This window comes from Lolium perenne, chromosome 4 (assembly GCF_019359855.2).
Source record: "Lolium perenne isolate Kyuss_39 chromosome 4, Kyuss_2.0, whole genome shotgun sequence".
NCBI lineage: Eukaryota > Viridiplantae > Streptophyta > Magnoliopsida > Poales > Poaceae > Lolium > Lolium perenne.
The window spans coordinates 383,656,541-383,727,798 of NC_067247.2; the positions used below are offsets into that span (position 1 = coordinate 383,656,541).

Genomic DNA, 71,258 nt, shown 5'->3' on the forward strand with positions numbered 1-71,258 from the left:
TCCACGCTTGTGCCAGTCGGGGCGTGTCCAGTAAGACTGGACGCTCCACCCGGTCGCCATCCGGTTCCTGGCCCGGTCCAAACCGGACCGGCCGGTCCCAGGCCCGGTAGACCGGCCCCCAGGCCGGCCGAGTCCGAGTCTGTCTCGACCAGATCTATTCTGGGTCGGTTATTTTTGTATCTTTTCGACCTGAGGTCGTCCTGAACCCCTATAAGTGCCCAGGACGCCCCCAAAGTAGGTTTAGACCACGTTTAAGATAAACCCTAGTTCATAGTTAATTGCTTTGCAACTCTATTGAATCTCTACACCATATTGCATTGATTTGGTGTTGAACCCTTGAAAGTCTTGTGTGATCTGTTGTTCCATTGGGAATTAGACGGTTGCAACTTACCGCTTCGTGGTCGGCGGCTATGTGCGCAAGTGTGTCGAGTTGCGAATATCTTGCAGGGTTGAGAGCTGTTGCATTGGCGACAGGGACCAATCGAGAGATATCGTTGCGTCATACAAGTTATCTTTCACTTTATCATCGTGTATCTCCGTTGTGTTCATCCTGTGATCATCATCACCACCGTTGCTTACTGAAAAGATCGGGCCACCCCATATCATCTTGGTATCAAAGCCAGGTTTCCTCGGTAAGCCATCCACAATCCACCCCATAGTTGAGTTGTGAGTGTTTCCTATACAGAAAAAGCCAAGAATATTAGGGTTAGGGTTTGCCATAGCCTTAGATTGCACTAATTTCGAGTTTTAGTTGCTTTTCGTAGTTGTTTTTGCGTATCTTTTTCTTTCCATCTAGTTTTGTTAGGGTTTGTGTTTCCGCTTTCATCTAGAGTCAGTTTTAGTTTACTCCGAGTCCACATAGCATACAGTGCGTTTGTCCAAACTACAGCCACAGCCTTTCGATATACGTGACTAGGAACTTCCCCAGAAGAGACTAGTTTTACCGCTCGACAGGCCATTAGGGTTTTGGTGCTTTGCATTATCTGTTGGCCGTCTTATCAAGGAGTTGAGTCATATAATCAAAAAAAAAAAAATAGAACAGAAGCACAAAGAGCTACATAGCTGCATGTGTTTCAAAAAGAAAATCCAAAAAGAAAAAGTGTGAAGTGCTAGTAGGATCAAGTGAAGGCCTAGTTTACTTTTCTGCACCTGTAGTTGAGCAATCTTGTGCCTGTTTCGTTGAGCTTTGCTAGTGTCTTTCGAGTGCATTGCAACCTTTCATTCATATAGTTGCATTGCCACATTTATCGTCTTGTGTGAGTATCTTTGGTTGTCTACGGTCAGCGCTAGAGCTTGTTATTGGTGCAAATAGGTAGCCTACCTACAGCCCCACATATATCCTACTTTGTCGTGTGATGGCTTTATACCCTTGATATTCGCTTCGCTACATCCGTGCACTAGTTGTTAATACAAGTGGTAAGTGATACGTCATAAACGTATCTATAATTTCTTATGTTCCATGCTAGTTTTATGACAATACTCACATGTTTTACATACACTTTACATCATTTTGATGCATTTTCCGGTACTAACCTATTAACAAGATGCCGAAGCGCCAGTTCCTGTTTTCTGCTGTTTTTGGTTTCAGAAATCCTACACAGGAAATATTCTCGGAATTGGACAAAACAAAAGCCAAACTTCCTATTTTCCACGGAGGGTTCCAGAACATCGAAGGAGAGTCGGAGGCGGCCAGCAGGGGGGCCACACCATAGGGGGGCGCGGGCCCAGCCCTGGCCGCGCCACCAGGTGGGGAGGCCACCCCCTGGCTCCTCCGAGGCCGCCCTTCCACCTATATATTCTCCCCGTCGCGAAAACCCTAAAATAACAAGTCATATTCCACGAAGAGTTCCGTAGCCGCCGCCATCGCGAAGACAAGTTTCGGGGGACAGAATCTCTGTTCCGGCACGCCGTCGGGACAGGGAATTGCCCCCGGAGTCATCTCCAACGACACCACCGCCATCTGCTTCGCCGTTGTTGTCTCCCATTATGAGGAGGGAGTAGTTCTCCCCCGAGGCTGAGGACTCTACCGGTAGCTATGTGGTTCATCTCTCTCTCCCATGGTGTGATCTTTATGTGATCATGAGCTTTGTATCGCTATTAATCTATGTGCTACTCTAGTAATGTTATTAAAGTAGTCTATTCCTCCTCCATGATGTAAAGTTGACAGTGTGTGCATCATGTAGTACTTGGTGTAGGTTATGATTGTAATCTCTTGTAGATTATGAAGTTAACTATTATTATAATAGTATTGATGTGATCTATTCCCCCTTTCATAGCTATTGTTGACAGTGTGTATGCTATGTTAGTACTCGGTCTAAATTGCAACAGTCTATTATGCACTCTAGAGGTTACTTTAATATGAACTCCGGATTCACTCTCCACGGTGTGACGGTGACAGTGTGCGCATCGTGTGTGATTCCTTTATGAAGTTGTGGAGCTTGTTTACTCCGGATTGAGGGTGCTCTTGTAGCCCTAGACAATGAATGGTGTTTGTTATCCAACAAGAGAGTGTTTGAGAGTAGCACAAGTGAGGAGAAGTTATTTATTTATTATGTGATCATTGTTGAGAGTGTCCACTAGTGAAAGTATGATCCCTAGGCCTTGTTTCTAAGCATTGAAACACCGTTTCCAACAAGTTCTGTTACATGTTCGCTTGCTGCCATTTTTATTTCAGATTGCAATTACAACTTACAATCATCCATATTACTTGTATTTCACTATCTCTTCGCCGAACTAGTGCACCTATACATCTGACAAGTGTATTAGGTGTGTTGGGGACACAAGAGACTTCTTGTATCTTAATTGCATGGTTGCTTGAGAGGGATATCTCTAACCTCTATCTCCCTGAGTTCGATAAACCTTGGGTGATTCACTTAAGGGAAACTTGCTGCTATTCTACAAACCTCTGCTCTTGGAGGCCCAACACTGTCTACAAGAATAGAAGCACACGTAGACATCAAGCTATTTTCTGGCGCCGTTGCCGGGGAGGTAAGGTAAAAGGTATTCACATCCTCCGGCTACTAAGCTATTTCCTAGCACTGCTGCCGGTGTGTGAGTGCTCGAAGCTATTTCCTTTAGATTATGCAATTATATCTTTTTGTTTCTTGTTTTTATTTCACTAGGTAGGCTTAATGGAAAACAACAAAAATATTAGAGATCTTTATAGTATTTATCTTGAGTTAGGACATGAGGTGTTTGAAGAGAAAATTAAAAAACCTATGGAACTTTATATGCATGCTAATGGCAATGTTATTAGTATGAATGCTTTGAACACCATTGTTGCTAATGCTATGGAAAATTCTAAGCTTGGGGAAGCTGGTTTTGAGGAGCATGATATTTTTAGTCCCCCAAGCATGGAGGAGAAAATTTTCTTTGATGATACTTTGCCTCCCATTTATGATGATTATAATGATAGTGGTATTTTGGTGCCACCTACTATGGAGGATAAAGTTTATTATGATTATACCATGCCTGCAATTTATGATAATTACAATGATGGTTATGATAGTTTTACTCCCACTATTACTAATAAAATTGATTATGCTTATGTGGAGAGTAACGATACTTTTATGCATGTGAATAAGAATGCTTTATGTGATAGTTATAATGTTGAGTTTGTTCATGATGCTACTGAAAGTTATTATGAGAGAGGGAAACATGGTTATATGCATCTTAATAATATTAAGTTTCCCCTCTTTATGTTGAGAATCTTGAAGTTGCGCTTGTGTTGCCTTTCTATGCTTGTTGCATTATGCTTACATGACTTGTTTATTTACAAGATTTATTTTCATAGGAAGTGGGTTAGACTTAAAAGTGTTTCTTATTTGCTTTTGATGCTCTCTTTTGCTTCAACTCTTATTTCTTGCGAGAGCATCATTAAAATTACTGAGCTCATCTTAATGGCTATAAAGAAAGCACTTCTTGGGAGATAACCCATGTTTTTATTTTGCTACTGTTTTGTTGTGTCTTGGAAGTTGTTACTACTGTAGCAACCTCTCCTTATCATGTTTATTTCGTTGTTGTGCCAAGTAAAGTCTTTGATAGTAAAGTTGATACTAGATTTGGATTCCTGCGCAGATACAGATTTTTACCTGTCACGAATTTGAGTAGATCTCTCTGTAGGAAACTCGTAAAATGCTGAAAAAATTCATGCGTGATCCTCATATATGTACGCAACTTTCGTTCAATTTGAGATTTTTCATCTGAGCCTGTTAAGTGCCTCGAAAAAATTCGTCTTTACGGACTGTTCTGTTTTGACAGATTCTGCCTTTTATTTCGCATTGCCTGTTTTACTATGTTGAGTGGATTTCTTTGTTCCATTAACTTTCAGTAGCCTTGGGTAATGTCCAGAAGTGTTGGGAATGATTGTGTCCTTGCTGAACATGTGAATTTTTGATTATGCACTAACCCTCTAATGAGATTGTTTTGAGTCTGGTGTGAAGGAAGTTTTCAAGGATCAAGAGAGGAGGATGATATGATATGATCAAGAAGAGTGAAAAGTCTAAGCTTGGGGATGCCCCCGTGGTTCATCCCTGCATATTTCAAGAAGAATCAAGCATCTAAGCTTGGGGATGCCCAAGGCATCCCCTTCTTCACCAACAACTTATCAGGTCACCTCTAGTGAAACTATATTTTTATTCCGTCACATCTTATGTTCTTTACTTAGAGTGTCTGTGTGCTTTTATTTTTGTTTGTGTTTGAATAAATTCGAATCCTAGCAATCCTTGTGTGGGAGAGAGACACGCTCCGCTTTTTCATATGAACACTAGTGTTCTTAGCTTTACTTTAATATTCATGGCGGAAGCTGAAAGCCTCAGCGCTTATTGTTATAAGGTTGGAAACAGAAAATGCTTCATGTGGTAGTTGGTATATTGTCTTGAATAATTTGATACTTGGCAATTGTTTTGAGCTCTCATAGATCATGTTTAAGCTCTTGCATCATGTATTTTAAATCTATTAGTGGAGAACTACTGTAGAGCTTGTTGAAATTTGGTTTGCATGATTGGTCTCTCTAAAGTCTAGATATTTTCTGGTAAAGTGTTTGAGCAACAAGGAAGACAGTGTAGAGTCTTATAATGCTTGCAATATGTTCTTATGTAAGTTTTGTTGTACCGGTTCATACTTGTGTTTGCTTCAAACAACCTTGCTAGCCAAAGCCTTGTACTGAGAGGGAATGCTTCTCGTGCATCCAAAACCTTGAGCCAAAACTTATGCCATTTGTGTCCACCATAACTGCCTACTATGTGGTATTTTTCTGCCATTCCAAAGTAAATTGCTTGCGTGCTACCTTTAAAAAAAATTCATTCCTTGTCTTTGCAATACATAGCTCATGGGAAAGTAGCCTAAAAACTATTGTGGTAATGAATATGTCACTTATGTATCTTAGTTCTTATAAGTTGCTTGTTGAGCGGTAACCATGTTTCTGGGGACGCCATCAACCTGTTACACCTTTGTTGAATATCATGTGAGTTGCTATGCATGTTCGTCTTGTCTGAAGTAAGGGAGATTTCTCATGATTAAATGGTTTGAGTATGCATATTGTTAGAGAAGAACATTGGGCCGCCAACCAAAGCCATGTATCATGGTGGAAGTTTCAGCTTGGACATTAATCCTCAAATCTCTTATGAGAATGTTATCTGTTGTTGAATGCTTAAAGCATTAAAGAGGAGTCCATCATCTGTTTTCTATGTTGTCCCGGTATGGATGTCCTAAAGTTGAGATCTATCAAAATTGAGAAATCAAATGCGATTTATATCCTTGGACCTTTGTACAGGTGGCATAGAGGTACCCCTTTGTGACACTTGGTTGAAACATATGTAATGCAATGATAATCCATGGAAATCTGAGCTAATTAGGACAAGGTGCGGGCACTATTGGTATTCGATGCATGAGGCTTGCAACTTATAGGAGGTTTTATGCATAACACATATGAATTATTACTACCGTTGACACAATTGTTTCCATGTTTTCAAAATAAAAAGCTCTAGCACATGAGTAATCCCTGCTTCCCTCTGCGAAGGGCCTTTCTTTTACTTTATGTTGAGTTAGTTTACCTACTTCTTTCTATCTTAGAAGCAAACACTTGTGTCAACTGTGTGCACTGATTCTTACATGTTTACTTATTGCACTTGTTATATTACTTTGTGTTGACAATTATCCATGAAATATGCATGTTGAAGTTGAAAGCAATTGCTGAAACTTAAATCTTCCTTTGTGTTGCTTCAAACCTCTTATTAAGAATCTATTGCTTTATGAGTTAACTCTTATGCAAGACTTATTGATGCTTGTCTTGAAAGTACTATTCATGAAAAGTCTTTGCTATATGATTCAGTTGTTTAGTCATTATCTTTACCATTGCTTTGAATCACTTCATTCATCTCATATGCTTTACAATAGTATTGATCAAGATTATGATAGTAGCATGTCACTTCAGAAATTATCCTTGTTATCGTTTACCTACTCGAGGGCGAGTAGGAACTAGGCTTGGGGATGCTTGATACGTCTCAAACGTATCTATAATTTCTTATGTTCCATGCTAGTTTTATGACAATACTCACATGTTTTACATACACTTTACATCATTTTGATGCATTTTCCGGTACTAACCTATTAACAAGATGCCGAAGCGCCAGTTCCTATTTTCTGCTGTTTTTGGTTTCAGAAATCCTACACAGGAAATATTCTCGGAATTGGACGAAACAAAATCCAAACTTCCTATTTTCCACGGAGGGTTCCAGAACATCGAAGGAGAGTCGGAGGCGGCCAGCAGGGGGCCCACACCATAGGGGGCGCGGGCCCAACCCTGGTCGCGCCACCAGGTGGGGAGGCCACCCCCTGGCTCCTCCGAGGCCGCCCTTCCGCCTATATATTCTCCCCATCGCGAAAACCCTAAAATAACAAGTCATATTCCACGAAGAGTTCCGTAGCCGCCGCCATCGCGAAGACAAGTTTCGGGGGACAGAATCTTTGTTCCGGCACACCGCCAGGACAGGGAATTGCCCCGGAGTCATCTCCATCGACACCACCGCCATCTTCTTCGCCGTTGCTGTCTCCCATGATGGGGAGGGAGTAGTTCTCCCCCGAGGCTGAGGACTCTACCGGTAGCTATGTGGTTCATCTCTCTCTCCCATGGTGTGATCTTTATGTGATCATGAGCTTTGTATCTCTATTAATCTATGTGCTACTCTAGTGATGTTATTAAAGTAGTCTATTCCTCCTCCATGATGTAAAGTTGACAATGTGTGCATCATGTAGTACTTGGCGTAGGTTATGATTGTAATCTCTTGTAGATTATGAAGTTAACTATTACTATGATAGTATTGATGTGATCTATTCCCCCTTTCATAGCTATTGTTGAACATGTGTATGCTATGTTAGTACTCGGTTTAAATTGCAACGGTCTATTATGCACTCTAGAGGTTACTTTAATACGAACTCCGGATTCACTCTCCACGGTGTGACGGTGACAGTGTGCGCATCGTTTGTGATTCCTTTATGAAGTTGTGGAGCTTGTTTACTCCGGCTTGAGGGTGCTCTTGTATCCCTACACAATGAATGGTGTTTGTTATCCAACAAGAGAGTGTTTGAGAGTAGCACAAGTGAGGAGAAGTTATTTATTTATTATGTGATCATTGTTGAGAGTGTCCACTAGTGAAAGTATGATCCCTAGGCCTTGTTTCTAAGCATTGAAACACCGTTTCCATCAAGTTCTGTTACATGTTCGCTTGCTGCCATTTTTATTTCAGATTGCAATTACAACTTACAATCATCCATATTACTTGTATTTCACTATCTCTTCGCCGAACTAGTGCACATATACATCTGACAAGTGTATTAGGTGTGTTGGGGACATAAGAGACTTCTTGTATCTTAATTGCAGGGTTGCTTGAGAGGGATATCTCTGACCTCTACCTCCCTGAGTTCAATAAACCTTGGGTGATTCACTTAAGGGAAACTTGCTGCTGTTCTACAAACCTCTGCTCTTGGAGGCAAGAATAGAAGCACACGTAGACATCAGTAAGCAACACTAATTCACTTTGGAGCGGTAAGATTTCCTTTTCTTATCAGTTTTGAGTGAGTTGTGAGAGTACCACCATATATTTTTGATTTAGTGCACTAATCTACTAACCATGTCTGCTAGTGATTCCAAACTTGTTAACCAGGAAAACAAGAATTCTGCTGATATCATCACATGGAGGGAGTATGAAGCTCTTCGTAATGAGATGCGACGTGAATTCCGCACTCAGGATGATGAGCTTAGGGGGACAGTCCAAGGGATCTCCCAGAAGATGGATGCTACTAGTGAGACCGTCACCACAATGAAAGATCAAATGATGGATATCCAGCGCAGTCTTCAAGTTTTGCAATTGGATGTTGACAATCTTACACAACAACAGCAACAAGCAGAAGCACAAGACCCTGATCTTCAGGATGAAGCACCTGGTGCTGGTCGTGGTGCTGGACGTGGTAACCGTGGGCGTGGTTTTGCTGAACTTGGACGCCATGGTCGCGTGTTTGAGGAAGAAGATGGATTGGGTAAGACCAAGTTCTCCATACCCAAGTTTGAAGGAGGAGCTGATGTTGAAGAATACCTCACTTGGAAACTCAAGATTGAGAAGTTATGGCGCTTACATGATTATACTGAAGATAGGAAGGTCAAGCTTGCTTCCTCGGAATTTGATGGCTATGCATTGCGTTGGTGGGATGGAGTTACACGTACTCGTCAAGAAGATAACGAGCTGCCCGTTCGTACATGGCATGAGATGAAGACCATTATGACCGCTCGTTTCGTGCCCACTAATTATTTGCGTACAATATATGATAACTTGACCCTATTGAGACAAGGTGTGAAGACTGTTGATGAATATTTCATGGAGATGGAGATGCTTATGCAGCGTGGCCGTGTCCGTGAGTCACTTGAGATGACAATGCAGCGTTTTGTTCATGGTTTGAAGTATGATATCAAAGGCATTGTTCGTTATCACAGTTACACCATTATGAATGAGTTGCTACATCATGCAAGAGAAGCTGAAGCACAGTTGGCTGAGGCGGCGCAAATCAAAAGTCGTGCTATGGGAGCTGGGCGCTACACGCCTAGGGAGTCCCCAACTACGGCGCCGACATCATCCTCGCGTCCTTCACAGTTTTTACTCCGTCTAGCAAGCCGGTCTCCAATGTGCCCAACACAAAGAAGTCCGAACCTGCTGCGAGTACGAGTGGTTCTAGCATCTCTACTGCACGCAACCACGGTATGAATTGCCATACATGTGGTGGCAAGGGTCACTTTAAGAGAGATTGTCCTAACCGCAAAGTTATGATTGTTAAAGAGGACAATGAGTATGAGACTGGAGATGATGTTGATCCATATGCTCCAGAAGATGATGACTATGACACTGATGGTGTAGATGCATATCCGTCTGATGCTCGCACTATTGTTGTGTCTCAGCATGCTCTTAATGTGTTGCCAAGCGCATCTACTCAGCACTGCAATTTATTCCAGACAAAGGCTTTAGTTGGTCCTGACAAGGCTTGCAAGGTCATTATTGATGGCGGGAGTTGCCGCAATTTAGCAAGTAAGGAGTTGTGTACAAAGCTGAAGTTGAAGTACCTACCGAACCCGCATCCATACTATATTCAGTGGTTGAGCGACAATGGTGAGATGAAGGTAAACCACATGGTGCGTGTTAAGTTTGAGATTGGACCGTATAAGGATTCCATTGATTTTGATGTGGTTCCTATGACGGTGTGTCACCTACTATTGGGTCGGACTTGGCTCTATGACCGTTCTATGCAACATAATGGCCGTGCCAATACATATCACTTGGAGTTCAAGGGCAAGAAAATCAACTTGCAGCCTATGTCACCACAACAAATTGTCAATGAATCTCGACAGAAAGTTGAAGTAAACTTGGAGGATGCATCTATAGATAGGCGAGAGAATTGTAATGTCATGAGTGATATAACGAAAAGTGAGAGAGTGAATTCCTTAGTGATTTTAGCCACCAAAGAAGATATGAGAGAATTTAGTGAGGATCCTACAGCCATGCCTCTTGTGCTCATGTACAGGGGTACGGTTTTGGTTTCTAACGACATGACCCTATTCCTCTTGGTGTTTCTAATGTGTTACAGGAATTCACGACGTGTTCCCAGAGGAGGTGCCCGCAGGACTACCACCATTGCATGGTATTGAGCATCAAATTGACTTGATCCCCTGCGCCTCGCTGCCCAATAGGGCGCCATATAGGACGAACCCCGAAGAAACGAAGGAGATACAGAAGCAAGTACAAGCGCTACTCGACAAAGGTTATATACGCATAAGTCTTAGTCCTTGTGTTGTTCCTGCTATTTTAGTTCCTAAGAAAGATGGTACATGGCGTATGTGCGTAGATTGTAGAGCGATAAACAACATTACTATTCGATATCGTCATCCTATTCCCCGTTTAGAGGATATGCTAGATGAATTGAGTGGTGCTGCTGTTTTCTCTAAAATTGATTTGCGTAGTGGTTATCATCAAATTAGGATGAAAGAGGGGGATGAATGGAAAACAGCCTTTAAAACAAAATTTGGTTTATATGAGTGGTTAGTAATGCCTTTTGGTTTAACTAATGCACCTAGCACTTTCATGAGACTGATGAACCATGTTTTGCGTGATTTTATTGGCAAGTTTGTGGTTGTGTACTTTGATGATATATTGATTTACCGCCGCAATGAATCTGATCATACTATACATATTCGACATGTTTTGCAAGTGTTGCGTGATAATAAACTCTATGGTAATCTTGAGAAGTGCATATTTTGCAAAGATAAGGTCATATTTCTGGGTTATGTTGTTTCTAAGCATGGAGTAGAAGTAGATGTGTCTACAATTGAAGCTATTTAAAATTGGCCTACTCCCATGAATGTGAGTCCAGTAAGAAGTTTTCATGGTCTTGTTGGGTTTTATAGAAGATTTGTGCCCAATTTTAGTACTATTGCTGCACCTTCGAATGAATTGACTAAAAAGAGTGTTGTATTTGAGTGGGGCGCATCCCAAGATCATGCTTTTGATGAACTTAAGAGATTGTTAACTTCTGCACCGTTGCTTGCACTTCCTGATTTCAATAAGCAATTTGAGATTGAATGTGATGCTAGTGGTATTGGAATTGGTGGTGTGTTGATGCAAGAGGGTCGCCCCATTGCATATTTTTCTGAGAAACTTTCTGGTGCTAAGTTGAACTATCCTATATATGATAAAGAATTGTATGCTTTAATTAGAGTTCTTGAGGTTTGGCAACATTATTTGTAGCCAAAAGAATTTATCATACATTCTGATCATGAAGCTTTAAAATATCTGAAAGCTCAATCTAACTTGCATAGGCGTCTTGCTAAGTGGGTTGAGTTCATTGAGTCTTTTCCATACATTATTAATCATAAGAAGGGAAAAGATAATATTGTTGTTGATGCTCTATCTAGGAAGAATATGCTATTAACACAACTTGATGTTAAAATTCCTGAATTAGAAATACTATGTGATTTTGTATGCTACTGATCATGATTTTGCTGAACCATATCGCTTGTGTGCTATTGGTAAAGCATGAGAAAAATATCACATACATGATGGGTTCTGGGTCGGGTATTTTTGTATCTTTTCGACCTGAGGTCGTCCTGAACCCCTCTATAAGTGCCCAGGACGCCCCCAAAGTAGGTTTAGACCACGTTTAAGATAAACCCTAGTTCATAGTTGATTGCTTTGCAACTCTATTGAATCTCTACACCATATTGCATTGATTTGGTGTTGAACCCCTGAAAGTCTTGTGTGATCTGCTATTCCATTGGGAATTAGACGGTTGCAACTTACCGCTTCGTGGTCGGAGGCTACGTGCGCAAGTGTGTGGAGTTACGAATATCTTGCAGGGTTGAGAGCTGTTGCATTGGCGACAGGGACCAATCGAGAGATCTCGTTGCGTCATACAAGTTATCTTTCACTTCATCGTCGTGTATCTCCGCTGTGTTCATCCCGTGATCATCATCACCACCGTTGCTTACTGAGGAGATCGGGCCATCCCATATCAAAATAGCATGTACTAAATAAAACATATGTGTCCCCCCTAAGACGCGTCCGGATAAAGCGCCTGGTCCAGCGTTTGGGGGATGCCGCCGCATTGTGTCGCTTTTGGGGCTCGTCTTTTCCAGTCGCATCCTCCAATCAGAAATTTAAATTTAAATTCGAACAAAAAACACAAGAATTAATTCAATTTTTTATATATATTACAAGGATTTGAATGAAATTCGACTAAATTTAAACTAAAATAAACTAATGGGGCATGCGGTGGCCGGAGCGATCTTAGTACTAGAAGAAGTTGTAGTCCTCGTCAGAGGGCGGCTTTCGGCGAGGGTCGGCGGGCGCGTTGGTGGGCTCACCGCGTCGCTGGGCCAGCTTCGTCGTCGTCGCACGTGAGGTCGACGAGCGGCCTGCAGCTGTCGCGAATGGAGATGGTGATTGTCCTCGATGTTGCCCTCCCATGCGACGTGGTCGTTCAGCGATTGTATGTACACCACGGAATCCCGGCGTGTCATCGAGTTCATCGCTGCTTGCGACAAGGCGTTGCTAGCATAGGAGCATCATCACCTCATCCTCGTCCTCCTTCACCTCTGGCTTCGAGACGAGGAGAGTGGCATGGCCCGATGAGCCTGTCAAGGCTGCGCACCTCTTCTTTGCAGCTCGTGGCGAAGAAATCGACCCACCAGGCGACGTTGTCGCTGGCGGCCCAGGTGGGATCCACGCGCTCCTCTGGTGTAGGGCGGCGTCGCTGATCCCACATCTCGTCGAACCACCAATTAGACCCTGGCGCGGGTGCATGCGGGACGATGATCCCGTTGACGGCCATCTTTCAGTCGCCGCTGCTCGGCAGGCGCATGTCCGACGTGACACAGTAGCGCGCCCCATACAATGCCCATGCTTGGGCGATGGTGAGGTTGTCGCTCCCAAATCCGTTGGCGGCGAGGATGTTGCGGCGGCTGCTCGACATGGCTGAGGTGTGGAGAGGAGCGACGCGAATGGTGTGGAGTCGCCGAGAAGGCATGTTCTCCTTTTATACAGTGGCGACAACTAAAGCAACCTAGGGAGGTTGGTTGCAATTAACTCCGGCACGGATGGTCACTCGACCGTGCTTGATGGGACTCTTCACCGTGGCGCCCTGTAGGAACTGTGCGGTTTGCAGGGAAAGCTGCACAACCATTACGTTGCTTGACCAGAGGTATGCGACAAGTTGAACCCCGCATGCCTCTGTGTCGCTAACGATGTTAGCCCACCACGCGAGACGTGAGTTTTCGTTCTGTCTGTGCTTCTGCTGTGTAGCGGGGATTGGCTAAGTTACCGGTCACCGTATTGAACCGCATCAGGTAAAAAAAATGTATTTTAGAACGTGTGGCAAATTCAAACATTCGGCACACCTAAATTTCTTTGGCGAATGTTTTAGGAGACACTGTTGAAGATGCTGCAAGGACTCAAATTTACGTCGATATACGAACACGGAAATAAGTACTAGTAGTCGAGTGAGCAGTGAGGCTACCACATCCTATCACTCGATGCCTAGCGTGCAGGGACTACTCTCCAGGTGCGCGAGGCGGCTAGTTGCAGCGGAAGAATATTTCCTGTCTGTCCCGGCCGGCGGCACGGACGTTTCAGTTCCAGCGACCCACCAACCGCCTCCCGTGTTCGACTCGCATACTCACTCGATCACCTTCGCCGACGGCATGCTGTAGAGCAGTGCGCCACGCACGTCGGCACCCGGACGCGGAGGGCTACCGGCTACGCGTCACTCTGGAGCGCTCGGCTAGCCACGCGCATGCACGCCGCTCCCACCAACGGCTCGCCGCGGTTGGTCCGTCACTTCACTCGGCTGTAGATGGACCGTGCGTGCACGACTGCAGGTGATACTAGTTGAGCCCTAGCTTGTCAAATCAGATCGGCTTGTGCGAGGCGATTTTCAAAAATTAACTCTTCGTGAAAAAATTGACACTCCCACCAAACTATTTCACGCCCTCTAACCAGGTGGCTCCATTCGCAAGAGCGTCACACCTATCTATGTGGCGTCGTGGGAGCGGCGTCACTCATCGTCGGCTGGCAGGCTCGAGCGCGCCACATATGAAAGGATGTGTGACGCCGCTCCCACGAGCGTCACATAGACATGCCACACAAAAGGGTAAGAGTCGTGAAATAGTTTGCCGGAGGGTCATTTCGTCTAATCGTTACCCGAAAGAGTTATTTTTTGTGTAAATCGCCCCATGTACGAAATTGGGAATTCACTACGGGTCAATTTGGTTGCTCCCAAGTGCCTTTCTCGGACGTGTTGGGTCAAGTTTGGTCCATTTGGTGTGCTATGAGCCTTCGTGTTCATGCAACGTCTGGTTCTTAAAGCGGCCTAAAAGTTGGTTCCGAAGTCAAGCTCGATGTTTCCAGTGAGCCAACCTCACCGACGATGAAAAGGAAAAAAAGGTACATCTCCCCCCCCCCCCCCCCCCTCAAGCGGGTTGATGGCGCGAGCACGCGCTCGTCACCGAAAATATGGCCGGAGAAATTTCGTCACCTCCCGCCGGTTCAAACAGCTTTATACCACCGCTACTTTCACCGCCCAACATGTGGCGCCACCACTCCCCCCACCTACAAGCTATTTTGCCAGTCAAAGCGCTTCACCGACGACCAAGTAAGCGACGCATCTTCCTCGGCAGCAAGCGGACATCAGCGGCTCCCGGTCTTCGGCCTCATCATCGAGGTCGACGTTGCCTTCTTCTCCGATGGCAGTGGGTATTTCTCAAACCCCTCGTTCGTAGATTTTGGAGGAAAAATCAGATCTGAGTACGGGTTCAGGTAGATCTGAGTCCAGGTTGTTAATACACGATGTTTGAATTGATTGATCTGTAGCGGTAGATCAAAGGTGGTACTAGTTGTTCAGCTAGCTATAGTTTTGTTTCGATGTTCACAAAGGATGTCCAGATTAGATCGATTTTTCATGTTGTTGTGTAGATATATGCTTATGTGTTGTTCTCCATGTCTTTCCTGCATATTGTGCTCTCGATCTGCATGAACATGTCGTCGATTAACTAGTCTTTGATCTATTATCGAACGATGTAGGTTTACACATCGAACGACGCCTTCGCACAGGTCTTGATCAACACTAAGGACACCTTTGTTCCTCAGACCCAGGAGAACGCAGCTATGCTATCGCTCATGTACCCTCAGTGGGGAGATTCGCTCCGAGCAGGGCTATGGAGGCTTATGCTCTGTTCTGATTGACCAGGATGAGCACCTTGCTCGCGCCTTGTACAAGCAGAAGGCGATCAAGGCCAGCAAAGCTCACGGCATAGGGGGCTTGAAGGGCCAGAAGGCCATTATGAAGTGGCCTCCCTTCCTATCTACCTTTGTGCTAAACAATATGCGCGAGATCATAAAGAGTGGACTGAGGACTGAAAAGGGGTTCAAAGTGGTGCATCTCAACAATGTAGCCAAAAAGGTTCATGAGTATTGTGGATCACAAGTATCCTCACAGCATGTGTACAACCACTTCCGCAAGTGTAGAGCAAAGAGATCAAGGTGTCCAAGATTAGAGACCTTAGCGGTGCACAATGGATAAGGGCACCGATACTATTATCCTAGAAGATGAGCACTACAGAGGCCTTGTCTTGGTACTAACACTTGTCACCTTTTCACAATTTTTTGGCTGAGCTAACTAATCTTTTGTACCCTGCGACAACTAAACAACACTTCGTAGAGGCGAACATGGTGGCTCTGAGCCACCTCTTCGACAACATGGCCCACAAGAACGACTTTTTTCAGATGTCTGAGGACCATAGACTGCTCTGGCTGAGGACCTACCTCACCAAGCACTACTACGTGTAGTGCAGACTTCACTTGTTGGTTGTATATATTTTGAAGTACCTAGGACTTGATGAACATGGATGCCAAGGCTTGTATATTGTGTGAGGTGGTATATACTAACCTCTCAAATGATGTTGAACTTGCAGCGATGCGGGTGGTAGTATTACACCCTTTTTGATGTGGTGGTAGGATGACACCATAGTAGGTATTATGATCATTAGTAAGATCACACTAGTTGGTAGGATGAAGAACTCTGATGCTTTTTCCTATATGATCATGCAAGCTTATGTTACTTGCCTTATGTTCTTGCTTATACGATCATGCCTACTAAATTTATTTATTCCTATGTTCTATCTTTGTATAAATACAACTCGTACGTGGTGTTCTACGGGAAAGTGCCTGGAATCTACACGAACTGGGGTGATGTTAGCCTACAAGTGACTGGTTACGTGGGGAACCTCAACAAAGGGTTCAAGAATAGAGAGGAGTCATGACACAAAGAGTTCAAACCTCCCAGGATTGCAGGACATGCCATTCCCAATATCGAAGAACATGGAACGCCAAAGATTGTAGGCCATGGCGAAGCAAGTAGGCTCAAGGACTTCATCACCGTCAGACTGGTGATCGGGATCATGTATTTCATCTTGTCGTAAGCGTTTGTGATCGTATGTACTAAGCGTGTAAGACCCTAAACCCTCAACTGGTAGATGGTAAGATCAACAAATATAGATGCGCGGTGACCATAACGGGCCAAAATAGGCATGTTGCATTGCATCAGCCCAAAATCCTGATATGTTTCTAACCAATCAAAGTGGGCTCAAATGGCGCTTTCATGCAGGCTCAAACGTTGTTGGCAACCAATCGTAGTGCGAAAACAGGCACATACTCGGTTTTTTGCTCATGAAGCAGCTGGCAGACCAAAACCCAGAAACGGGAAAAACCCATGCGAGCGACCAAATAGACCCTACATCTCATCGCTGGAATGGGGCCAGGAAGGTCTTGCAACCAGGAAGGAGAGAAGCACCACATGTCCACATATCTGTATTCGGAAACGAAACATGGTAAAAAGATCAAAAGACTTCCTTTCTCGAAAGAAAGGCAAAAGATTTTCCTTAATTCATCATTGCATAAGAACAAGAGTTTTAGAGGTTTGGATACAAGCCATCCATATAACTCTCGGCTTCAAATTACCCAAGGGTCCAAGTAAGGAAGCCCAAGCCAATCTTTGAACATTTTCAAAATGCAAGCGAAATACTAGCATTGAAAGAGAATATGGCTCACCGTTTCATCCTCACATTGACAAAGAGGAAAAATCCTCCCATTCGCCCCTTTGAGCAATGCGGTCCGCCGTCCAAATTCGGTTTTGTAGGATGAGCCAAGCAAAAAAAAAATGCTTACATTTTGGAGGCGACCAATTTTTCCACACAATTGCATCCAAACAAAAGTGGATGGACCCGACAAGTTGTGCATGATAGGCCGAAGAGAGCAAGATTATTGACTGGGGTTGGTAAGCTTCCAAGTAACAGACCCGGAGTGCTAATGGTCAAGGTGGTTTGTGAGGTGAAAGCCCAAAGCGTGGTGAATTCTTGAAAGTGTTGGAGGAAAAGGCTATTGGAGATGTCAATTTAGGAGACCTGGGCATCATCGGAGAGGGCCTTACCAACGTTCCAAGACTTCTTCTTGGACAGAGTGAAGATGGATGGTGCTATGGTCTTAGACCTAAGACCATCCATCCAAGAGGGATCCCAAAAACTAGTTTGTTACCATGGCCAACAAACCTTTGTCAAAGAGTAGAAAAGGTTCATGTCATCTTTATTGCAAGGGTTTTCCATACCCACCCAAGACCTCTTCGGGTTCCATCCATTGAAGCCATGATCATCTAAGGAGAAGGGCCCTTCCCAAATTGTCCTCGTGAACAAAATTTGAACTAGTGACACGAGAGCAAGTACGTGAACCCGACCGCGTCCCTCAGAGCCATGGTCTCTCGACTAGACCCAAACTTGAGAACTCGAATACAATGTTTAAGATACTGAGGTCTCCCAAAGAACTTGGTTTGCAAACCGCCGTCCAATTGACTTTACACTTTCTTACGGTGACCTTTTCATTGCCCGCCCAAAACAAGCCACAAATGATATTTTGGATTGCTTGGAGAGGTTTCAACAGAACATCAAGAGTGGTGAGAGGATAGATGGTTTGGGAGGTTAGCACCGATTTAAAGATCGCTTCCCTCCCAGTAATGTTGAAATATCTACCATTCTATGGTGCCAGCCGTTTTGTTGATTTGTCTTCAAGGTTGAAAGTGGGACCTTTTTAGCCTTTTGACAAAGCCAAGATATTGCATATGAAATGCTTAGCCGGGAGATAGTGAAGAACACTCTCAAGGTCAGTCTCACCACGTCTTGACTTGTTAGAACTGATCTTTTTTTCCGAGACAAATTCGAAGCGGGAATTAGAAGGGAGAAACCAAAGCCGGATACGCATGGAGAGGCGAAACACCTTTACCTGCTTGCTGCCGCATCACATGACAAAAAGAAAAGACGACGGAAATTTACCAGCAAAGTGCCTCCTGTAGGTACATGCGCAAGCTTTCTCCGTGTCTAACGTCACCCCCCAGCACAGCACTCTCCTCCCTATTCAAAATCAAAGCTGATGTACTTCTTCCAAAGTTGCAAGTCACCCATACGGTCAATCGTAGTACTACTATGAGATAATGGTCTTCTGGAAGTACTATATTATACACTAATTGATAACCTTCAACTTCTGCTTCAGCACCTAGCTTTCCAGTTCTTACAGTAAGAAAAAGCGCCAGAAGCTAGATGCAACATATACGTTTTCAATGCATATTCTGAAGTGAATTCTTCCTTCTTTTATTGCAGGAAAAGCTTCACTAGCTAGAGAAGTGATAAACCAAACTGAAGCCATCGAAGAGCATGTACTTACTGTATATGGGAATAAAGTCAAGTCATAGCCAAGGGTTAAAGGAGCTTAAAGTCTGGTGTCATGGCATCAGGGAGCACGCTACTTTATTTTCTGAATTATCAATGGTCAGTTCAGTTTCCAAGCAACGGACAATATTCCTTGAGTACGCAAGGAACAAACAGAAGAGATTCTGCTCGGGAATCACTTCACAGCAGTGACCAAGTTCAGCAAAGGTTCAGAGAAAAAAATGTCAGGGCATCAAATCACAAGTTCAACAATCTAATGTAGTTGTATTAGATTATTGGGATATACCATATAACATACAAAGGAGGTCAATTAGTACATTTGTGGATAGTTCTGCCATATCTGGTACTAGTGGTACTTACCAAGGGAGCAGAACAAAAGTTCGGTCATTTGTGTAGCACTGTCCCGTGCACGGTGTTAAAGCTGTTGCCACGGCATGTACTTTAGAAGCTGGGAATGCATTAACTTGACACTGGATCTACAGGTAAGCAATGTCACTCCTGTTATTCGACCAACAAGCACGTATTATTGCACATGGTACAAGACTACAAAAACAACTCAAAATTTACAATCATGCCAGTTCGGCCCCTGTGGTTTTACAGCTAGTCTATGAAGTATAACATGGCGGGGTGCAGCAACACAACAGTAACAAACTTCTTTGGTGCACTACCAGAAGATGAACGGAGTAACGTGATCGCCGTATCATTTCAGGATAGTATAACAGGATGAAAGATCGCGAAGATGTAGCAGAAGCCTTCAACTGGGTAAACAGGATGAGCTGACCAAGAATCATGCATCTTCTGTCGGTTCCGACGGGAGGAAGAAGCGCGGTGATCTAGCAGAAGAAATCAACTGCGCCGGGAAGAACTGAAAATTTGGTTGGAAGAAAACCAAAATGCTCCCCATCAGATTGCACGAAGATGTCACCATTAGCCACCACCTCTGCTACTTCAATAGATTGAACTCTGCAACAGCAATGTTGTTGTTGGTTAGATGAATACATCTAGAGGAAATTCTGAATTAGACTATGCTGGTTGTGCTTTTGAAATGCTTCGGAAATCAGGGCCACGATGACAGTGTTTTGACTTTTGAGAACTAACAACATGCAGTTGGGGAGGAATCAACTGAGCTTTCAGAAATACACACACACACACAAAAAAAATGGACATCTGTCAATATTATAGCTGGTGCTAATCAGAAATGATAAGAAATACCTGTGCAACCGATCAACATTAAAATATACTAGGAAATAGACCTGCATGTGGAACTGCCTTCCTTGGGAGCAAGAAAGACAATATGCTTTTATGAAGTATCTTTGTGTGTTCTCCATTTACGGAAGGCAGATTTTATTCGATTTCACAGAATCATTTTAACTGCACTTCTACTTCAGTCTCAAGTGCAAGAACCTTAACAAAAGTCAAGGTTGTGTTTACCTCATTGATGACACGCCATTCACGGTTAAATGTGTGCCCCCATACAACCTAAGTAGCTTAAGAAGAAAATCGTACCACTTGAAATTTTGCAGAATCACAACCTGTAGAAGGTCATACAAATTACTAAATGCACGGCATTTAATCAACATTGTAAAATCAAATTTGACTGTCTTAGGCACCTCAAGGTCACCGCTAAAAGGATCAGCTGTTGGAGTTATCTTCATGCCACCACCAAAGTACTTGGCATTTCCTACGCATAGAGCAGTGACTTTATCAACTGTTTGCCACTCTCCACCATTTACCTATTATATGTGTCACCAAATTGCAGAGATTCAGAATTACAGTGGGAAGAAAAAAAGCGTGTAGATGCAACTTTCCTCAAAGGAAAACTTAGGTTAAAGCTCACCTTTATTCTCATATCTCGATTATTATGTCCCCAAAAGCCTCTCAGAGCTCCAATAACATAACATAAGTTGCCAAATCTCTTGTACATAGACGCAAAATAACCTGCCTTGGCACTCCTGTAGACGTAGAATTTTTTATATTTCCAAACTATCCAGTGAATTTCATGTTTCAAATGATCGCTATCCGCTTACAGATGGATATCAGCAACATTAACAAAGAAATGGGGGTCTCCACTTGGACCTTCCATCATGCCTATGTCTAGTTTTGATTTAACTCCTGCAGAAATGGTTTACCTGTGAGTCTCAGATTTTAAACATACAAGTCCACAGAGTACATAAGTATCTGATCATATTGGTCTTAGTTTCAGAAATGTTACGAAAATAGCTAAGTTTTATTGAAATGTTACGTTGGAGTGGTTAGAATTTTCTCATCTGGTATAGCTATCAGCCATATCTGTATTAGTTTAATCAGGTTGCTATAAGCCATGTACCTCACTTGATAATAGAAAAAGAATGAACAAAGATGCTATATGAGGATAAAGTAGCACGAAAGAAACCTCTGACAATTCGATCAATCGCTTGGCGGGGATCATTTGACCTGGTATAACAATCCAATGAAAACAGGGGTTACCAAACCACAATGGCATATGTACATCATACAAGAAAGAAAACAAAATTACCAGCCAAATGTCCTAGCAAAATCTGAGCCAGTTCCAAGTGGAATGAGCTGCCACAGAAAAACAAGACGCTTCACTACCGAACAAATTCAGTGAGTAAAAACCACAACTCAAAGCACTGTTATAGCTCGGTCTCAAAAGACTAAACGGGTAATCTTGCTTTTTATTATCGCGAAGCAACAAGATATGCTACTCACGCCAAGCGCCGTTAAATGGTCAGGCCCTCGATCAAGAGCGCGGACTGGGCTGCCTTTCCAGAAGAATCCGTTCACCACCTGCACATGTTTTCAATGTCAATTGCAGGAAATGCTAACTAATTTTGTGCCAATATCATACCAACACGCCACACAGAAATACCTCATGAAGGGTCCCATCCCCGCCGACAGCGATCACAGCATCAGCCCCATCCTTTATAGCCTAAGACACGCACATAACTGCCAGTGTTCACAACCAACGGGAAAACCCATACCGGGAAAATTAACAGGTGATGATTGAATTCGGTATGAAGCCGAGCACACACCTCCCTCGTGACATCTATGGCGTCGGACGGGCCCGAAGTGATGCACTCACAAATCTGATCACACGATCGATAACCACAAAGGGACAAAGCAAAACATTCCGTGAGATCACCGAATCACCTCGGATCTCAGCCCAAACGGCAATTAACAAATTCAGTTGCTGAGTGGCTTGATCTACGGCGATCTCAGAGCTCCCAGGGGCTTACGTTGCATTGGTCAGCGAGGCGGGTGCGGAGTTGGGGGAGCAGCTGCGTCCACTGCTTGCCCGTGCGGCCATTGGCGCCTGCGCGGAGGGATCGGAGTGACGCGAGAGATTTCAGAGCTTCTATAGCTGGGGTGGAGGGGGAGGTCACATCAGGAGCGTACCGGAGGGGTTGACGACGAAGACGAAGTCGCGGCGGCGGCGGGAGGAGGCCGTGGAGGCGGAGTTGTCGGACGCGAGGCTGACCGCGCCCAACTGGGAGTGGCTGCGCGAGGCGCGCGGCCGGATGAGCGCCGGCCTCGGCGCCGCCGGCGAGGCCATGACGTCGCTGTTGCTTATCGCGATTTGACTGTGTAGAGTGTAGACACACGCACTGGGCGAAAAGGAGTACACAGAGCTGAAAGGCGCCGCTTAATTCATTACGTTTCCCAAGGACAAAGCATTATCCACGTGAATTTTCTTTAAAAACGACAAAGTGTTACATTTATCTAAATTTGGATGTATCTACTGCGATTGGAAAACTCAGGGTATTACAAAGCATTACAAAGCAGTACATACTTTCTAACATCCAAATACTCCAATATCTAACATTACAAAGGAGTAGATAACTTTCGTGGAACAAAGGGAGTATTAATTTGTGGCAAGGTAACAAAGTTCCGATTGGGGAATTCAGGGTAAAATAACATTGCTAAAACTGCGACATACCTAAATGCCACCCACAAACTAAATATGCTCTTATAGTTCCTCAGATTTGTTTTAACTTGATGGAATGATGGTACATGACTCGTTCTAATATCTACTCAAAGTTTCTTGAATTTGGTTGGCGATAGTGCATGTGAAACTACCAACTATGTCGATCTGCAGCATCACATTCCAATAACACGCGAACAGTTTTGTTTCCAGAAGAATATCATATGCGTGAGAAAACATACAATGTTTATTATCCAAATCAAAATGAGCAAAGTGAATTTGGATAGCTAGATGAGCGAGCCAGCCTATGGCACAACTGGTAGACGCAGCCCTCCAAGGAGAATCACGACACATGTAAATGCATCAGCTACATAGACATCATGATACATATGTTTCATCGCAGACTTCATATTTTTGATGTGGGAAGAAGGAACCAAATGTGCTGAAGTGTAAACACAGATAAATTAGCACATCTGCCACTAGCAGGTTTTGCAAAATTTGAACCCCGATCCACAAGGGTATATGACTTACATCTATACTGCGCAGCTTGATGTGCCACCTACATCTATACTCATCCAAAGCAACAATCAATAAATATATCGCCTCAAGGGCTGCATGCCACAGGGAAAAATCGCACCACTGCTGTATCTTTCGTTCTGCTTCATGATACAAGATGCACCCTCTTGCCCTCCAGGTTGAATTTCCTGCTTCCTTGTAGCTTGAAAATGCAAAAAAAATGAAATTAAATCACACATAAACTACGACAAAGATTAGCTTTAGGGCTCCTTCGATTCATAGGATAGGAAAAGCATAGGATTGACATGTCATGTCTATTTAAATCTTATGGGAAAATGAAGTGTGTTCGATTGTAGCAAAGGAATTTTCCATAAGGCATGACCTTATTTTTTTTCTATAGGATTTACACTACAAGATTACTATAGGATATATTCCTTTGAATCAAACAACTTGTGTAGAAAATTTCCTATATGGTCCAAATCCTACACAATTCCTATACAAATCCTATGAATCAAAGGAGCCCTTAAATAGAAGTGCTTCCAAAGGAATTTTTCATGAGGTATGACCTAATGTTTTTTTTCCTATAGGATTTATACTACTCCCTCCGTCCCATGAAGGTTGTCTGAGATTTGTCAAAATTTGGATGTATCTAGATAGCATTTAGATACATCTAAATTTTGACAAATCTCAGACAACTTTCATGGGACGGAGGGAGTACAAGATTCCTATAGGATTAGTTCCTATAGGATATGTTCCATTGAATCAAACAATTTGTGTAGAAAATTTCCCATATGATCCAAATTCTAAACAATCCCTATAAAAATCATATGAATCAAAGGAGCCCTTAAATAGAAGTGCTTCCAAAGGGGGTTCAGATTAATCTACAATCTCAATACAGTTAGGCTGCAAAAATACTCTTGGAGCTTTAGAAGAAGAGATCGGGTGGGCTCTTAGTTCCTATTTACAACTAGTCAGGATAGCTGGCTGCCTAGAGTGCCGATCTGCACCTAGGCTCAAGAAAACTATAAAGCCACAGTGCAACACACAATAAGCCAATAGCAGCCAAATGAAAAGGTGAAGCGGTGCATACCTTCGTCTTCAGGAATGATAGAGCTTCGCGTCTACAGGAGAAGTCGGAAAATATAGTTGATTGTGCTTCAACAGCTTCCTTCAGCTCCTTCAGTTTCATGGATTGAGATGGAGCCTGGAAATAATAACAACCAATAAACATCATGGTCCCAAGAGGACACCTGAAGCTTCAGTGTCTCGCACAAAGAGAAGATAAAAGATTGTACCTGACGAAGTATTTTTTTGCAAAGTTTCTTAAATTTGATTCTAGGTTTAGCATCCACAGGAACATCTTTCACTGCTGTCTGCTGAATTTCTTTTACTTCAGCATCACTACCAGATCCTTCCTCGTCTTCATCCTCTTCCAATTCTGATAATTCAGACTGGGTTGAATTTTCGTCATCACTATCACCAAGAGATTTTTTGTTCCCTTTCCAACGGTGGCCAGCAATTTTCATTGGCAGGTCCTTGATGCCAAGACCCTGCTTTCCAGATGTAGCTTTGTCCTGTAACAATACCAATTGTAAATAATGGATATATTGGAAATGTTGTGACATCTATTTGACGTCAATTAGATCAGATGAATTCCATAATCATGCAAAGTTTCATCCGCGGAAATGATTAGCAAAGGTGCTTTAAGGCAATTGAAGAGCCTCTTATGGACTGTGCATACCAACCTGGACAAGGTTGTATAGATTCTCTTGATCGTCTTCCCCAAACATCTGGCGGGCATTAGGATCTTTTTGTGTGGACGATTTCTTCTTGCGAGATTTTGCTCCTAAAAAGCCTCCTGATACATATCCGAACTTGTGCCCCCACCAGTTCACATCTTCAGCTTGGGATACTAAACCAGCATAAAGTTGACACAGAAAGTTAATAAACCTGAATAAAGTTACTAGTGCACATCATAGGAAACTTTAGTAATATGGAAAAAACTTTAGCACTATCAAAATTAATTTCAACAAAAATGCATTTTGTGTTAAGAAGCAGAACAGAAGCTCAGATGCTGGGGCAGATAGACTTTATTTCCAACCAAGTTATCAACAGTATAATCAGCAAAGCTCATACCAATTAGGTGATAATTGAATTTATTCAGTGTGCACAACATTCTAAATGTTTCAGTGTTCTGCATTTGTTCCAAGCATGGCAGTACAAACCAACTGATCAAACCTTGAAAGCACGGATACGGCAGAAACTGCCGAACTGCTGTTCTGATATGGCGGGATACGCGAATTTTGGTGTATCCCTGAAACTCGAATTAAAAAAATGAAAAAAAAATAAAGGGATACGGAGGGACACATAGGGGACACGTTTGGGATACGGCCTGGCCCAACAACACAGCTTGGCCCAACACAAAATCAAGTATTAGGGCACGCTCTCCGCACCCAGGTCCGTCCCCTACCGACGCTGCCTCCTGGATAAGCCGCCATCGCCTGGACTCGACGCCGCCGCAGCCGGCGACGCCTGGATTCGACTGGCGACCGCCTCCTCCAGCACCACAGGTAACCCAGCAGCCTTGGCCTCTCCTCACTCCTCCACATCTTCGCTTCCTCAGCCTCTCCTCATTCCTCCACATCTTCCCCTTTGATCCAAGGTAGCATGGCATCTGGGAGCGGTGGAGCCGGTAGCCAATCATACGTGGGTGACAGTGAAGGGCGTCCTATGGCTGTAGATCCTAGGTATCCTCTATGGGCTTATGTGGAGAAGCTTGGTGGTGCTGCTGCTTCCTCTGGTAGCCGTGGAGGAAATGCAAAGTTTGGTTGCAATTTCTATATGGCCATCTGAGCTTTGTTAGCTCCTATTTATCATATTCTTTTGGTTGTTTGACGATGGCGATGCGGATCAATCAAGCACTTGATAAAAGAGAAACCAAATGGGGCAGTATTCTCTTTTCTGATCTCTTTCTCCTTAATTTTCTGTCACAACTCTATATTACATGGCATATATTTATTTTATTTTATATATACTCGCCGTATCCCCGAATGGCTGTTTTTGGAAAATGCCGTATCCCGTATCCCCGTCTTTCCGTCCCTGTGTCCGTGCTTTTTAGGATCAAACTTCTATTTTCCTTTCGAAAACGCCACAATTGTCGATCACCAGACCCAAACTAGTGAACGTGTTCTAGCATTAAGAGTGTTATTTTATAACATTCAGAAACTGCTCTTGCCAAAACTTTTAATTCTAACTTCCAATATTTAAGAACCTCAAAACAAGAAGTACATGATGGGGCAATAGCTAATGAAATACAACCTCGCTCAGCAAGAAAGTAAAACCACATATGCAAATGAATTGCAAACCTGCAGTCTGACACATGATGATATCAGTCTCTTCCACGCCTTCCGGTTGAACTTCCTGATCTACCTCACAATCACTTTCATTTTTCCGAACCTGTGTCAACAGAATATTATAATCTCAGAAGATACTACAGGTTAGCCACACGGTACACACTCTGAAGGAGGAAACAAATGTTCATCAACACTAAGTAGATTGCCCGACAGTTAGCAACACGCAAGAAAAAGAATCACTCACAAGTATGCCTTGAAGATCAACTGCTGAATAACCCTTCACACTTTTCCCCCTCTCTCTTTTCTTGTATCTGTCAAAAAAAAATGGTGTAATGATAAGAAAATATATCAACAAATAGAGGAGCTGAAATTACGAATCAGACCAACCTTCCTTGAGGCCGGGTAACTTTAGAGACTTCATCCTTTGCAGGTTTTTCTTTCTTAGGTGTACTGTCAGGCGAACTGATTACATCCTCAACTTCTGTAAAAAATAATAAACAAGATTAAACCACAACTGGCAAATTATTAGATAATAAAGAGTAAAAGCACATGAACACTTTCCACTCTACCTTTTTTATCAGGATTAGAAGATTGCTGTCAGCATGGAGAGGAGCGATTACCAAATGACAAGAAAAAGATAACATAATGAGACATTTGAATCTTCATTCATTCATATAAGGAGCTATTAAAGAATTGCTACACGCCATACCACTTTCAGTTTCTTTAGTATATCATCAAATTGGGTGGTATCGTATGCCCATTTGTTTTGAGCAGTGTCTACACCAACACCTGCATATGAGAACAGATTCAGATTTCAGCGACCTGAGGCTAATCAGAAAAGGATGCTTCTTTGCTCATCAAAAGCATGAATCATGCAGTAGTTCTAGAAAGAAGTAAGCATACCTAGTGTGTCCTGCTTTTGCTTCACTCTAACATGTCCCTTTATGCCTTGCTTGTCTTTCCCAAGGCCTTCACCTTCCTCCCATCCCTAACACACCAGAAGAAATATGCTGATCACAGAGAGATCAGTAAAATAGACCAACTGTAAATTAATGCACACAGATAGAATCACTTGACAAGAGCATCTGAATATAATAACAATAGTGCATAAGTGCCAAACAACAAATTATCCACATGCCATAAGTGGGTTCAGTCAAAACTCAAAACTGCAGATAGATTTCTCACTTCGTGCAGTAGCAGCAAGTTCTGAGACAGCACAAAATTCTACTCTAGCTCTTTTCCCCCGAAGTCCAGACAGATTCACCTTTTCTACAATTTTGATAGAGCAATCCTAGAGCTGTATATTAAATTTCTGTGTGTATAAACGAAATTTGCTAGTTACACAAACAGTCTTAACGAGAGCCACTCCTAACAAAACTAGCCTATATACATGATGATGATATGCAACCTAAACGAATTATTGGATGTTAAGCTGCTATATCTAAGTTTAGCTTGTCACTCCAGACAAATCAACACACAAAAGCTCCACAAAGATCGGAACTAGCCTACACATGCTGGTATTCAACCTGAATGAATTGGTCAATGCTGAGCAGCTATATCTAGTTTACCTTGTCAATCCAGACATATCAAAGTAAAATGAACTCCAAATTTTGTACCGAAGTTTTCCAAGAGGAGATGATCGGGCCAGGGATCGCGTACCATTTGCTTCATGAGGCGGAAGGCGGCGGACTGGCGCGCGACCCCGACGTAGCATGTGGGTGCCTCCGGCGCGGCCATGGCGCCTGCACTGCGCGGGTTGGTCGCGGCCTTCGCCGCCGCCGGTACGGTTGGGTTGGGGGTGGAGTTGCCCGGACGGAGGAGAGAGAGGAAACCCTAAGAATGCGCGGTGGATCGGTTTTGAGCCGGTGCGTTCGGCCTGGAGATTCGTGCTCGGGTTGGTGGGGTTTGACCGACCGACGTTCGTTCGCTGTGCGACGTGCGGAGCCGTCTGGGCTTCGAGTTAGCGTTACTGGGCTTCGTTTACGTGGATTGTTTGGGCCATTATTGTTCTGACCGTTTTAATTAGAATCTTGTTGTAGAATTAGCATCAAAGTGGCTGTAGTTTAGTGGTGAGAATTCCACGTTGTGGCCGTGGAGACCTGGGCTCGAATCCCAGCAGCCACACTTTGACTTTTTGCCGCTCCAGTTATGTACTACAAGCTGAAAGTGTCTCGGAGATTTGTTGCCTGTACATAGACGGATATTTTTGCATGTGAGCTTGTCAATCAGGCAGGCCGTAGGCGATCGTCCACTCAAAAGTCAGACTTGCTCCAGTGATCACGGTCACCAGCCTAGCCTATGAGCACGCGTCCATCCATGCAGCTGGTGGCATCTCCATTTTACAAGTTTCATCTTTTCGCCAAATAAGACTGTTGCTCGTCGTACTACCTTGCTTAACGGTCTTCGTGCTGGTCAAGTGCGTGTGCGTGGGTACCCTCTGATCCAAAACTCCAGTCCAATCGCAGTCTCTCTCACGGCAGCGAGCGGGTGCGACATATTATTTGCTCACACCGCTTGGCGAAAAGCGCATCATGCCGGAGAAACGTGGAGACCCGGCCTCCAACAGTGACCTCCACAACCGGACTCTCAGACTAGCAGCAACGGGTGCCTAGCAACCAAGAAATCAGGCAGGTACGTGGTATGAATGCCACGCATTGCAAGTCCAAATCAGCCCAGAAGCAGATCAGCTGCAATGGAAAAACGGATTTGGCCATGGGAATTTGCCACGTGGTAGTGTTTCAACCTTTAGTAAAAATGATGTTATTCCCCACAATTGCATTCGACCAGTATATATAAAGTAGAAATCTCAATGTGTGTTCCTTTAATTTGTGATATTGGTAGGCGGTAAGTAAAATAGACAATGGGACAAACGATTTTAGCAAACGGACATGGGAGAAACAATGGTGGATTGTATCCTCTATCTCGAAAAGAAACATCAATTTTTTACATCCATTTCATTTTACTTTGCCATATTATATTTTGTATGGTGGGATCTTTAGATTCCATCACTATGCCCATTCATTAGGACTTAGTACATCAATTTTACTGGAAAAATACCTAAGGTAGTCAGCTTACATCCTAAATTATCAGGTCCATCAATCTTTGCCACAAATGTAGCAAGCGATCTATTTATCTAAAACCTAGTTTTAAAAAGCACTTTAGACAACACAAACATCTTTCTACTGCGTTATATTAGATAATGATCTTCTAACCATATTCTCTTAAAACCTAGTACTCATACCGTCCCGAAATTTGAAAGAGCCTCTACTAAAAATAATCTTCCTTGGCTCAGTCATGAGATCTTTCCAAAATGGAGAGTCCATCGGCTAAGCTAGGACATGTGCTAGGGTTTTGTTACTAAGATATAAAAAAAATATGTACCAACTCTTGCTACTCAAATGCCAAGACCACCCTTGTCTTTCGGTCTATAAATAATATTCTATTATGTTAATCGGTATTTCCTATTTTTCTCTTTATTTTGCGAAGAAAGAAACTAGTATTTTCCTTTCACCTTAGTTATCTCTAGAAAAACGACATAAACATAGTCATGCTAGTTAGAACGAAATTAATCGGAACAGACCAGAAGCATGTCTAGTAAATTCAGCACACTAGATTTATATGTGCGCCTTGGCGCACGATCCTGTAAAATTCCCATTGATTAGCGGTTTATATAACAACAATGAAAATGAGGTAGGTAAATGATAACATATTTTTTTGGGTTTACAAAATGAAAATAGCCATCGTACTCTATGAATCCACCTGCTTCTGTGCATCCCAGCATCCCTCCGTCAACAGCCATTCGATGCAACTCCAGTGACCGTGCATCCACGAGTATTTTTATATAAACATGCCTACCTCCTGGCGGACTCGTCGGGGGATTATGTGGAAAACCACCCAAACAGCACCGGACACACCCTACCATTCCTCTTCCTGGGTCCCCCCTCTCTTAAACCAAAGTTGACGGCAATATCAGAGTCCTCGATGACCGCCATGATGTCTAGGACCCCTAAAGACCAGCATATGCCAGTGACTTGGCTCTCTCAAACCGAGATCCATGTATGTTGTCGCATCAGCATCCTAGGACAACGATCAGTGTAGGTGGCCGCCATATCCTGGAGGTGGTAGCATGTGATGGGCATAGTCAACAATTTGTTGATTAGGAGCTCACCATAGTTGCAGCACGTAGCTTCAGAGTTGACAGACATTCCTTGGTGAATGCAAAATTCGGAAATATGTGGTTATTGAAAAATTCAGAAATAAATGATTATTTTTATTTCTCTATGTTGAATGACACTGTGGAGGCTAATAACCGATGATGTTCACTGATGAGAACATTGCTTATACAACTAAATAAGTGGTGAGCTAAAGGTCTGACAAAGTTGCTTGTGCTGTTTTACATGCATTTCTACTACATGCTAGTGTCCTAGGTTTCAAGCTCTCATATTAATCTCAATAGAAATGTTCACTTCTTTAATTATAACTCTTGATACACATGTACAATACAACTTACAAAAGTATTGAACTTTCCTGTGTACCTCGTGGGGGCCTAGTGAAGTACAGTTAGAAGTTTGGAGAGGTAGCAGGCTAGATGAGAAGGTAATGGCTATCTTGCAGGCCAGATGAATCAGTATCAGGCCGTGAACTCTGAAGGGAGCAGGGTAAAAGCAGGTTGCTGGATTGTCCATAGGCCACGGTAGCAAGCAGATTTTGGCCACCATGCTGATTTGCCGTCCAATCCAATTCATATCCAAGTATCAAGAGTAGTACTTCTGGAACTTTGGCGACATGCCACACGACTTGTTCTTAACCACTTGATACATGATAAAACTGTGGTTAAGTATCTATCCAATAGACTGAAACAATGTTGAATTCAATCAGAGTTGATATGTGCTTTCCTCATACCAGTTTGCTAGGTTGCAACATCATGCTAGGATTTTAGACACCACTTAACCCAAACAAAACAAAGCTATGTCCATACCTTTTCTTAATTCAAAGCTATCATGCAAAAATGCATGCTTTAAAACCAAACTGAACAAAGCTATATATCAGAAAATGGACTTTATTCATGATGCAATAAATGTGTGTACAACCAGTTACAACAGAATGAACAATTTCATTAAAGCATGTCATAATCCTGATCAGCTGAACTTAACGAAGTACATAATTTAAATGGCAGTACAAAATCTTCAGATGTCGGGACTTTTTTTCTTGGATTGATGACACAACACAACATGCCGAAGGTTTCTACTGTGAGAATTTAGCAATCGAGAGTGCAGGCCGGTACTACGGTAATAGAATTATCCAATTAGTTCAATGAATTTTGACGATATTGCTTTAAGAGACACGCATGAGCTGGGAAAAAGTTATGGTGAGATCTGAAATATGTTAATACCGAAACAACACTTGCGCTGTGGTTGGTGTGTGAGCTATTTTTTACATCATGCCAGCATTCCTGTAAAGGAAAAAAAATCAGCCAACAGTTCTGAAAATTCTATATACTGATATATGGCATAATTCTTCAGCGCATTGAGAGCATTGAAATCCTTTGGTAAGTTCTTTAAATGTTTATTTTTTGTTGTCAGATTGAGTTTTTTTCCAAAGGATTTACTTGCATTATATTTGAAAGGAAAACTTCTAATATGAGACCTCTCGGAAGAAATAAAAAAAAATCTTGTGTTATAACAAAATGAACTATTGTTGTGTACGATTCAAATGGTGGTGGCATTGCAATCCTATATTTTTCTACCTCCGTGTTTTGAGAGTCTTGAGACTCAAAACGACTGTAAAGAAAAGCTAACGGAGCTTTTATGATCCAGAGTCACATATTTCTCATAGACTAATCCTACAATTCTAGTTCAGATCTTGCAAGTCAATAAGCTGCTACAGCAAAGTGCAAACTCTTACACTAAATGAAAAGAAGAGAGGTTGTAATCTTAAAAGGAAGAAGTACTCCTGTCTAATGCAAATAACTCGTACAAGTAAATCTTTCACTCTTACATGCATTTCAAGGTAGAGAGGCACTATTTGGCACACATCGGGTGGGTAGACAAATCAAGATCTGCTAATGGTGTAAAACCTACTTTCCTAGTTGTACAATGCACACAAAATCAATTTAGAAACCAGAGAAGTAAAAGAACCAGGGACATGGGAACAATCCAAGAGACAATGCATTTGCATCTGACTACAGTTTAGACTTGGCACCATGATACACGACATCAATTAGCAGCCACTTGTAAATAATGCAAGGCTGACTTGTCCTAGAAGGCCTAATAGAAGTACCAGGATTTAAGGCATAACATAATCAGTGGAGAAAACAAAGGTATTAACAGCCACTTGGCTAGCAGAACATGCCATAATCTGTTCAAAAGAACACTATACAAGGACATTCCAATAACAACCTAGAAAACCAATAGCTAAGTGCACATTTTTTACTTGAATAGCAAGAATAAATGAGCAACAGAAGAAACTGAATGTATCGAGAAAGACAACTTTGCCTGAATAAATGGCAGGATAATATCCTTGGAAAAAGTAGAGCACCAATGATGTGCGCACATGCAAACAAAAGAAGAGAATAAAAATGGAGCAGAAGTAACATGATTAGGACAATGTTCCAGTATTCATAAGCTAAGGAGTCAGCAGAAGCACTTTCCGATCACTATGTACATAAATCTTCCTCCATAAAACAGGGGAAGAGGCTGCCTCATATAGTAATGCTTTTGGTGTAGATTTGGCAAAAACTCTAGGTTAATGTCAAGAATAGCCTTAGAAATCATAGCGTAGATATAAATCAGAATCCTTCCCAGTTGCTTTTATCGTTTCTTTCACAGTTCAAGAACCAATTGGAGCAGTAGGCATGTTTCAGTACATTTTATTCTTCCATGCATACAATTTACTACATTATTTTTCCATCTCCCACGCATGATGACCACATCCTGTTACTTCCAATTACACATTGTTCATTCCTCAAATACATTAATCTCAAACAATGGGTTATCAGAATTATGTGCTTCGCAGTCACTGGATTTTGATATTCAAGCATACACTGATTTAAAATATTCAAGGAGATGCAAAGTGGATCATACCGACCATCTTACTGTTAATAGAAACTTGCCTTAGTGAATAGACCAAAAGAACTACAATCATGATAGTGCAAATTATCCTTGATCGTGCATCACTAAAATATATAACCACCATTAGAAGTTTAGAACACCTTGAGTTACCCAGAGAACGAAGAAAATGGCAAACCCGTCAGCTCATCACGGAAGAAAGCTAATGAAAGAGAAATTAAATCAGGTTACATGTACACTGAATATAGACACTTAAATTGGATAGCTTACACTTAAATATACAAACTTTTGAAAGCAGAACAATGGCACAACGGAAGGCAGAAAGGCATAATGGAATTGGTAGCAGTTATAAAGTATTACCATTAATAAATGGCCAAGATGACTCTGTGGTTTGGAACTACAATATGGCAGTCCAAATATACCCAGATTGGTGAGCGCATTACCCTGCACCATCTCTGGGTTGCTTCGGGCTGCAATTTTTAATATTAAACAGGAAATTAGGTATATAATATTACAAGTTTTAGAGTGGTTGGCATTTTTAATAACCGTTCATCCACCCCGATCTGACGGCTGTAAATAGACGGAACCAAAAATGTGGGACCGGAACTTCTAATATATTTTACGAAAAATATAAAAAACGAACGTCCTTTTGTACGTCCGAATCATCTGATAAAACTGCACAGATCTTAAATTCATTGCACGAATCTTAAAGCCACCCCATAAGAGCACCTACTAGAACAAAAATCACCGTCGTCTCTCGATCTCGCTCTCCCTCATTCTTTTCTAGCTCACTGTACGGAGGCCGGCCAGCACTAGGCGAGGGAGGTTTGGCGGTGGATCCGCGGGGGAAGAGGAGGCTGGCCGCTCGTGCTAGGCGATGAAGGAGTGGCGTCGGGGATTGGGGGATCGGCGGCGGGGAACCTGGGTCTGTTCGTAGCACTTTCCAATCCTTCTAGTTTTGTAGCCACCGAAGCCAGATGTTGAGGAAACCAGGTCATCTATCACGCTTTTGTGTCCGGTTCGCGTTGTCTGATGTCGCCTGTAAATTAGATCGAAGATCGATGGATCTGTGTCGCCGCTGCCAGAGTGCTCAGAGACCTTAGGGATCAATCTATGACCTTGGACCGCTTGTACACCAAACCGACGCAGCCAGGCAGGCCAAGCCGGCACGCACCGGTGCTGGTGCTGTACGGAGGTTGAAAGCTAGCACTCAAGAACACATGCACGCACATGGGTCAGTTGTTAACGATGGATATATGCATATATGCTTGTAGCTGATCGGCGTGGTGCTCAAAAAATAGCTAGCTCACTTGCAGTTGCTGTTAATTTCAGTACTTCTGAACATTATGTTTCACGCCTATTTTATCATGTTTTTGGCCTGCATATGTTGATCTTAATACCCTTCTATGCTTTTCGCCTGGATCTGTCCAAACCATACAAAGATTAATGAAATGCTGTTACCCCTTTGGGCCGCCTCAATGTTGGCTAGAGGGTGTTGGACGAAGATACGTCATCACCACGAACGAATCCGCATGTGTCTTTGCTCGAGTCAGGAAGAACTGTGTTCTTAGTGACATTTACTTCAGTTTTTAGTTATCAAAAGGATTGAACAGTTTAAAGCCTTTTTTATCTTGCTAAATTTAATATCTTCTCATTTATAATTTGTGAGATGCAATGCAATGCAGCTTTTCTCAGACAAATAATATGCAATGCATAACCTCAATTCCATTGCTTTGTTTCATCACTGAATTTAGGCAATACTAGGAATCGGAAGGTATACATTCTAGCAAGAAAGGGAAAGACGGATGCAATGCAACTTTCCCATTTCCAAACAATGAAATAAAATGCAATGCGAAATCTCACTTACACTTTGATGTTTCCTCATACAACATTCACACAACAAAATGATACATTCAACTAGCAGGAAACGGAAAGACAAATGAGTGAAGCACAAACGGAATATCTGTCACAACCCCTTGTTGGTCAGAGTACAAGCAAAACGTATTCAGAATACAACTAGATCAGAGTACTATTAGATCAGTTATATGGCAGCAGCCACGAGCCACAACCCCTTTCACTTCTGAAAAGATGTCAATTGTCGGTTCCTTAATCTTTCATTCTTTCCCTGGAGGAGCTTGTCCAGTTCACCTCTTAATATCTGTATGTTCAAATTGTCAGAGTACAAAGACAAGAACATATGTCATGATAAAAGACGCGAAGACGAAAAATGCAAATCTAGGAAATGCGGTGAACTTTTCTGGTTCATGCTAATATTGTATGTAGCTAGATTACTGATTTCCACCCTTTAGGGTAAAGATTATATATCGTGTAGTCCGGTCTTTCATTATATAGGTAATGTCAGATTCATCATAGTCTGAAGGTTACACACAGATATTTCATAATCGCAAACCCTTGCTTCACTCTCTGTATCCACTTCGTTGTCAACAGGCATACAGAAATTGAATTACAAATATGATCAAAACCAACAGAGCAACAAGGTCAATTGCACTCAATATTTTTGAACTAGCCGCACTAACACACAAGCAATCTTGTCTACAGAACAAAGCAATCCTTACAGGAAATAGAACATGTAACCAAACTTCAAGGCCCGGTACAGCAAAACCAAACTTCAGGTCTCGGTACATACAGGAAATAGAAACTGTAACCAAACCTCATGTCTCCCTCTTATTTTTGGAGAACTCGACTTTATTAAGTCAGCACACGACCATTACAATCAGCTTTAAGGCAGCTTTGAAGGAAAACGGGACTTGTCTCAGCCCAAACCTCTGACAAATTGTGCAAGCAGGCATAGCGTGCGCACTCATGTGCAGAGTTGTTAGCTGATCGACGAGCAAAAGAAATCGAAAAAGCCTGAAAACCTAGACTTAAGCTACTAACATCTTCAAGAAGAGGGGAAATCAACGGGCGACTCCTCCTTTTAGCTTCCCACAACCTCACTAGCTCTGAGCAGTCAGTCTCAATTGTTATTTGTCTGAAGTTCTGAGTTTGGGTGAACACCACAGCATCACGTAGCGCTAGTGCTTCAGAAATGAGAGGATCTACAATCCATGGATATGCCTTGCACCATGCTCCTCTGAAGCCACCATCACCTGCTCAGTTGCTTCAAAATACTTCTGCAAATGGTAACCTTCTTTGGAACAGACAAACCGTCTTTTTTTTTTACTTCTTTGGTCCCAGCCACATACTCTTTCTAGTCCAATCTGACATTGAACCCTTTCTCTTTCACATATTTGTTAACCTTGTTCTTCACTATCAAATATTTGACTGACCATTGTAATATATTCTTCTCTCACCTCTGTTTCGCCAATACCATCCATCGTCTAAACCTGCCATTATCAAACCATCATACTTAGTACATGTACATGTCATGTCTGCCCAAATTATTATAAAACGCAACAACTATCCATTAGGTAATCACATAGACTTTCTATCACACAGTTTTAATTTGGTTCAGATCTATATACATGAACCAGAGACGTCTGAACATAGTCTAACAGAACTCATAAATTAAAACATCAGGAGACATCAACTGATTGGCTCCAAAACCAGTGAAAAAATCAGTAAAATTTGTAACATCAGTTTGGTTCAAAACTAATATGATATCAGAGACAATACTACGTGTTTGGTTCAAAAAAAGAGGAGAAGAAGGGCCCTTCGACCAGGACGCGTGAGGCGACGCCACCAGACGGCCAACAAGGGCAGAACCGGCCGAGGAAGATGGGACTTCCAACAAGGACGTCCCAGGCAGCGGCGCGACGTAGCCAACAAGGCCCAAATGCGACGGCGGAGCAGGTGTCGGCGCGAGGCAGCCAAAAAGGCCTAGATGCGGCGGCGGCACAGTGGGCCCCGGGGCCGCGGAATCGACCGAGACAGCGGGGCGGCGGCATCGGCGGGGCGTCGGCTGCGGGGCAGCGGCTGCGTGGCGGCTGCTGCGTGGCGGCGGCGTCGGCTGCGGGGCGGTGGCGTCGGCGGGGCGGCGGCTGCGGGCGGTGGCGTCGGCGGGGCGGCGGCTGCGGGCGGCGTCGGCTGGGCGGCGGCTGCGTGGCAGCGGCGGGCGCTCGTGGTTTTTTTTTTTTTTTTTGAACTTCGCTCGTGGTTTTCTATCGAGATGTGCTCATCTCACGATCCTCCGATTTGATTCTGATTTTTTTTAACACTGATTAAAACGTCCGTTCCGGAGCTCTTTTACGGTGTCATATCATTATAGAACTTACAGAAAATTAATCACAGATTTAATCAACGGTCACGAAAAATTATATTAGACGGAACCAAAATTCAATTAGACGGAACCAAAGTTCCATGCCAATCACCGTAAAAGAGAGATACATAAGGTTGTACTATTTTTGTAAGTAAAATATTTCAATAAAATCAGAAAGAGAATATCCGAACTTTGTTTCTCGGGAAGATTGGAACATCACGAGTTACCAAGAGAACCAAGAAAATGGTAGACCCGTCAGGTTATCACGAAAGAATGCTAATGAAAAGAAAATTAATTTGGGTTACATGTATTTGACTGACATAACAGGAGCAACAAACATATACTGAATCTGCCTTGAAAGCACCACTGTTTCCAATCAATGTCTGAATCATATTCTCTGGTCAGATATAGATATATATATATATGCATCCAAAAAGACATTGCACGATGAAGCAAAATCAATGAGTGCACTGTTTTCTTAAAAAGATGAATATATGGTCTTCTTGTGCAAGTGAGCAAACTGTTTCAGGTAAGCGAAAGTGCTACCATTTAACTATGATAAACACATTATTTTCTTGTGCAATACAAACCATTAAAATCAACAGAGGTACAAATACAATATAGATAAGAGCAATTATTAAACTGAACACTACTCACCAAAAGCTGAGTACAGATTAAATGTCGTAGCTCAGTCTAATAAAAAGTTATTAGAAAGAGGGACCAATGATCTACTTTGAGCCACTGGACAAAGTGAGCTGAAATGTAAATACATGTAGAATGCATTAACTACTAAGCAAGTTGATCGGCCACTGGACAAAGTGAGCTGAAATGTAAATATATGTGGAATGCAGTAACTACTAAGCAAGTTGAATCAAAGAGTAACATCGGCACTGCTTCTAATTTTGTAAAAGATAGATGATAACTCACATACTTAATTATGAACCCTATCAAAACTGCAGAGTGGAGGGCTCACCTTGCTGCTGTAGGTTGGGTGTTGCTCTTCAAGCCAATAGGCGAAGGCTTCATGGAGGGCGTCCGGGAAATGGTTCTGCAGTCAGAAATGCTGCTAGGACCTCAAGTCGTCCTCGTCTCCATCTCACCAGCGGCGGCACAGATATTGATGTTTCCCTGTAGACGGTGTCAGGGAGGAAGCAACCACAATAGCTTCTTCCATGGCTTGACCGACGGGGATTCGTGACCTTGAGAAAATTTGTACAGTAGCTGCGACAGTAAAAGAACATACAAATACCTGAAGTGAAAAATACAGTAGATACCATAATGCTAATACAGCAGGGCGAAAGGTTAATAATAAAAAGTAGAGAAATCATTAAACCAAAACTTTCTATAGGTTTTAGTCAAATAATAAACAGTAAGATCATAGGCATTCTTTCGAGTGAAGTCACAGTAAAATCCAAACAGAAAATCAATGTACAGTTGGATGATGAAACTTTGTTTTACCATGAACCAACATTACCAAATCAACACTATTTTCAGCACTCGCTATTGAACTAAGGAAATTGACAATTCAACACAGAGAACTCGCAGTACAACAATTGGTTACATTCTTCATGCTGAACAACACAAGACACAATTCAGGTATCTCAGAGAGGGACAAACCAGATCAAGATCTACCAGGCATGAAGCTCAAAACATACACATGCATCTTCCACAAAAGATTCTGCACAAACAAAAACAAGAAGGTATTGAGATTAAATTTGTGAAACAACCTGCAGTAGAAGATGTTGAGAGAGCTAGGCATACCTCGGATGATGCAGAGTCGCTAGGTCGATGTCATGGATGCTTTCACCCCAGGCGCTGCAGTACTAAGCTGGTCATGGATCAAATCGACGAACCACTATGTAATGATTTCCTCCAGGATTTTCGTCAAACACCTTCAAGGCAAAAACAAAGATAAGAAACTAAGGGATTAAATGGAGAGAGGGAGAAGAGAGAGATCAAGATGGGAGGCAAATTACCCTGGATTTTCGTCAAACACCTTCTAGGCAAAAACAAAGATAAGAAACTAAGGGATTAAATGGAGAGAGGGAGAAGAGAGAGATCAAGATGGGAGGCAAATTACCCTGGCTCGTTGTCCTTGTTCATCAGCACGTGCTCCACCTTTAGATGCGCTTGAAAAGCTGATGCAGGAGGCCGTGGGCGTCGCCGGCGAGGAGGATCCGTGGCGGTGCTGGTACCTCGTCATGGAGCTTCCCCCAACCTCTCCAGGCTCGCCTCTCGCGCGACGCGCCTTCCTTCATCTCGCCTCCGGGATCATCGATCTACTGCCAAGCGCTGGCATCACCCACCGCGACGTTAAAGCGGTGGCGCTGCTGCAGCCGGCTCGGCCGCCGGAGCTCCACCCGCGGCAAGAACCTCGCCGCCGTTCTCCCCCGCGCCACCTCCTCCCACAAGCGGCGGCTCGTGCTCGTCGAGAGTGAGGCGGTGCGCTGCTACAGCCGGCTCTGCGCCGGAGCTCCACCTGCGGCAATCCTCGTCCAGTGACAAAGACAGAGACGGGGCTTGGGAGGAGGAGAAGCGCGGGAGGTGGGGGCGTCACCGCCGGACGTGGGAGGAGAACGACGGGATTGGGGAGAAGCGCACGCGCAGGGATTGGGGGAGAGGCATCTAGGGTTTGTGATGGGTCAAACCCCACCTCTATCAAGTCTCGTGCGACGCGAGAGGCTGGGCCGGGAGGGCTTTACAGGACCCATGGATAAAACGCGGGTTCACGGGAGGGCCTCACGCCCTGGACGGAACGGCCGGCCGAGATCGCTCCACGTCAGCTCGATCGGACGGCCGAAAATCCAAACGTCTGGGAGAGCTCCATGGGGGTGCAACAATTATACCTTTAGATTCGCCGTCCCTTTCCTTTTGAACATCCATTCGCGGTCTCTTCCACGACCATTATTATTTGCTCACAGATAGCATTTGACGAAAAGCGCATACAGGAGAAACGTGTAGACCCTCCAACGCCAACAGTGACCTCCACTCCACACCGGCCGGCGCTCACTCAGTCACAGTGGCAACGATAACACAGGTGCCTCGCACCCAGGAAATCAGGTCAGCTACGTGGTACGCATGCCATGGTTTGCAAGTCCAAATCAGCCAAAAGCCGCTCGATCGATCAACGCGAGTTTGACCAGGATGATGAATGGATTATTATCTGCGTGACTGACTGCATGCTTACGTGCCTACCTAGAAATCTAGAGTTCAATTAGTTATCGCTGTCAGGTACGTGTCGCCGGCTCCGGCCATACGCGGCGCGGCAGCCCCATTATGCACGGCTAGCTTAGCTAGAGCTGTTAGTGATGGGCTGACGGCGCACTCGTCGCGCGCCATGGATCTAAAGCGATCGCGGTTCGCGTCACCGCCATTATCTATCGTGTCGTGTGTAACCATCAGCAGGTGGCAAAAAGGGAGTGGGGGAATTAGCACGAGAGTACGAGACGTACAGGTCGTGTGACACCACTGATCGAGATATTTTCTGCGATGGTCATTGGTTCCATTCCTGAGATTAGCGAGCGGATCAGAGATGCAGCTGGGAAGTCTGAAGAAATGGGAGAGTGTTGTCGTCGGCAAGTGGAGCGGTGTAGTGGGGCGGCAACCCGTAACAACCGATCGCCGGGCAAACGCGTACGAACCCAGTGTGGGCATCTCCAACCGGCCCGACCCAAACGGACGCGTTGGGCCGTCTGTTTTGGGCCGTTTGCGTGGCTGGCCGGATACGCAGACAGCGCCCCGCGTCCGCGTGTCCGTTTGGGTCGCACGCGACGCCCAACGCGGTGATCCAAAGAGACGGCACATGGTTCGTCTTCGTTGCGCGGCGCTGCGTCAAGGCAGGCCTCGACGGGACAGCCATGGTGGACGGTGGAACGCGCGGGAAAGATCCCGCTGTTGGCGTCCGAAACCCACCGGCGAGTAGCGACGGGCAACACGTAGAGCCGGGAGGCTCCCAGAACTGCGGTGGGCCTTGGTCCCTCGTGCGACGGCCCGCAAAGCTCCGGCATGCACGTCCGATGCTGGTGCAAGGGCGTGCCACCTGACCTATACCTGGTCAGGAAGGTGATGGATTGCTTCGCTTAGTTTCCTGCATGGCATACACGTAAACATTAAATACGAGCCTCGATCGGCTCTCAGGTTGTCCTGTGAATCGGCTCAGGGAGCCGATCCACTCATGATTCGTATGAGGTCTACGATAACATGGTGGTCCTGCTTGATCGATATAAAGCTAAAACGACCTACGACGATTTAGGGTTTTCACCACATAATCGGAACATCCTACACGTGATTGAGCCTGGCAGCCACGCAAGATGATAATAAACCAGCCATAGATAAGGCCTAAAAACCAACATGGAGTTGATTCCCGGAACATCTTATCTGGGGCTAGCAAACTATACCCTACGTACTACTGGATCCTTCAACCCGTTTGCAAGGCCTAACTATGTAGATATTAAACTAATCCTTGAAGAACAAGGAGCAATCATAACGGATCGGATCTACTAAACAAGGATCAAGCAAGGTGCTGCCCTTACACCTAAGATAGATGTAAAGGCAGCTAGATGTCTAAGGGCAGCACGGATAAAGCATATATCGTGGTAAAACAATGCTAACCCTAACACATCTACGATAACTACGTTGCTCGCCATCAACAAGGCTTCAGCACGAGCAACGCATGAACAACGAATAAACGTATACTGCCTAGATCGCAAGATGCGATCTAGGCAGCATGATGCTTACCCGGAAGAAACCCTCGAAACAAGGGGTTGGCGATGCGCCTAGATTGGTTTGTTGTGAACGTGATTGTTGTCTTTTTCAATAACCCTAGATACATATTTATAGTCCGTAGACTTTCTAACGTGGGAATAATCCCAACCGTGTACGAGCCAAATTCTACCTAACCGACACGTATCCTACTATATTGACAGATACACGGGCAAACTAGCCCAAACTTCGTGTACAAGGCCGATTCACGCATATCTTCCGTGTATATTCTTCAAGCCCATCTTAATCACGGCCCACCTCTGATCTGGTCAAATTCTGGTGATAACACATGCCCCCTGGTTTTGGAAATGATAATTCCAAAACCACTCTGCCTTTTCTTCGTTGGGTCACGTCGTGGCAGGGTAAAACCGCCGCAGTATCCTTCATCATGATGCCTTGCCTTCTCAACTTCTCCGCGTGATTTGACAGTTGTTTTTTTTTCTTTTGGCACCACTTCCTCGGAAACTGCTGTGGCATTAAATCCACTATACCCCCTTTTATTTAACCGCGCCGGACAGTTCGCCTCTTCATCCCCTTGCTCTGTTCTAGCCATCGGCACCCAAAAATTCCCCATCTCCTGTAGCAATGTCTTCCTCTTCTTCCTCCTCCGCCTCGTCGGATCTTTCTTCCCAGTCCTTCTCCTCTTCGTCCTCCTCCACCTCGTCGGATCTTTCCTCCCAATCCTCTTCATCTCGTGAGCCGACGCCGGAGTGGGGCTCGCTGGCGGCGCACGACATCCTCGCCCCACCGGAGTGGGACAAGGAGGACCACGAGCCCTTCGTCTAGTCCGAGGACGACAAGTCCTTGACCAGCGGCGACGATGACCTCCAGTTCCTTGCCGATGGGGAACTGGAGGCGACGAGTGAGGACGACTCGTTCTCCTGGGACGGCTACACTTCCTCCGAGGAGGAGGAAGAAGAAGACGACGACGACTCCCTCGAGGACTACCCGCCGGCGAAGCGCTTCCGCCCCGGATCGGATGACGACGACGACGACGACGACGACGAGGAGGAAGCTCCCATAGAGGGCTATGGGAGCAGCGACGAGGAGCCCGCCGGCAGCAGCGCCGACGAGAGCTCCGATGGCGACGACGAGGGCAGCGACGGCCCGTAGGGTAGCATCTACTAGTATAGGTCGAGTAGTAGTAGTAGATTGGTCAATAGACCTTTCTTTTGTTCTTCCTTCCTCGAGCAATCGGCTCTTCCTTTGTAAGAAATCCCCTTTATTAATGAAGAAAATATTCCTCTATTGATTTTGCTTTCTTGTCAATTTTTGCCGATTGCCAAACGAAGTCAACGCGCAAAGAGCCGATGGCAGGGCATCGGCTTTTGCTCAAAAACGCGATTTAAGGCCACAACAGGTCCAATCCGTGTCCACGCCATCCTCCAATCTCAAACGCACAGATTCAACTCCTCAGCAAATCCAATGGGAGAATCATCTCAAATGCCATGGACTCTCGGCCTCGAAACTGATCTGTTAACCTGCTCAACTGAGCTTGTTCCTCTAGAGTCGATGAACATGCATCGGCTTTTTCATTATTCTAAAGTCGATGTCCGAGCATCGGCTGTAGTGGTATCCCTGTTCCTAAAGTCGATGTCTGTGCATCGGCTGTGATTTGCATATAATTTTTTTTTACTGGCCGATTTTATACATCGGCCCCCATGTTTCACTGTCCATCGTCCCACATGCTTGGGAAATATTTCTTGAGGTGTTGACCATTGACGGCTACTGGGAATTTAACACCGTCCAGCTGCTCGAGCATGTATGCATTGCCCTTCAATACCTGATCGACTTTGTACGGACCGTGCCAATTAGGAGACCATTTGCCATATGCTTTATCCTTAGTTCCTAATGGTAACACGGCTTCCCATACTAGATCACCAACCTGAAACTCCTTTGGTCTCACCTTCTTATTGTATGCGCGAGCTACCCTGGCTTTGTTCTCTTTAATCTTCTCCAAGGACCACAGTCTAAGTTCCGTTGCATCCTCAATAGTATCACTCATCAGGGCTGCATATTCTTCAAATTGTTAGATCATTACGAAACGTGACACGTCTCGATCCAGCCGTAATTTCCCAAGGCAATACGGCTTCCTGCCCATAGACGAGCTGGTATGGCGAAGTTTTTATAGCTCCATGGCATGACATGCGATAGGCCCACAAAGCTTCTGACAACGTTTCATGCCAAACCCTAGGGTTCTCGTCAATTTTCCTCTTAATCAGCTTGATCAGGCTCTGATTGGACGCTTCAGCTTGCCCGTTGGCTTGAGCATAGTACGAAGATGATCGGATCAGCTTAATTCCCATGTCATCGCAGAACTTTCTGAATTCTTTAGAGATGAAGACCGAACCTCCATCGGTCGTGATGGTTTGAGGAATCCCGAACCTATGAATGACATGTTCTTTCACAAATTTGATAACATCTTCTGATTTTACCTTCTTCATAGGGACGGCCTCCACCCATTTAGTGAAGTAATCCGTAATGGCCAAAATCCACTCGTGGCCTTTGCTCGACGCAGGATGGATTTTGCCGATCATATCCATGCCCCAACCTCGAAATGGCCAAGGCTTGATGATGGGGTTCATTGCTGATGCGGGTACCATCTGAATCTTCCCGAACATCTGACACGCTTGGCATCCTTTGTAGTACTTGAAGCAGTCCTCAAGCATGGTGGGCCAATAAAACCCTGATCGCCTGATCAGCCACTTCATCTTATGAGCCGATTGGTGAGTTCCACAGGCGCCTTCATGCACCTCATGTAAGAGCCGATTAGACTCAGTTGGTCCCAGGCATTTGAGTAATAACCCTTCCAACGTCCTGTAGAACATGTCATCTCCTATAAGAACATATTTCATGGCCTTGTACCTTATCCGTTTAGGTGCCCCCCGAGCCGAATCCTTCAAGTAATTGAAGATATCGGCTCTCCAGTCATCCTGTTCCAGGAACTGCACCTGAACTTCCGACCCGTCTGTTATGTCCTTGTAGCCTGACGCCATCTGTGCGAGATCGTTGGCCTCGGTATTTTGAGATCTTGGGACCCAATTGAAGTTGATGTACCGAAATTGTGCCATCAACTCGCGGCATTCCATCCAATATGGGAAGAGTGACTCACTTTCGCACTTGTATTTGTCCGTGAGCTGGGAGATCACCAACTTCGAGTCTCCAAAAAGTTCCACCGCTTCTGCCCCGGCTTCCAAAAGCAACTCCATTCCCTTGCGTATCGCCTCATACTCAGCGACATTGTTGGTGCAAGGGGTAGATAGCCTGATGGAGAAGGAATATGTTGCCCCCCGAGGCGACACGAGCAGAATGCCGATGCCACAACCATCGTCACAAGCCGATCCATCGAAGAACATAGCCCATGCACGTACAGATAGTGCTGCTATATTAGTATTGATCCGTTCAGCTATGAGATCGGCCAACGCTTGTCCCTTGACTGCTTTCGCAGGCTGATACCGGAGATCGAATTCCGATAACGCAAACATCCATTTACCAAGTTGGCCTTTCAAAACAGGAGCCGACAGCATGTGCTTGACAATGTCTGACTTGCATATGATGATGATTTCTGCCGTCAAAAGGATGTGATGAAGCTTGGTGCAGGTGAAGAATAGGCAGAGGCATAACTTCTCGACCTCAGGGTACCTTGTCTCTGCATCCAACATCCTTCTGCTGAGGTAGAAAATGACCTTTTCAACACCCTCATAGAGTTGCACCACCACTGAAGCGATGGACGTGTCAGCTACTGATAAGTAGATATAGAACGGCCTGCCTTACTGAGGTGGAACTAGCACAGGCGGCGTTGTTAGATACCGCTTAATCTCGTCAAACGCTCGCTGCTGTTCTGCCCCCCAGTGAAACTCGTCATCAGATTTGATCTTCACCAACGCCATGAACGGCTCAATTCGTCCTGACAGATTAGAGATGAACCGTCGGGCGAAGTTGATCTTGCCGATAAGACGTTGGAGTTCCTTCTTCGTGGTAGGCGGCTGCATGGTACGTACTGCCTCCTGACTTTTCAGGCCGATCTCAATTCGTCGTTCATGAACCAAAAAACCTAGGAACTGACAGGCCGTCACACCAAAGGCACACTTCTTTGGATTCATTCTCAGCCCGAATTTTCGAGTTCGGTCTAGGATGCGTCGCAAATCATCCAAGTGTCCTTCCATGGAGACAGACTTAACCACCACGCCGTCGATGTAAATTTCCACCAACTTGCCGATCAGATCATGAAAAATGTAATTCATGGCTCGTTGGTATGTTGCACCGGCATTCTTCAGCCCAAAAGTCATGACCACATATTCAAACAAGCCCACCGATCCTGGTACTCTGAATGCAGTCTTGTGTATATCTTCTGGATCCATGAAGATTTGGTTGTAGCCGGCATTGCCATCCATGAAGCTTAACACCTTGTGGCCAGCAGCTGCATTGATCAATGTTTCTGCCACAGGCATTGGATATTCATCCTTTGGAGTGGCTCTGTTGAGATCTCGGAAATCTATGGCCACATGCCATCGGCCGTCCTTTTTCTCTACCGGTACGATACTGGAGATCCATTCAGCATACCTGCATGGCCTTATGAACCCGGCGGCCAACATTTTCTCGATCTCTTTCTTGACTTCTTCCAGAATTTCGGCCTTCATCTGACGTGCTCGTTGTTGGAATGGCCGAAATCCTTTCTTGAGAGGGAGCCGATGCTCAATGATGCTCCTGTCTAACCCAGGCATCTCTGTGTAATCCCATGCAAAGCAATCTGGGTATTCTTTTAACAGAGCTATCATCTGGCTCCTGAGATGTGGATCTAACTTTTTGCTGATGAAAGTTGGTCGTGGCTTATCCCCAGGACCAATGTCGACTTCTTCTAGCTCATCAGCCGATGTAAACCCATACCCTAGCTTTCCGTCACCTGTTAGATCGACGCTGAATACAGGCAAAACGTATGGCGAGGATAGTATGGGCCGATTGCTAGAATCGGCCCCCATTTTGATTGCATTCCTCAATGAAGGTTTACATCTCGTTCGTGCTTTACTATGACTACGTGACATGCTTGAGACAAGATCATCACTTTTTATTTTTTGGGGCCGATCGCAGGGATCGGCCTTGCCACGTACGTCCATAGCCTTTGCTCTTGTTATACAGTCAGGCCGGTGGATAAGACCAGCCTCACCCCGTTTTTTGTCACGTCGATGCGCTCGCAGTCGTCCAAAGTAATTCCGGAGAGTGGCTCTTGGCCTGCCGTCTCCCAAACGTTCATGCCAGCCGTTGAGATCTCGGCTGAGTCATCTGCGTGGACGATCTCTACTTCATCTCCATCCCACTGTATTAAGCATTGATGCATCGTGGATGGAATGCAGCAGTTGGCGTGGATCCAATCTCTCCCTAGCAGGAGAGCGTAGGTGCTCTTGCTGTCGACGATGAAGAATGTCGTAGGGATGGTTTTCCTTCCTACGGTCAGATCCACGTTCAGAACACCTTGTGCTTCTGATGCTTGGCCGTTGAAATCGCTCAATGTGACGTTGGTCTTGATCAGATCCGAGCTAGAGCGTCCCAGACGACGTAGCATGGAGTATGGCATGATGTTGACTGCCGCTCCGGTGTCAACCAGCATCTTGTTGACAGGCTGCCCATTGATATAACCTCGTAAGTACAGGGCCTTCAGGTGTCTGTAGCTTCTTTCTCGTGGCTTCTCAAAGATAACTGGCCGTGGGCCGCAGTCGAGTTGTGCCACAGGTGCCTCTTCGGTTCCAGGAGCACAAAACTCCGCCGGAAGAATGAACACCATGTTTGTGCCAGCCGATGTCTCATCATCGGCTCTCTTTTGTTTGGGGCGCCACTCTTTCTTCTATGGTCGACCCTCCTCGTCCAGAGTTCGCTGAATTTTCGCGGCCAGATCAGGCCGCGCTTTCCTCAACATATGCAGGTATAACCTTTCGGCTTCCTCCAAGCAACGTAGTCGCTGAACTCTACGCTTTTGAGAGTGGCTGAGTCCATCAGGGCACCACCTTGGACGGTGGTATTTATCTTCTTCTTGTTGTTCTTCTTCTTCTTCTTCTTCTTCTTCTTCTTCTTCGTCTTCTAACTCCTCGAGATCTTCCACCCGATAGGACTCAGCTTGCTTGTTTCGAGATGGGAGAGGTCCTAGACGCTTGAATATTGACACGTCTCCCGTGCCCTTCTTCTTCTGTCTACATTCTGGGCAGTTGCCGATCGTGGGCAATCGGCTCATTCCTGAATCCCAGCAGTGTTTGAAGAAGGGACAGTCCCAGTGCCTGTCCACGTCGTCCTGCTCTCTTGACTTTTCCTTGGCATGGCGCTCATATCTCTCATCGTCTCTATCATGCCGACGATATTTCCTGTTGTCCCTGCTAGACCGACGATCTCTTTCGTCGTCGTCGTTGTATCGCCGGCGTTGGTCATACTGACGCTCATATTTGTTGAGGAGATGATCAGAGAGAGGTCGCTGATATCGCACATTCTTCACTTCTCCCTCTGTGACGTAGCGCTTGCCATCGTGTCGGGACCGATCGCGTGGAACGGCCTCCTCTTTGTCCTTACCACGAGAGCGGCTGCCCTCGTCTCTGTCCTTATCAGGGTGGTGCACAGGCCCGACCATGTTAATGCTGAACGAGAAACCTGGCTGGCACCTCCCGGGGTAAGCGCACTCCACCATGTTAACGGCGGGGAAGGGGTGCGTGTCGACTTTCATGGCGTACTGGCTGAAAATTAGACGCCCTTGTTCTATCGCCATTTGGATATGCTGACGCCACACCCTGCCGTTGGTGGTATGGGTGAACGTGTTATGCCACTTGCAGTATGGCTTTCCGTTCAGCTCCTGTGCCGTGGGGATCTTGTGGCCTTCGGGTAACTTTAGCTGCTTCTCCTTGAGTAAGAGGTCAAAAATTTGCTCAGCTTTGGTCACGTCCAAGTCAAACCCTCTTGGAGGACCTTGTGGCTTAACCCACTTGCAGGACACGGGGCTTGCCCCCCGAGCCCATTCAGCCACTGCTACCTCTTGATCTCCCGCAGAGACTTCACCTTCCTCGGTCTCAACCAGGACTACCGCACGCTTGAACTTGTCCTGGTACAACTCTGGGTGGCGCTGTTCATATAATGACAGTTTCTGAACCATATGCGCCAATGAAGCGTACTCTGCTTGGGAAGCCATATCCTTGATCGGCGATGCGAGACCCACCACCGCCAACTCGACTGCTTCTTTTTCAGTCAAACGAGCCGAATAGCATCGGTTCCTAATGGTCCTGAAGCGCTGGATGTATTCTGACACTGTTTCTCCGCGCTTCTATCGTACTTGTGCTAGATCGGCAATGCTAGCCTCGGAAGCCTCTGAGTGATACTGCATGTGGAACTGCTCTTCCATCTGCTTCCAAGTCCGGATTGAATCTGGTGGCAGCGAGGTGTACCACCCGAAAGCCGATCCTGTGAGGGACTGTGCGAAGAACCTCACGCGTAGTGCGTCTGATGCTGAGATCGTGCCCAACTGCGCCAAATATCGGCTCACATGCTCTATTGAACTGGAGCCATCTGACCCACTAAACTTGGAGAATTCAGGGAACCGATATTTGGGTGGTAGTGGGATCAAATCGTACTCGTTGGGGTACGGCTTGGAATAGCCGATTGCCCTCCTTTTCGGCACCATGCCGAACTGGTCTCTCAAGATTGTACTGATCTGATCCGCGGTGCTAGCTGCAGGAGTCGAGCTTTGAAGATTCGCTGGAGTGGCATACTTGGCTAGCCATGCTTGCTTCTCAAGATCTGAGCTAGCTGCGGGAGTTGAGCTTTGAAGGTTTGTTGGAGTGGCATACTTAGCTAGCCACGCCTGCTTCTCAAGATCTGATCCAGAAGCCCCTCCTGCTGTTCCAGAAATCCCTGCTGTTGCAGACTGGTTCGTGAGTGCCCAGTTACTGCAGTCTGGCACATATGTGCACGTGTATCCGTGCGGGATCTCCTTAGGCGCCTCATACAAGAACTGGTAATCACTAGGATCGCCACCGATCTTGTAGACGATGAATGCCGGTGAACTCGGCACTTCTGGTGCTGCCAGCGCGAACGGCAGCGGTGGTCGGGTCTGGAGTGGTATCTCTCCTTGGTGAGTCCCTAGAGCAGGTCCTGATGGAGAGTACTGATGCTTCATGATTTCCTGGACCACGCGAAGCGCGACACGCTCCAAGGCGTTCACCAGGCTCTCAGAATGGCGGTGTAGCGAATGAGCTACCATGTGATTAACCTCCTGACGCAAAGACCTGGTGCGTTCTTCTGAAGGGGTAGACAGATCCACTCCATCGAGCGCGCCTTCAGGTGAGAACCCTTTCCACCTGATGCCGTGTGAGCGAGTCCTCTGGAAAGAGCCGATGAGGTCGGCTTCGAAGATAGCTTTGACATAGTCATACTTCTTCTTGAGCTCCTCAGTCAGATCTTCGTACGTGACTGGATCTTCCGCCATCTCAGATGCAGATGGCGATGCAGTTGATGTCGAAGACTGTCCCACCGGGAGTGCCAGAATGTGTTGGCGTCCGAAACCCACCGGCGAGTAGCGACGGGCAACACGTAGAGCCGGGAGGCTCCCAGAACTGCGGTGGGCCCTGGTCCCTCGTGTGACGGCCCGCAAAGCTCCGGCACGCACGTCCGATGCTGGTGCAAGGGCGTGCCACCTGACCTATACCTGGTCAGTAAGGTGATGGATTGCTTCGCTTAGTTTCCTGCATGGCATACACATAAACATTAAATACGAGCCTCGATCGGCTCTCAGGTTGTCCTGTGAATCGGCTCAGGGAGCCGATCCACCCATGATTCGTATGAGGTCTACGATAACATGGTGGTCCTGCTTGATCGATATAAAGCTAAAACGACCTACGACGATTTAGGGTTTTCACCACATAATCGGAACATCCTACACGTGATTGAGCCTGGCAGCCACGCAAGATGATAATAAACCAGCCATAGATAAGGCCTAAAAACCAACATGGAGTTGATTCCCGGAACATCTTATCTAGGGCTAGCAAACTATACCCTACGTACTACTGGATCCTTCAACCCGTTTGCAAGGCCTAACTATGTAGATATTAAACTAATCCTTGAAGAACAAGGAGCAATCATAACGGATCGGATCTACTAAACAAGGATCAAGCAAGGTGATGCCCTTACACCTAAGATAGATGTAAAGGCAGCTAGATGTCTAAGGGCAGCACGGATAAAGCATATATCGTGGTAAAACAATGCTAACCCTAACACATCTACGATAACTACGTTGCTCGCCATCAACAAGGCTTCAGCACGAGCAACGCATGAACAACGAATAAATGTATACTGCCTAGATCGCAAGATGCGATCTAGGCAGCATGATGCTTACCCGGAAGAAACCCTCGAAACAAGGGGTTGGCGATGCGCCTAGATTGGTTTGTTGTGAACGTGATTATTGTCTTTTTCAATAACCCTAGATACATATTTATAGTCCGTAGACTTTCTAACGTGGGAATAATCCCAACCGTGTACGAGCCAAATTCTACCTAACCGACACGTATCCTACTATATTGACAGATACACGGGCAAACTAGCCCAAACTTCGTGTACAAGGCCGATTCACGCATATCTTCCGTGTATATTCTTCAAGCCCATCTTAATCACGGCCCACCTCTGATCCGGTCAAATTCTGGTGATAACACCCGCGCGCGCGAAAACGCCATTGGCGCGCGCTCGCGCCCTAGTTTCCCGCCAGGCCGCCGGCTATAAAAGACGGCGGCGGTCTCACACAGACCGCATCACCTTCCTCTCCCACTCCACCTTCTTCGGCGGCCACTCCACCTTCTCCGTCGCCATGCCGCGCACCCTGCAGGCCACGTGGGCCAAGCTCTCCCTCGCCGCCCGGGCCAGGTTCCCGCGGACGGAGGAGGAGGAGCGCGCGGACTCGCGGTGGGTCGCCAACGACGAGGCGCTCCGCGTCGCTGCCAAGGCGGCGGCAAAGAAGGCAGGCGACGCCGAGATGGTGGAGGCGGCCGCGGACGGCTGGCACGAGACCGCGGACGGCTGGTACGAGGCCGCGGAGGAGGGCGGCCGCCGCGGAGGAGCCCGTCGACGAGGAGGACCTCGCGGCGGCGAATATCAACACCGCCATCGAGGAGCGTCTCGCCGATCTCACGCGCGTGACGAAGGAGCACGAGGCCACCGGCGGGCCGGCCACCGCCGATTAGGCGACCTCCTCGGCCAGAAGAACGAGCTGATCGCTATGCGAGCAGCCCGTCACCTCATCCAGATGCCCTCGCCCGAGCGGCGCGCCCGGGAGGATGCTGCGTCGGCGGAGCGCGGCCGGCAGGAGCGCATGCGCCGGCGGCAGGAGAACCACGAGGCCCAGGCCCCCGCTCGCGTCCGCTGATACGTCTCCGACGTATCGATAATTTCTTATGTTCCATGCCACATTATTGATGATATCTACATGTTTTATGCACACTTTATGTCATATTCGTGCATTTTCTGGAACTAACCTATTAACAAGATGCCGAAGTGCCGATTCTTGTTTTCTGCTGTTTTTGGTTTCAGAAATCCTATTAAGGAAATATTCTCGGAATTGGACGAAATCAACGCCCAGGGTCCTATTTTGCCACGAAGCTTCCAGAAGACCGAAGAGGAGGCGAAGTGGGGCCACGAGGTGGCCAAACCATAGGGCGGCGCGGCCCAAGCCCTGGCCGCGCCGACCTAGGGTGTGGGCCCCTCGTGACGCCCCTTGACCTGCCCTTCCGCCTACAAATAGCCTTCGTCGCGAAACCCCAAGCATCGAGAGCCACGATACGGAAAACCTTCCAGAGACGCTCCGCCGCCAATCCCATCTCGGGGGATTCAGGAGATCGCCTCCGGCACCCTGCCGGAGAGGGGAATCATCTCCCGGAGGACTCTACGCCGCCATGGTCGCCTCCGGAGTGATGTGTGAGTAGTCTACCCCTGGACTATGGGTCCATAGCAGTAGCTAGATGGTTGTCTTCTCCTCATTGTGCTTAATTGTCGGGTCTTGTGAGCTGCCGAACATGATCAAGATCATCTATCTGTAATTCTATATGTTGCGTTTGTTGGGATCCGATGAATAGAGAATACTTGTTATATTGATTATCAATTTATATCTATGTGTTGTTTATGATCTTGCATGCTCTCCGTTACTAGTAGATGCTCTGGCCAAGTAGATGCTTGTAACTCCAAGAGGGAGTATTTATGCTCGATAGTGGGTTCATGTCTCCGTGAATGCAGGGCGTGTGAGAAACCTCTAAGATTATGGATGTGCTGTTGCCACTAGGGATAAAACATTGGTGCTATGTTCGAGGATGTAGTTACTGATTACATTACGCGCAATACTTAATGCAATTGTCTGTTGTTAGCAACTTAATAGGAGGGGGTTCGGATGATAACCCGAAGGTGGACTTTTTAGGCATAGATGCATGTTTGGATAGCGGTCTATGTACTTTGTCGTAATGCCCAATTAAATCTCACAATACTCATCATAATATGTATGTGCATGGTCATGCCCTCTTTATTTGTCAATTGCCCAACTGTAATTTGTTCACCCAACATGCTGTTTATCTTATGGGAGAGACACCTCTAGTGAACTGTGGACCCCGGTCCAATTCTCTATACTGAAATACAATCTACTGCAATACTTGTTCTACTGTTTTCTGCAAACAATCATCATCCACACTATACATCTAATCCTTTGTTACAGCAAGCCGGTGAGATTGACAACCTCGCTGTTTCGTTGGGGCAAAGTACTTGGTTTGTGTTGTGCAGGTTCCACGTTGGCGCCGGAATCCCTGGTGTTGCGCCGCACTACATCTCGCCGCTATCAACCTTCAACGTGCTTCTTGGCTCCTACTGGTTCGATAAACCTTGGTTTCATACTGAGGGAAAACTTGCCGCTGTACGCATCACACCTTCCTCTTGGGGTTCCCAACGGACGCGTCTTTGTACGCGTATCAAGCACTTTTTCTGGCGCCGTTGCCGGGGAGATCAAGACACGCTGCAAGGGGAGTCTCCACATCCCAATCTCTTTACTTTGTTTTTGTCTTGCCTAGTTTTATTTACTACTTTGTTTGCTGCACTAAATCAAAATACAAAAAAATTAGTTGCTAGTTTTACTTTATTTGCTGTCTTGTTTGCTATATTAAAAACACAAAAAAATTAGTTACTTGCATTTACTTTATCTAGTTTGCTTTATTTACTACTGCTAAAATGGGTACTCCTGAAAATACTAAGTTGTGTGACTTCACAACCACAAATAATAATGATTTCTTATGCACACCCATTGCTCCACCTGCTACTACAGCGGAATTCTTTGAAATTAAACCTGCTTTACTAAATCTTGTTATGCGAGAGCAATTTTCTGGTGTTAGTTCTGATGATGCTGCTGCCCATCTCAATAATTTTGTTGAATTGTGTGAAATGCAAAAGTATAAAGATGTAGATGGTGACATTATAAAATTAAAATTGTTCCCTTTCTCATTAAGAGGAAGAGCTAAAGATTGGTTGCTATCTCTGCCTAAGAATAGTATTGATTCATGGACTAAATGCAAGGATGCTTTTATTGGTAGATATTATCCCCCTGCTAAAATTATATCTTTGAGGAGTAGCATAATGAATTTTAAACAATTGGATACTGAGCATGTTGCACAAGCATGGGAAAGAATGAAATCTCTAGTTAAAAATTGTCCAACCCATGGACTGACTACTTGGATGATCATCCAAACCTTTTATGCAGGACTGAATTTTTCTTCGCGGAACCTATTGGATTCAGCTGCTGGAGGTACCTTTATGTCCATCACTCTTGGCGAGGCAACAAAGCTTCTTGATAATATGATGATCAATTACTCTGAATGGCACACGGAAAGAGCTCCACAAGGTAAGAAGGTAAATTCTGTCGAAGAAACCTCTTCCTTTAGTGATAAGATTGATGCTATTATGTCTATGCTTGTGAATGATAGGACTAATGTTGATCCTAATAATGTTCCGTTAGCTTCATTGGTTGCCCAAGAAGAACATGTTGATGTAAACTTCATTAAAAATAATAATTTCAACAACAATGCTTACCGGAACAATTCTAGTAACAACTATAGGCCATATCCTTATAATAATGGCAACGGCTATGGTATCTTATGGGAATTCTTACAACAATAATAGGAATACACCCCCTGGACTTGAAGCCATGCTTAAAGAATTTATTAGTACACAAACTGCTTTTAACAAATCTGTTGAAGAAAAGCTTGGGAAAATTGATATACTTGCTTCTAAAGTCGATAGTCTTGTTGCTGATGTTGATCTCTTGAAATCGAAAGTTATGCCTAATTAAAATCATCATAATAAAATTGTTACTACAGCAAATGCCATCCAAGTTAGAATTAATGAGAATATAAGATTGATGGCCGAATTGCGTGCTAGGTGGGAAAGAGAAGAAAATGAAAAAGAAGATAATATAGCTAAAGTTTGGACTATTACCACCACTAGTAATGCTAATGTTACACAAGTTGCTGCAACTCCTACTATTAATAATAAAAGAATTGGTGTTAGCAATGTTTCCACTTCTAATGCAAAGCGCGAAAAACTAAAACCGCTTGAAACTGCCTGTGATAAAACTGCTGAAATTTTTTCCAACATTGGGGATGATGATCCCATTGCTTTAGATTATAATGGTTTGAATTTTGATGATTGCCACATCTCAGAAGTTATAAAGTTCTTACAAAAACTTGCTAAAAGTCCTAATGCTAGTGCTATAAATTTGGCTTTCACGCAACATATTACAAATGCTCTCATAAAAGCTAGAGAAGAGAAACTAGAGCGCGAAGCCTCTATTCCTAGAAAGCTAGAGGATGGTTGGGAACCCATCATTAAGATGAAGGTCAAAGATTTTGATTGTAATGCTTTATGTGATCTTGGTGCAAGTATTTCTGTTATGCCTAAGAAAATTTATAATATGCTTGACTTGCCACCGCTGAAAAATTGTTATTTGGATGTTAATCTTGCTGATCATTCTACAAAGAAACCTTTGGGGAAAGTTGATAATGTTCGCATTACCGTTAACAATAATCTTGTCCCCGTTGATTTTGTTGTCTTGGATATTGAATGCAATGCATCTTGTCCCATCATATTGGGAAGACCTTTTCTTCGAACTGTTGGTGCTATCATTGATATGAAGGAAGGTAATATAAAATATCAATTTCCTCTCAAGAAAGGTATGGAACACTTCCCTAGAAAGAGAATGAAGTTACCTTTTGATTCTATTATTAGAACAAATTATGATGTTGACACTTCGTCTCTTGATAATACTTGATATACACTTTCTGCGCCTAGCTGAAAGGCGTTAAAGAAAAGCGCTTATGGGAGACAACACATGTTTTTACTACAGTACTTTGTTTTTATTTTGTGTCTTGTAAGTTGTTTACTACTGTAGCAACCTCTCCTTATCTTAGTTTAGTGTTTTGTTGTGCCAAGTAAAGTCGTTGATAGTAAAGTTCATACTAGATTTGGATTACTGCGCAGAAACAGATTTCTTTGCTGTCACGAATCTGGGCAAAATTCTCTGTAGGTAACTCAGAAAATTATGCCAATTTATGTGAGTGATCCTCAGATATGTGCGCAACTTTCATTCAATTTGAGCATTTTCATTTGAGCAAGTCTGGTGCCTCAATAAAATTCGTCAATACGAACTGTTCTGTTTTGACAGATTCTGCCTTTTATTTCGCATTGCCTGTTTTGTTATGTTCGATGGATATTTTGATTCCATTGACTTTCAGTAGCTTTGTGCAATGTCCAGAAGTGTTAAGAATGATTATGTCACCTCTGAACATGTATATTTTGATTGTGCACTAACCCTCTAATGAGTTGTTCTAAGTTTGGTGTGGAGGAAGTTTTCAAGGATCAAGAGAGGGAGATGATACAACATGATCAAGGAGAGTGAAAGCTCTAAGCTTGGGGATGCCCCGGTGGTTCACCCCTGCATATATTAAGAAGACTCAAGCGTCTAAGCTTGGGGATGCCCAAGGCATCCCCTTCTTCATCGACAACATTATCGTGTTCCTCCCCGAAACTATATTTTTATTCCATCACATCTTATGTGCTTTTCTTGGAGCGTCGGTTTGTTTTTGTTTTTGTTTTGTTTGAATAAAATGGATCCTAGCATTCTTTGTGTGGGAGAGAGACACGCTCCGCTGTTGCATATGGACAAATATGTCCTTAGGCTCTACTCATAGTATTCATGGCGAAGTTTCTTCTTCGTTAAATTGTTATATGGTTGGAATTGGAAAATGATACATGTAGTAATTGCTAAAATGTCTTGGATAATGTGATACTTGGCAATTGTTGTGCTCATGTTTAAGCTCTTGCATCATATACTTTGCACCCATTAATGAAGAAATACATAGAGCATGCTAAAATTTGGTTTGCATATTTGGTCTCTCCAAGGTCTAGATAATTTCTAGTATTGAGTTTGAACAACAAGGAAGACGGTGTAGAGTCTTATAATGTTTACAATATGTCTTTTATGTGAGTTTTGCTGCACCGGTTCATCCTTGTGTTTGTTTCAAATAAGCCTTGCTAGCCTAAACCTTGTATCGAGAGGGAATACTTCTCATGCATCCAAAATCCTTGAGCCAACCACTATGCCATTTGTGTCCACCATACCTACCTACTACATGGTATTTCTCCGCCATTCCAAAGTAAATTGCTTGAGTGCTACCTTTAAATTTCTATCCTCCACCTTTACAATATATAGCTCATGGGACAAATAGCTTAAAAACTATTGTGGTATTGAATATGTACTTATGCACTTTATCTCTTATTAAGTTGCTCGTTGTGCGATAACCATGTTCACTGGGGACGCCATCAACTACTCTTTGTTGAATTTCATGTGAGTTGCTATGCATGTTCGTCTTGTCTGAAGTAAGAGCGATCTACCACCTTATGGTTAGAGCGTGCATATTGTTAGAGAAGAACATTGGGCCGCTAACTAAAGCCATGATCCATGGTGGAAGTTTCAGTTTTGGACATATATCCTCAATCTCATATGAGAAAATTAATTGTTGCTACATGCTTATGCATAAAAGAGGAGTCCATTATCTGTTGTCTATGTTGTCCTGATGGATGTCTAAGTTGAGAATAATCAATAGCGAGAAATCCGATGCGAGCTTTCTCCTTAGACCTTTGTACAGGCGGCATAGAGGTACCCCTTTGTGACACTTGGTTAAAACATGTGCATTGTGATGATCCCGGTAGTCCAAGCTAATTAGGATAAGGTGCGGGCACTATTAGTATACTATGCATGAGGCTTGCAACTTGTAAGATATAATTTACATGATACATATGCTTTATTACTACCGGTGACAAAATTGTTTCTTGTTTTCAAAATCAAAGCTCTAGCACAAATATAGCAATCGATGCTTTCCTCTTTGAAGGACCATTCTTTTACTTTTATTGTTGAGTCAGTTCACCTATTTCTCTCCACCTCAAGAAGCAAACACTTGTGTGAACTGTGCATTGATTCCTACATATTTGCATATTGCACTTATTATATTACTCTATGTTGACAATATCCATGAGATATACATGTTACAAGTTGAAAGCAACCGCTGAAACTTCATCTTCCTTTGTGTTGCTTCAATGCCTTTACTTTGAATTATTGCTTTATGAGTTAACTCTTATGCAAGACTTATTGATGCTTGTCTTGAAGTACTATTCATGAAAAGTCTTTGCTATATGATTCACTTGTTTACTCATGTCATATACATTGTTTTGATCGCTGCATTCACTACATATGCTTTGCAATAGTATGATCAAGGTTACGATGGCATGTCACTCCAGAAATTATCTTTGTTTATCGTTTACCTGCTCGGGACGAACAGAAACTAAGCTTGGGGATGCTGATACGTCTCCGACGTATCGATAATTTCTTATGTTCCATGCCACATTATTGATGATATCTACATGTTTTATGCACACTTTATGTCATATTCGTGCATTTTCTGGAACTAACCTATTAACAAGATGCCGAAGTGCCAGCTTGTCAAGTCTGCTGTTTTTGGTTTCAGAAATCCTAGTAAGGAAATATTCTCGGAATTGGACGAAATCAACGCCCAGGGTCCTATTTTGCCACGAAGCTTCCAGAAGACCGAAGAGGAGACGAAGTGGGGCCACGAGGTGGCCAAACCATAGGGCGGCGCGCCTGCCCAAGCCGGCCGCGCCGACCTAGGCTGTGGGCCCTCGTGACGCCCCTTGACCTGCCCCTCCGCCTACAAATAGCCTTCGTCGCGAAACCCCCACGCCCGAGAGCCACGATACGGAAAACCTTCCAGAGACGCCGCCGCCGCCAATCCCATCTCGGGGGATTCAGGAGATCGCCTCCGGCACCCTGCCGGAGAGGGGAATCATCTCCCGGAGGACTCTACGCCGCCATGGTCGCCTCCGGAGTGATGTGTGAGTAGTCTACCCCTGGACTATGGGTCCATAGCAGTAGCTAGATGGTTGTCTTCTCCTCATTGTGCTTAATTGTCGGGTCTTGTGAGCTGCCGAACATGATCAAGATCATCTATCTGTAATTCTACATGTTGTGTTTGTTGGGATCCGATGAATAGAGAATACTTGTTATGTTGATTATCAATTTATATCTATGTGTTGTTTATGATCTTGCATGCTCTCCGTTACTAGTAGATGCTCTGGCCAAGTAGATGCTTGTAACTCCAAGAGGGAGTATTTATGCTCGATAGTGAGTTCATGTCTCCGTGAATCTGGGGGAGTGATAGAAACCTCTAAGATTATGGGTGTGCTGTTGCCACTAGGGATAAAACATTGGTGCTATGTTCGAGGATGTAGTTACTGATTACATTACGCGCAATACTTAATGCAATTGTCTGTTGTTAGCAACTTAATACTGGAGGGGGTTCGGATGATAACCTGAAGGTGGACTTTTTAGGCATAGATGCATACTGGATAGCGGTCTATGTACTTTGTCGTAATGCCCAATTAAATCTCACAATACTCATCATAATATGTATGTGCATGGTCATGCCCTCTTTATTTGTCAATTGCCCAACTGTAATTTGTTCACCCAACATGCTGTTTATCTTATGGGAGAGACACCTCTAGTGAACTGTGGACCTCGGTCCAATTCTCTATACTGAAATACAATCCCATCGCAATACTTGTTCTATTGTTTTCGCAAACAATCATCATCCACACTATACATCTAATCCTTTGTTACAGCAAGCCGGTGAGATTGACAACCTCATTTGTTTCGTTGGGGCAAAGTACTTGGTTTGTGTTGTGCAGGTTCCACGTTGGCGCCGGAATCCCTGGTGTTGCGCCGCACTACATCTCGCCGCCATCAACCTTCAACGTGCTTCTTGGCTCCTACTGGTTCGATAAACTTTGGTTTCATACTGAGGGAAAACTTGCCGCTGTACGCATCACACCTTCCTCTTGGGGTTCCCAACGGACGCGTGCTGTACGCGTATCATCCGCCTGGAGGCGCGCACCGCTGTGGAACGCGCCGCCCTGCAGGAGCTTGAGTTATGCGGGAAGCGGATGGTTCCGCCGCAGGAGGCGGAGCGCGAGCGCGCCCGAGGTGCGCGGACGGAAAGGAGGAGGATGAAGGCCTCCGCCGAAGCCGCCGCCGCCGCGCCACCCAGCTGGTAAGCTGGAGTGGAATCCTCACGCGTACGGGCCGCCCGCGTCGAGGAAATCCACGGCCCCGACGGCGAGTCGGCGAGGAGACGCCGGCGAGGCCGCCGGCCCCGTACGTAGTAGGATAGATGTAGTAGTTAAAAAAAATTATAATGGGTTCTTTTTAATGAAAACAAATGTTTATGTCTATGACACGCGGGCCAGGGGCGGACAAGGGGCGGACGCGAGCGACCAGTCTTTCGCGTCCGCGGCCACGTAAACTCGGCCCAGATTTGGGCCGGGTTTGCGTCGTTCCGGACGCCGCGGCCATCCGTTTTAGGGATGGGTCCGCGCGCTGGGCCGGGTTTTTGTCCGGCTGGACCCATCCGGACGCGCGAGCGTGGGATGGGTCACCCCGTTGGAGATGCCCTTACACGTACCACCGGCCTGTTTCTTCTCTTTCGTAGTAGCTACTAGGGAACTTTGCGAGCGGAGAGTGCTAACCTGCTGACGCAGCAGCCCGCACAAGAATGCTCTTCGAATTCAGGATGAGCAAACAGGGGCCACCTTTCAAAAGAGAGCGAGATCCACGCAACGATTCTAGTACTACCTCCGTTCTATAATTACTGTAGTAGTAAATTTAGATTAGTCTAGACATATCCTGTAAAAATATATATCCAAATCTAGGACAGAAAATATGGAACCAAGGGAGTAGATGTGTAAAAAACTAACGACCTACTAGAAGGCTAGAACACACGTCGCGTGAATTTTTTTTTTTTTGAGCAACAAGAGAGCATTATATTACTTGTATCGCGCACAAGGCAATGTCATTGTTTACAAGCTCCCTTATGTCAGGGGTAAGAGTGATTCCCTGAATACTAACACAGCCACGTCGCGTGAAGTATCTAGTACATTGCAGAACAAACTGATCTAGTAGGGCAACTCTAACACATCCAAATCTGTTTCGGTCCGTTTAGGCGGACGATTGACCGGTTTTATCCATTTGATCCATAACATGAAACCCAACGTCGGAGGTTTATTTGATCATTTTTTAGTTTTAAACATTATTTAATGGCTATTTTCACCAAACGCACATCCCTCTCTCCAAGCCTAGGCACATCCCCATCACCTGATCCGACATTTACTACACAGATCCACCTACCTCACCCAGCCGCCTATTTTATCCCCCTCTCGGCGAACAACAACAGCAAGTCCCGTCTTCCACGTTTTACCATTGCCTCTCCCTTCGCCCCCCCTCCCTCGCGCCACAGCCGCCTTGTATGTGGATGAGAAGTGTTGTCCGTCCACGAGTCTACTGAACACGGCATCCTTGCGCTGCAAAGGCGACGATGCTAAAAGGTTGGACCATCAGCTTGGGTGGGGTGCTTGTGCCGTCAGGCATGATATCTTCCACCGCATGATGAAGTACATGTTGTGTGGTTGGACCCTCGGTACGCCGAGAACACCGACTACTGGCCCAAACTCTTCCGGGAGGAGCGAAAGGCAGGATCAACCGCATCACCGGCAAACATCTACTGCCAGAGAAGAATGTTGTCGAGCATGTGTGGTTCTTGTCAGTGCACGTCACACTTGCAAGGCTGTAACACCCCTACATGTGCTCACTCATGCACCCGGGAAAAGAGTTCCCGGTCGGTAAAACGTCCTCAAATTGATCCATGTCAATCACACATAACCTCGGAGGTCTTTGCAGATGAGCTTTCGGAAAAAATGCATCTTATTGGTATGAGTATACTATTTTTCTTATTGAGTCCATGGCTAGTCCAAAGTGTCATCACCGCCGCCCGGGCCGAAGCCTTCCACCATACTGTTACGGAGGCCAACATTGACATTGAGTACGACTCCGATGAGGCCACGTAGGGTAGATTTAGATTAGTCCTTATTTGTGAAGGAAATCGCGAGACTTTATTGCTCAGTAGAAGTGTTACAATCAGCTAACAATAGGTGTGAGATACAGTGTAGAGCAAGGTGTGGCATGCATGCAGCGGGCCATTAAATATCCTCTTCGTTTTAGTAGGTATGAGTATCCTATCAATCCTATTAAACCTTGAGTTAGGATGTTACAACATTGTTTAGGGCGTCATCACCGCCGCCCAGGCTGAAGCCTTCCATCGTGTTGCTACGGAGGCCAGCATCGACGACTCCGACGAGACCGCGTGGGGTACGTATATTTAGATTATTTCATATTTTATGTTTAAATTTTGTTTGAATCCTTCTACTATATTTTATATGAAAGAAACTTGGTTCACAAATGGGTGGCACGAAAGGGCGGGCCGGAGGAAGACAAGGAAAGACAACGCGGAATAATTCAACCCAAATTTAGTGCTTCACTAACACGAAAATGGTCGGCAAGCTCTTTAGGTTGCCGCCTTGGTTCTTTCAGGAATTTGCCCTTATACTTAGAAAGTGAATTTTCTGAACGTGAACACTCTTGAACTAACGATGATGAATAGTGAAATTAAAATAAACACTAAATAAAGTCCAAAAGATAAGAAATGACATTTTGCAATGTAGAGGATGGAGGTCGGTATGTGTGCGTCCAATTTTAAACTTAAATACGAAAGTATGTAACTTGGACAAAAATGACAAACTGACCAAGCACTGTGTCAAAATTCATGTTTAAGTTCTAATTTTTTTCTTTGGCCACGTACGGTCATATTTTTCCTTAAAAAAAAATACACGAGTAAGTATAGTTTATGTATTTATTTTCCTTAAAAAAATACACGTGCATAATTTATGTATCATAACTTCTGAAAACATGTAAATGCGAATTTTCTGGTCCGATTCTCGCCACGAGCTCAGGAGTCCCTGGGTCCAGTTAACAATAATGGCCTTACGCGTGTTTCTAGAGGGAGGTTGGCCATGCAGAGAAAAACAAGAGAAGCAACGGCGGATAGAACAGACACACGTCGGCGCACGTCGCTGGCTTCCTGCGGGCGGCCGGCGGCCGGCAGCGCGCCGCTGGTACGTGCAATCTTGCGAGCGGGGACAACGTCGCCGTTGCAGCCTCGTGGTGAGGCGCCGCGACCCACGTGCGTGCGCTGTCCTTTTCCACTGCCCCTCACTCCGCTGCTACCCGGACGGCCCCGGCCTCGCGACCACGACCCTCTCCAATGGATCTGCCCCTCCTTCCAAACGAAATGAACTACTATCAAAGGCAGTTTTTTTTCTATGAAAAAATATTTGGATCTATTAATAATCATCAACCAAATACAAGGAGACTAAAAGGTAATAAAAATTACTAATCGGTACTTGAGCTCCCTAATGATAATAAAGACACCAGTGTGAGCCGAAGGCGTGCCGTCATACTCGCCCCTCAAGCAAATGACTTGAAACCAAACTAATGAACACAAAAAATCAACTAGGCACACGACTCCACATGCCCTCCCGGCTCTAGATGCACCATTGATGCGAGATAGGACGGGGACGATCTTATTTTGACTTTTGGATTTAGGATATAATCATCGCCTCACCATCCCTAAAAAAGAACTAGAAAAGCGGCCTTTAAAAAATAATGGAAACCTCTCGCCGACAAGAGGTCGTGGTCCGCTACACCTCCAAGACCCCAAGGCCATTGGAGGGGAGCAGATCGACATCGACGCCGATAGGGGTATAGTTTTGTGGCCCCCTCATGATCGCATCAAATGGAGTCATCACCTCCGTATGGTGTTCTCAAACTAAAGGCATTTTAAATGGAAAACACTCTGTTTCACCCGAGGGATTGCACGCGACACATCCCTCGCCTCCCCCGCGTGACGTGTCCCTTCATGTGATGGTGGAGAACGGGTTAAGGAGGGTCCCACCAGGCCACGCCACCATGCATCCATCATATCCCTTCTCTAGCAGTTGCTTTTGTTTTATGTTTTTCCCTTCGTCTTCCACATCTTATCTGCGTGCGGAGACACACGGGTGTCACCAAGGAATGGCCCTCCCCGCCGATCGTTCGTTGTCTCAACCTTCGCACAATCGCACCAAAGACGCAAACTAGCCCAATTTATCTAAATGTTGCTATGTTTTTTTTTGAACTGAATGTTGCTACGTTTTTCTAAAGAGTTGATAGAAATTACTGTCGTAAAGTTTGATTTAAGACATGTGCACTTATTTGAGGATGATGTACTGTCACGATGTTCTGCGTATTATTATTTTTTGTTTGTCTTTGGTTGGCTATAAAAAGCGGATCCCCTCCGGCGCATTTCCCTTGTCCACAAGTTGACTCCTGCGACGACCCACTTGTCCCCCAGCGTACGCTTCACTCTCTCGTTCCACGAGCCGGACCCCTCAAACCAGCGCTCCACCCCGGTCGGACGCTAGCAAAACCCAGGACCGCCTCATCTCATCTCATCTCATCTCATGGCCGTCGCCAGGCTGGTGGCCGCGCCATTCCCTCTCGCCGCCTCCCGCCCCCGCGCCCGCGGCCCGCCGGCGCGCCTCGCCTTCGCGCCGCTCCCGCTCTCCCCCACGCGCCGCGTCGCCGTGCCCGTCGTCCTGCGCGTGGCCTCCGACGGCAGGGCCGACGCCCCGGAGGTGGAGGTCGAGGAGGAGGCGAACGAGGCGCGGATGGCGGTTTCGGAGCGCAAGGCGAGGAAGGAGTCGGAGCGGCGGACCTACCTGGTGGCGGCGGTGATGTCCAGCCTCGGGATCACCTCCATGGCCGCCGCCGCCGTCTACTACCGCTTCGCCTGGCAAATGGAGGTATAATTTCCCATTCCGCATCTCGCCATGGCAATTCCCCACGATTTCCTTGCAACTTTCCGTTCCTCTACTAACTTTCGTCGATCCGTTCCTACTGCTTTGCGTTTTGCCAGGGAGGCGAGATTCCGGTGACGGAGATGTTGGGCACCTTCGCACTATCCGTGGGCGCGGCGGTGAGTCTTCATTTTCCCCGTCACATCCTGCCTCCACGTGACGCACGCCGCACGGGCCAGCAGAACACCACTAGAACTCGATGTGCATTTCTGATAAGGCATCTGTGGCGATGGCGATGGCTTGCTCGCAGGTGGGGATGGAGTTCTGGGCGCGGTGGGCGCACCGCGCGCTGTGGCACGCCTCGCTGTGGCACATGCACGAGTCCCACCACCGGCCCCGCGACGGGCCATTCGAGCTCAACGACGTCTTCGCCATCGTCAACGCCGTGCCCGCCATGGCCCTCCTCGCCTTCGGCTTCTTCAACCGCGGCCTCGTCCCGGGGCTCTGCTTCGGCGCGGTACGCACTCTTCCAATTTCCAGTTCCCCTCTCTTCCCCTTCCGCACAAACCACGCGCGCCCGCCCACACACCTGTGCTGTGCGTGCCGTGGGGTGGGAGGAACACAAGTGTTTGTTTCCTCCGTTGTCGCGTTGCGGCGGCGCCATCGGCGCCCATGCCGCAGCCCACCGGCAGACGACAACGGCCCGCGCGGCGCGCCCAACGCCGATTTCGTATCCTAGCTGACAGCAGCGTTCCTGTCGTCGGCAATATTCTATTTTGCGCATCGGATGTCAGTGCTGACGTGGCGCGATCTGACCTGACCTGACCCTTCCACGTGTCTCTGTGCGACAGGGGCTCGGGATCACGCTCTTCGGGATGGCCTACATGTTCGTCCACGACGGCCTCGTCCACCGCCGCTTCCCCGTCGGGCCCATCGAGAACGTGCCCTACTTCCGGCGAGTCGCCGCCGCGCACCAGGTCCGAGTCCGATCTCCCTCTGCGCACCTCTGGCCCAGCTTAACCACACAGTCGTCTCCGAAATCTGACCCATACATGGCATTTATGGTCTCTGCAGATCCATCACATGGACAAGTTCGACAGCGTGCCGTATGGGCTCTTCCTCGGGCCCAAGGTGACTCAACTTATATATCATTTGATTTATGACAAGATTTTGAACTGTTTTGACATTCTTCAACGCTTCTATTGGTTCATACTGACGGATTTTGGTTGACAGGAGCTGGAGGAGGTGGGCGGGACCGAGGAGCTGGAGAAGGAGATTCAGAAAAGGATCAAGAGAAGAGAGACCCTAGACGCTATGCAATGAGAAACAAATAGCTGCTCGGTTCATCATAGGTATTCTGCCTTCTTGTGATTGCGGAATACAGGTTTTGTCTGAATTAATGTGGTCTGTTCATAGAAGAGGAAGAGGGATAGTTTAGTTAGAAAATGGTAGCTGGCTTGGGTCAGTCGGTGGAGCACACTGGTATTAGAGATGTTGTGCTGGTGCTGGTGCATGTTGACGCCTCCTGGTACTGTATGTGGAGCTGACGTACTGTATCTGTTACTGTATTATTATTATCTTACTGTATCGTGCTGCTGACTGTAGTGGGACAGCATAGTATCGTATAAAATCTTTGTGTATTACTATCGCCCACATGACTGCATTATGAGCGCTTGAACAGATCCACATGATACCAACTCATCGTCACCAAACGGATTCTGGGCCACGCGGCAGGTAATACAGTTACCAGTCATGCTTCGATTGTTTTCTGTTTGGAACATGCTATGTCGGTCGGGATCGACCCTGAATATGGCAAAGAAGAGACCTCCACGGACCGCCGATCGTGATGCTGTTGGTCCCTAGAAGCAAAAGTTCATCACCAATTATCAGGGACCTGGGGCTCTTTCAGTTCAGTTCACGGCGCGCGTCTCTACATTTCAATGATGTGCACTGTATCTGTGCATGTGACGAGTCGTTGCATTGCCTCGTGGGGCTTGGGGATGGATATGCATGTGGGCGGGATCCTCGCCGTGATACGCTTGCCGGTGGTCAATGGGATAAACTGGGCTCTCGAGTTTTCAAGAACTAGTACAACTGCCCGTGCGTTGCAACGGGTCGTTATTTTTCAATGAACATATATAATTTACAATTTTCTATGAAAATTCAAATCAAATCAGGAATATCATAATGTACTACAACATGATAATATTGAACGTAATAAAAGAAACCATTGTTGTGCATCTATGTGATTCCAAGTTTTAGGCCTTCTTTACTCTTCCGCGGTCCCACACCAGTGTTCTAGGCCGTCATAACTGAAGGAGTACTTTTTTTCTAATTAGTCCAAACAACACATTGATATTTATAAATATAATAACACATGTTTTTAGAAATATACTTGTATTTAATCAAGTTGCTTTTTACCTTTTGCCTGTGTGTGGTTTAATTAGCTACTTAAGTAAGTTATATGGTCTAAGAAAGGTGCAACCAGCTATGGTTGAGGCGTTGAGCCAGAGAATCGTAGGTTTACACGTAGTAGTCTGGAGAATAACGGGTGCAGGCTAGTACCTATTCTCGAGAAGGTTGTCAGGCCAAAGAAGAAATCTAGGGCTAAGATGTTGGTTCTGCCAAAGGACTCATGTGCTGGTTCTGATAAAGGTAATGATTATATTCAGATCCATGCAAATATACAACAACCGCTTCAGTTTCCATAGAAGCTGATGGTACTTTAGACCTCAGGTAATATTTAAGCTCAATATATTAACGAAAAGAGAAGACTTAATGCTCCAAGAAAAGAAAGAATGGCAATTATATAATTTTCTTATTGCTTTGAACCAAGGAAAACATTCAGATCAATGATAAGAAAACATCATGCACTTCTAATGCTAGCTGGACCAAAGAAAACCTAACATTTATTTCATTGCCTACTGAGAAGTGTATAAATTGATGAAGTAGCTCACTTCATTGGCACACTGTAGAGAAAAAGAAGAGAGGTGTATGCCCTACTATGGATTATGGAAAGAAAAGAGAATGACAGCACGAACCGGACACATCACACTCTCAACCTCCGATGTTGTCTTCACTTTCCCTCGTCAAGCCGCGTCGACCATCCCCTTCATTGCCTCCCTGTCGCCGGTGCCGACATCCACCCCTTATCTGCCGGTGCCAACAGCCGCCCCTTATCTGCCTCCCCCCACCACTGGCGAGAGGATTTGCTCCTACACTGCCTCCCACCGCTGCCACGGGTTTCTCCCCTAGTATATCTGAAAAAGGGGATATGACATTATGATAAGAAGGTTGGATTAATTAACTACAGATAGATGTTTTATTCAAAAATACAATTGTATTCAAATGATGATCTGAAGTAATTATGCGAATAATATAATGAGAAATGAAAACCGACAAAATTAAAACATAGAGCACATAGTGATATTGACCGTGGACAATTTCCCAAATGGACAAAGAAGATCAGTACACAAGACATGTGATTGCAATACAACCTTGAATCAGCATTGCATATATTACAGGGAAAAGTTTTTTTGCTAATATTGAAAAAAAAAATCGATAACTAACTCATATAAATTGAGTTGGCGTAAAGTCAACCAAGACATATAAGCTAATATTATCTAAACCTAAATTCTCATAGGAATTTGTTGCGATATACTGAACCTACCATTGAGGTAAAAAAGAAAACTTGGACACCTGATTTTCCTCATACATATCGTGTACCAGATGGTCTGGTTTAATAATCTACAGCACCACAATTAACCACTTGCCACATTGCCTAATAATAGTAGGTCTGTAGCCCATAGCCTGCCACAACGTTGCATTTGAAACATCAGATTCACTATGTATTGTGAGCAAATAATTTACAGGGACCGGAAATCATCATAACGGAAGAGCTAGGGGAGCACTGAAGATCACAATGTCCAGGATTTTTGGTTACCGGAGCAAGTATGGCACCTACAGATCATATTACCACAACAAGATCAGAAGCAGAGTAGCAAAAACGACAAAGTATTAATCAAAGCTCATCTTACATTTCACGCAGGCAATAATATAAGAGCAGGGCTACACCATTGTTGCCGGAGAAGCCATCCATCTCCGTGAGTATATGGTTGTTTGCACAAGTTTACAAATCGATTTGCAAATTCTTAGTCGATTTTCCAAGTGACCATTATCGGGGCACATAAACACAATAAAGGATATGAAAGCATTACAGTAGAAAACTGAAATTGCTTCTCCCGAGAACTATTACCTCGGCCTTAACAGGGCCTTAACTGAAGTTCTGCAAGGTGTTGGTGTTGTTCAGCGCGGCGACGACGGCGGCCTCCGGTGTAGATCCTTCGGGATCGGTGCTCGGCGACTTCCCGCTGGCTTGGGGATGCTCCCGATCCATGGCGTCTAGGGGAGTAGGAGCAGCGGCATGCCACCGACAGCACTGCGGTGTCGCCGGCGTGGTCGTTTTACAATTGGGCTGGTCTGTAATTTTGTTTTCTTGTGGGGGCCTCTCTGTAATTTGTCTGAACTAATATCAACGCCTTTCTCTGCAAAAAAAAACAGCATTTTCAATGGAACTTCCAACTTGGTGAGACAAACCGAAGCGAAAAGTTCCATGAAAGAAATGATACTACAACCACTAACTCATGATCCCAAAAACGGAAAAACCAACACTTACTGTCAGCTTCTCTGGAGCTTTCAGAGTGTAACTCAGTCCTCAATATTTCCCGAAAACAATACCAAGCCCACGCTTAGCATTCAGTACTATACTTTTCAAGTCAGTTCAGAGAATTCAACAATTAGAACTCTTTGACCAGATTTCATCAAAAGCAAAATTGTAATAAGTATAAAGTATTCCCGGCAAGGAAGATGACAACATAGAACCAAAATTGATTGCTGCATCACCAAAAGCAAATGCAAGTTCCTTTCACTTCACCAACAACTTTATTGCAGCTGGAAGATTCAGGAACAATGTGTGTGCTGTGCTCACAACAAACCATGCAGTTCAAAGTATACAGAGAAACTTCTGAAGTAATCAGCTAAATAAATATTACTAAATTATTCATAAGTTTGTATGTACAGAGAAATACATACATAGAAATAAAGTACTAAGTGTGTACAACCAATGGAAAGACTAATAAATAATGCATTAAAGAACATGTATCTTTCCAACTCTGGGACTACAAACGGCATTGAATATTCATTGTGACAATACCTAAAATTGAAAGAGTAAATAAGTGTAGGCGCTTGCATAGTGAAAGGTATATATCAGTTGTGCATATAC

At 45.1% G+C, this 71,258-nt stretch overlaps 3 protein-coding genes, 1 long non-coding RNA gene and 1 other non-coding gene across 9 annotated transcripts in view; 2 read left to right on the forward strand and 3 right to left on the reverse strand.

Annotated features, from left to right (window-relative positions):
- Positions 1–19,239: 19,239 nt before the first annotated feature.
- On the reverse strand, positions 19,240–22,440 carry LOC127297278 (sphingoid long-chain bases kinase 2, mitochondrial). The gene is made up of 12 exons (XM_051327576.2): positions 22,199–22,440; positions 22,039–22,115; positions 21,835–21,888; positions 21,672–21,731; positions 21,512–21,589; positions 21,318–21,364; positions 21,195–21,235; positions 20,830–20,914; positions 20,640–20,754; positions 20,413–20,535; positions 20,234–20,334; positions 19,240–19,765 (listed from the first exon to the last, which is right to left on the reverse strand). Exons 1-12 carry the CDS (start codon positions 22,353–22,355, stop codon positions 19,636–19,638), a joined length of 1,068 nt encoding a protein of 355 aa, XP_051183536.1. The 5' UTR covers positions 22,356–22,440; the 3' UTR covers positions 19,240–19,635.
- Positions 22,441–23,112: 672 nt separating this feature from the next.
- Positions 23,113–28,437, reverse strand: LOC127297277 (G-patch domain-containing protein 1). Its single transcript, XM_051327575.1, has 11 exons — positions 28,253–28,437; positions 27,497–27,581; positions 27,303–27,382; positions 27,163–27,187; positions 26,981–27,074; positions 26,838–26,904; positions 26,606–26,696; positions 24,986–25,152; positions 24,536–24,814; positions 24,331–24,444; positions 23,113–23,442 (listed from the first exon to the last, which is right to left on the reverse strand). The coding sequence occupies exons 1-11, from the start codon at positions 28,328–28,330 to the stop codon at positions 23,386–23,388; spliced, it is 1,137 nt and encodes a 378-aa protein (XP_051183535.1). The 5' UTR covers positions 28,331–28,437; the 3' UTR covers positions 23,113–23,385.
- Positions 28,438–28,645: 208 nt separating this feature from the next.
- TRNAH-GUG (transfer RNA histidin (anticodon GUG)) lies at positions 28,646–28,717 on the forward strand. The gene has a single exon. It is a non-coding gene; the product is annotated as a tRNA-His (tRNA).
- Positions 28,718–65,497: 36,780 nt separating this feature from the next.
- Positions 65,498–67,607, forward strand: LOC127297279 (beta-carotene hydroxylase 1, chloroplastic). The gene is made up of 6 exons (XM_051327577.2): positions 65,498–65,983; positions 66,097–66,156; positions 66,288–66,494; positions 66,829–66,954; positions 67,052–67,108; positions 67,211–67,607. Exons 1-6 carry the CDS (start codon positions 65,642–65,644, stop codon positions 67,298–67,300), a joined length of 882 nt encoding a protein of 293 aa, XP_051183537.1. The 5' UTR covers positions 65,498–65,641; the 3' UTR covers positions 67,301–67,607.
- Positions 67,608–68,067: 460 nt separating this feature from the next.
- The window catches only part of LOC127297280 (uncharacterized), a 6,111-nt gene continuing 2,920 nt past the window's right edge, over positions 68,068–71,258 (reverse strand). For 2 of the 5 annotated variants that reach the window (XR_011744130.1, XR_011744131.1), the window contains exons 2-3: positions 70,653–71,258; positions 68,068–70,521 (exon numbers count right to left, since the gene is read on the reverse strand). The exon at positions 70,653–71,258 is cut by the window's right edge. This is a non-coding gene — a long non-coding RNA (uncharacterized lncRNA). The remainder of the gene's footprint in view (positions 70,522–70,652) is intronic. The other 3 variants (XR_007849040.2, XR_007849041.2, XR_007849042.2) reach the window with 3 other exon arrangements.

What these genes read in the sequence shown, in the direction of transcription:
- LOC127297279 (XM_051327577.2), top strand. Translation starts at nt 65,642, where the DNA reads ATGGCCGTCGCCAGGCTGGTGGCCGCGCCATTCCCTCTCGCCGCCTCC. An exon ending in GCTTCGCCTGGCAAATGGAG is followed by an intron (nt 65,984 to 66,096) that starts GTATAATTTCCC and finishes GCGTTTTGCCAG; the next exon opens with GGAGGCGAGATTCCGGTGAC. An exon ending in CACTATCCGTGGGCGCGGCG is followed by an intron (nt 66,157 to 66,287) that starts GTGAGTCTTCAT and finishes GCTTGCTCGCAG; the next exon opens with GTGGGGATGGAGTTCTGGGC.
- LOC127297278 (XM_051327576.2), bottom strand. Translation starts at nt 22,355, where the DNA reads ATGGCCTCGCCGGCGGCGCCGAGGCCGGCGCTCATCCGGCCGCGCGCC. An exon ending in CCATAGATGTCACGAGGGAG is followed by an intron (nt 21,732 to 21,834) that starts GTGTGTGCTCGG and finishes TGCGTGTCTTAG; the next exon opens with GCTATAAAGGATGGGGCTGA. An exon ending in AATGTTGCTGATATCCATCT is followed by an intron (nt 20,755 to 20,829) that starts GTAAGCGGATAG and finishes CTACGTCTACAG; the next exon opens with GAGTGCCAAGGCAGGTTATT.
- LOC127297277 (XM_051327575.1), bottom strand. Translation starts at nt 28,330, where the DNA reads ATGGCCGCGCCGGAGGCACCCACATGCTACGTCGGGGTCGCGCGCCAG. An exon ending in GCAAAAGCAGGACACACTAG is followed by an intron (nt 27,383 to 27,496) that starts GTATGCTTACTT and finishes TCTCATATGCAG; the next exon opens with GTGTTGGTGTAGACACTGCT. An exon ending in TTCTAATCCTGATAAAAAAG is followed by an intron (nt 27,075 to 27,162) that starts GTAGAGTGGAAA and finishes TATTTTTTACAG; the next exon opens with AAGTTGAGGATGTAATCAGT.